Here is a 71730-nt window from a genome sequence, read left to right on the forward strand (position 1 = left end):
ACTGTCATTCTCAACTGTCACTGAGGAAGAGTCAGACAGTGTGTGCCTCAGAGTGGGTTGTTACTGGTGTGGATGGTGGAGGGTGTCGATGTATATAGTGTTGCACACAGTGGAACTTCTTATAGGAATAAAAGCCTCATCTGAGAGAAGATTACAGTGTCTCTTTGCTCACTGAGAAAGCGACAGGTGTTTCTTCAGCTCACAAGTTACTGACTACAGTGAAGGTAAAGAATCTTGCGCCATACGTTAATGTGTTGCCTCACGTGCTGTGCAACATAGCAACGCCAAAAGCATTTTAACATGGAGTATCTGTTGTGTAGGGGAGCTGCAGTGAATCCATGCTAGGTACAGGGGGTGTTGTTTGGTGCAGAGGGAGGAAGGGGATACCCACCTCTGCATTGGCCCAAAGGAGGCATATGTCACCTGCATATCTCACCAGCACCATGCTGTTCTCTGTGTCTTTGAGTGATGCAGGGTTTCTTGACAAACCAAGCCTAACCCTAGTCTCTTTTTTCAGGAACTTCATCTCAGTCTCCTTGTACACAGCTTTGTGGCATATTTTGCTGAAAGAGACCCAAGTGCAGGGCCACCAGGAAACCCCCCCCCTTCCTACCTAATGGCCAACACAGAAGCCAAGCAGAGAGAGTTGGACTCCAAGAGAAAGAGGCTGTCGAAGTACTACAACTCTGTGGTGAGTTTCATTTGTGTCATTGCTGGACCAGCTCATGAAAGCAAATGGAGAACATATTGTCCCAGTTTGGCAGAGAGAGTCCTGGTTAATCCTCTGTCACCCCACTTTTTCAGGGGCTTTCAAAAATGTCCCGGTTTCTCTCCTCCTCCCACTTTCCCCCTTCTCCTCAGCTCTCTTGGCTTGCTGCAAAGTGACTTCCAAGGAGTTTGCACCGCATCAAATAAAAAATGGGGACAGGAGAGAAGTTGCCAGGGTCTTCCCTTGCCAGGAGGCTGAGGCAAAAGCAAACTGTTGTGTCCTTCCTAGCTTTTGTGATCTTCCTCATAAACAACCTTGGCCATCCTTACCACCTTCTGGTGTTGCTTGTCCACATATGCCTTGCTTTTCCATCTGTGAAATGTTGAGGATATGGGAGACCATCTCTGGATCTAAATTGGGGGTGGGCCCAGTGGCCCTCAAGTCCAGAATGCTCCCTCAGAACTGTATCCCAGCCATGGCCTAAATTATATTTTTTATTAAATTGTATATTATATTGAAAAGATTCAAGACAATCTGATCTCAAAGGGCAGTAGCTTTTTGCTTGCTAACAGATTTAAAAGTTTATTTCCTGGACTGAATTCTGAAGTGTTGAAATAATATTTGGATGCACCATGTGCTTTCCTCCCCTTTTGCTTAGTCACTCTCTGGATGAGGGCTATTTTCTATTTCAGGTGACCTTTGCAGATGTGGCAGTATATTTCTCAGAGGATGAATGGAATCTGTTGACGAAGAAACAGAAACTTTTGTACAATTATGTAATGATGGACAATTATGAAAATGTGGCTTCTGTAGGTAAGGAACCTGAATTCATTGCTCTTTCTATAAAGACTAAGGGCCCTTTCATACTATATTATCATGTCACTATGGTTCCACTAGAATTATAGAAACATAGAGTTGGAATAGAGCACAAGGGCCATCCAGTTCAACCCCCTTCTGCCATACAGGAATACACATTCAAAGCACCCCCAAGAGATGGCCATCCAGCCTCTGTTTAAAGACCTCCAAAGAAGAGGACTCCACCAAACTCTAAGGGAGTATATTCCACTGTCAAACAGCTCTTACTGTCACAAAGTTCCTTTTAATGTTTAGGTGGAACCTCTTTCCCTTGTGGTGTCTCATTTTCTCTGTAGCAGAAAAAGCAAGCCTTCTCCTTGCGCAAAATGACACCCTTTCAAATATTTAATCACGGATATCATAGCCACTCTTTATCTTCTTTTCTCCAGGCTAAACATAACCATTTGAATCTCTAGTTCAGTAAGGCATTATTACTCTCCAGTTTCTAAGGATTCTAAATACTCCATCCCAAACTGCCTATTCTAGGATTTTGTGGAATGAAGCCATGGAGATTAATGCTTTTCTCACTCAAATGGTAATCAATACATCCCTGAGCAAGTTTCCTACCTTTTTTGGTGCATCTTCCATCCTTTTAAGGCTCTGGAGAATCTTCTTGGGGGAAAGACCTCCCTTGGGCCTGCAATGGCTCAGAGAGGGACCAACAGTGGCAAAATGGCCTCCACTTTCCAAAAGTGAAGCTGTGGGATGCTGAAGGGCAAAATATTATTTCATTCCGCCCCCCCCCCCGCCCCCCTCCCAGGCAATACAATGTTGGGTTGCCCCTGAGAACTCCTCCAAACCCCATCAGTAGTCCATGCCTGTCTTATAGATGTTTTAAGGCTGCTCCCTGGCACTTGACCCTCACCAAAATTGGAGTCCAGGTCCCAGCTCCTTTGCTCTGCCTTTGCCAATGAATTATTTGTATATTGATTATCCCGCCTTTCTCAACAAATGGGCCTCAAAGTGTCCCTTTTATGCATCACACTCTGTGGGTATATGTTTGTGATAAAGAGACAGACGGAAAGTGAAAAAGTGAAAGGCAGGGAAGAGATGCTGAAAATGAAATGCTGATGGGCAAGAAGGAAGGTTAGAGAGCAGAGGGAGAAAGTGAAGGGGATCAGGCCTCTGGGAGCCAGGAGTGGAAGGCAGGAACAAAGCCAGGATCGCCTAGCTCTGTGCGGAGAGGAAGGGACCCCTGGGAAGGGCCAGGAGAGGGGCTTTGGGGATTGGGAAGCAGTTCTGACAGATTTTAAGAACTGGTTTCAGTGAACTAATGAGAACCGGCTCAGGTCCTTGTTTTCAGACACATTAAGTGGTTTTATTTAGCAATTATGAGTAATATTTAGGAAGGACGGAAAGGAGGACACAGTTAGAGAAAAAGCACTTTTATTTTCCAACCTGAGGTTGCTTAGCTGCCTTTTTGGTTCCAGAGGCCCTTTGTTACCCAAAATGCTGGAGTCTGGGGAGGACACTTGCAAGTGCTATGCTGGGGGGGGGGGGGGGGGTTGGTACTTAGCTCAAAGAAGAGACATAATTTTGTTCAGGCAACAGTGACCTCGGAGGTCAGCCCAACTATACCAGGCACGCAATCTCACATAACTCCAGAGGCATTTCAATTGGGGTTTTATGTTTTATTTAGGGAAAAAGCAAAATACATGCACGCATGCACGCGCGCACATACACACACAAGCATTCGTACATACACACAAGAGGTAAGTAACAAAGGTGGGATTGGTGAATAATGTAAAGCTATACTAATGGTAATACATTACCTAGAATGTTCTTGATTCCAATTGCTGAGGGTCCTGCAAGGGAACGGAAAGTGGTTTTGTTGAGTATATTGAGGCGCTTAGCCATGTAAACCAACAGAGTTTCTCTCTGCAACGGGACTGACGCCAAAGAACAGTAAATATCGGGGCAGACATTTACACTGAAATTGTTGGTTACAGACAGAGACTGAGGGTTCAAAATGGTTTAAATCGCTTTAGTATGTTTCCTGGGTGGGGAAAGAATTGTCTGAATCCAAACTGAATGCAACGGATGCTTGATGCAAATACCTCAGACAAAAGGGATTAGCACACCGGCTCTCAGGTCCTTCTTAGCTCTGAATTCCAGTCCTGTTCATAAGCCAATGTACAGCGCAATCTGAAAGCAACACTTCCAGATGCAGCTCAACAATAACATAGCAGAGTATGGAAACAAATATCCAGATATAGGTTTTGGCAATGCACTGACTACTGTCCACACTTAAAAGTAATTCACAGACACAGTTGATTTCACCCAAGTCCTTGGAGGTTCTCTATCCTGAGTTGCAAAATAATACAAATCTTTGCAAGCTCTCTGACTTCCATCAGCTTCACCATCTCTTGTACACACAACTCCATTCCAGTCTACACCAATCTGCAGATGAGCTGTATAGTGTATTGGTTGTGAGTCATCTGGTGCAAAAGAGCATGAAGTGACCTCTGCAGTTAGATTGCACCATGCTTTGGGCTCTGACTCAGTACTCTATGGCAGCCTCATAGGAAATGATGCCACTTGTCAATCAAAATATTTTAAATCATGTTTAATGGAATATTTTTTCAACAGCCCTTTGACTATCTGCTTCGACCAATTCCCTTAAGGCAGTTCTACTACAATCTCTTCTTTGCTCCTGTCAGTAGGGATACAATTGTTTCATGGATTTCGGGACATCTCCAATAGTGTCATGCTCGGGTCACTCTCACCAACTTTATTAATTTAATATCAAATAGGGAGGGTTCAGCAAGGGCTAAAAATTGGGGTAACACCCTCCTCTCTTAATTCTGATATTCATTCTTGACTGTGATTGCCCTTCTTTACAGAAGAACTTGTGAGTCATGAGAGAGTCCACACAAGAAAGAAGTCACATAAATGCCAGCACTGTGGGAAAAGAATTGCTTACAAGTCAATCCTAGTGGCACATGAGAGAGTCCACACAGGAGAGAAGCCATACAAATGCCAGCATTGTAAGAATGGTTTTTCTTCAAAGTCACACCTAGTGATACATCAGAGAGTCCACACAGGAGAGAAGCCATACAAATGCCAGCATTGTGGGAAATGTTTTTCTCAGAAGTCAGACCTAGTGAAACATCAGAGAGTCCACACAGGAGAGAAGCCATACAAATGCCAGCGTTGTGGGAAATGTTTTTCTTCAAAGTCCCACCTAGTGATACATCAGAGAGTCCACACAGGAGAGAAGCCATACAAATGTCAGCATTGTGGGAAAAGGTATGCCTACAAATCAGTCCTTGTCATGCATCAGAGAATCCACATAGGAGAGAAGCCATACAAATGCCAGCATTGTGGGAAATGTTTCTCTCAGAACTCAAGCCTAGTGACACATCAGAGAGTCCACACAGGAGAGAAGCCATACAAATGCCAGTGTTGTGAGAAATGTTTTTCTTCAAAGTCAAACCTAGTGACACATCAGAGAGTCCACACAGGAGAGAAGCCATACAAATGCCAGCATTGTGGGAAATGTTTTTCTTTCAAGTCATACCTAGTGACACATCAGAGAGTCCACACAGGAGAGAAGCCATACAAATGCCAGCATTGTGGGAAATGTTTCTCTCAGAACTCAAGCCTAGTGACACATCAGAGAGTCCACACAGGAGAGAAGCCGCTCCAATCTCAGCAGTAAACTAACATTGTTTTTGTCAATAAGAAATACAAAAAGGATATTTTCAATCCAATAATGCAAAGAAATGCCCTTGTGATTTTGTGTGTTACGTTTGTCTGTCTATATGTCTGTTTCTATTTTAAAGTTATAGTTTGTTAAGTTTAATTGCTATTAGTGTAGATAATTGCTTCAGGTTATAAACTTGGCTGGGGATTATGGGTCATGGCATAGGTCAGCTAGATGGGGGGTGCTGGGATTATTTTACAACTGGCTAGAATAGTTATGGGAATGATAGCTTTTGGAAAGTGTGGGATGTTGTCTGAAGAAAGGTGGGGGCAGGTATTAACAGAAAGGGGTCTAATTTCTGGGAATGGCAAAGGGGGCCTTGTTCCCTTTGGGGCATAGACTGTGCGACTGTGGAGGTGGAGGCTAGGATTGGAAGATGGTGGGATTTTAGGTGTTGGGGTTTCAATGTATTCTTTGTCTTGGGGAGGGCAGTTCTGGTTTAAACACTGAATTTCTGATGTTTTCTCAATAAAGTTATTTGTTGTTTCAATGTGTTGGACTCTTTGTTGTGCAGAAGTTCTGAATTTACACAAAATACACTTTTTTCTCTCATCAGTCCTCAGCTCCATTCCCAGCCATAAGCAGAAAAGAGGCAAACACACACAAACACATACCAAAGAGACAGATAGAGCTCTATGTACAAAGCAGAGCCTTCCTTCCTTCCCTTTCCCTCCTGAGTCCAGCTCCTCCTTGGGCTCCATTCTGGCATCCTCCAAGTCTCCTCAAAGGAAGGAAGGAAGGAAAGAAGGGTGCACTCCTTCCCTTTCCGCAAAGGCTGTCAACAGAATAAGCCTCAGCAGCAGCAGCAGCAGCAAGGCCCTGGTGATCCCTGCGCATGCTCAGGAGGGGCCTTTGGGGCATGTGCACATGCTCAGTCTCAGGCCCTGAAGCCATTGCTGCCCTCACAGTCTGTTCAGAAGGAGGAAGAGATGGAAGTGGAGGAGAGAAATGTATGAGAAAAAGGGGGCAGGGGGCACTTGAGGAGAGACATGGCCATGGGGGGAGGGGGCAGGGTCCTTTAGATGTAAAAAGGGCTTTGAGGAGCCCCTCCCTCCTGGAAAGTGGGGCAGAGGAGAGACCCTCCCTCCCTTCCTCCTCATTTGGGGGGAGATAAGGGCTCGCAAGCCCCCCTCTTTGGTCTTCCAATGGGGGCACCCTCTTTATCTCTGGGAAGAGGGGAGGCTCCCAGTCAAAAGACTTTTGTGACAAATAAAAAGCATCAGATAGCATAGGCTTCAATAGCATTGGAAACAACAGCTTTCTGGTGGGAAGGGGTTTTCCCTGGGGGAAGGGGGCTCTGTCTGTGGGGGAGAGAAGAGCCAAGAGCAGTTAGATAGAGGGAGCTCAAAGCCCCTTCTGGGGAGAGGGACACCCCCCTGGCAACTAGGCTTAGAGGCCCACAGGATCTGGATTAGCCCCCCCACACACACACACACATCCTTTCCTTTCACAACAACCCTGCAAAAATCAGTCATCCTCCTCTGGGAACATGCAGAAAGGACATGGAAGCCATTGTTAGTTCTTTGCCTGAAAGCTCCCTTCCTTGAAGGGATGGAGGTTAAAGGAAGGAAAGAAGGAAAGTGCCAAGGGAAGAGATGGCATAAAGGGGGCTGCTGAAAGACAGGGGGCATTTGGATAGGATTCCCTCAGCAGCCATTTTGGGAAAGAGGGCTCTTCCTCTGGACAGAGAGACAGAGAATGTGCTCATTTGAGGAAATGTTAGGGTCCCTCTATTGGGCCAGATTCTCCTCTGCCCTGGAGCCTTCTTTTGAAGCCCCATAGATAGGGAAGATCTAGACCATGGCCTCCCCAGGAAAGGAAGCCCCCTCCCTTTGCAGGCCCCATAGACGGAGGGAAGATAAGAAGATGATAAAGAGGGGAAATCCCCTGGAGTGGACGGATTTACAGCTAGATATTATACAATATTTCAAGGGGAACCAGTGGATCCACGATATAAATGGTTTAATCCTATTAATGCAGAGGGGATTCCAGACTCATGGGAGCTAGCGAGTATCACTTTAATTCCCGAAGAAGGAAAGGACAGCTTGTTAATGACTAATTATAGACCAATAAGTTTGCTGAACACTGATTATCAGATATTCACAGAAATACTTGCCAGCAGACTGAAGGGAATTTTGAATTCGACAATTGGGATGGAGCAAAACGGGTTTTTACCGGGCAGACAGATTAGGAACAATATCAGAACGATTATAAATTGTCTTGAATTTTACCAGGTCAATAATGAGAAAAACTGTGCCATCATTGCTATTGACACGGAGAAAGCCTTCGACAGCGTGAGATGGGATTTTTTGATAGAAGTGGTAAAAAGTATGGAAATGGGAGACAATAAGGCAAATATATAATCGGCAAAGAGCTTACTTAATTATCAACGGAGAAAGATCCTAATGATGTGTGATCAATAAGGGCACAAGGCAAGGATGCCCGATATCACCGCTCTTATTCTTAGAAGTGATGGAAATTTTGATTTCCTCTGTTAAAGGTAATCCAAATATAAAAGGGATTAACAGGAAAGGAAACCAAGATAAGAGCGTTTGCGGATGATGTGGTAACAGTTTTGGAGGACCCAAATCGAGGCAGAGAACCGCTGCTACAGGAGCTAAACATTCGGCAGATTCACAGGACTGAAAATCAATACAAATCAAAAAGATCAATTTGATAACTAAAAATATGACTGGAGAAGAGGTAGAGGAATGAAAGAGGAAACCGGGCTTCCAAGTAGGAAAGAAACTGAGGCACTTAAGAATTTGGATTTCTAAAGACAATAATTATTTAGGGGTATGGAAAGACATAAGAGAAAATTTAAGGAGATGGAGCTGGTTAAATCTTTCACTACTAGACAGAATTGCCGTAATCAAAATGACAGTTCTACAGAAGATTATGTTTCTGCTACAAAATTTGCCAATAGAGATTAAGGATAAGATATTTAAAGGTTGGGAAGCCGAGCTAAAAAAATCCATATGGAAAGGACACAAACCTCGGATTAAATGGGAGGAGCTCGAAGATGCTACAGAGAGAGTGCTATTCACTCCCAGACTTCAGATTATATTACTGGGCATGTAATGTAATTTGGATCCAAAAATGGATTAAATTAGAGGACAAAGAAATGCTTGATCTAGAGGATGTGCAGTTAAGATTTGGTTGGCACGCCTTCTTATGTTATGAGAAGTTGGGGATGAATAAAGATGTCAATAATCATCCAATGAGGAAATCTTTACTACTCACTTGGAGCAAGATTAAAAAGACATTTTATTGTAAGTTACCCCTTCGGACATCGGCCCAGGAGCCACTCTTCGGTAGATGGATAAGCATCAGTACTTGGCTCACTTACAAACATTGGCTTAAGAAGGATCAATCAGGGAATTGGTCGATAAGATCTAGGGAAGATATTAACAAGGATGGACATAATATACAGTGGTTTAATTCCTACCAGCTAAAACAAAGATTTCTGGTAGACAACAAAACAATAGGGATCGAAGCTAGACTAAACGGATTGGATGATTTGTTCTGGCAACCTGATAAGAAAAAGATATCCAAATTACACAAACTACTGTTGAGCAGGAATATGGAACAGGAGACTGTAAAAGAGTATATGGTGAAACGGTCGCAGGATATGGGATGCAAAATAGAAATGGAAGAATGGCAAAACGCCAGGAATAGAACAAGTAAATTTACAGTAGAGCAGGATCTAAAAGAGAATCACATGAAAATAATGAACAGGTGATATTACACCCCTTGGAAGCACAAAAAAAAAAAAAAAACCCTATAAATTAGCACAGGGGAATTAATTGTTGGGGGTGTGATTGTAAAAAGGGAAACATCTATCATATATGGTGGCGTTGCAGGGAAATTCAGAAATTTTGGAAGAAAGTACATGACTCAATACAGCAGATATTGGGAATAAAATTCCCAATGAGCACTAAATTGTACTTACTCAATATAACTTGGATTTTAAGCCCTCAGGACGAAAGACAATATTGGAGGATTATATCTTGTAACAGCAGCTAGAATTGAAATAGCAAAGTTATGGAAGTCAGATGAGACCCCAAGACGGGAAAATTGGATGCAGAGAGTTAATGATTACAGGGAACGGGACAAACTCTCTTGTAGGGCTCAGAATTACGATATGGAAAAAGAGAAGAGGAATGGGAAAAGAATGGAACTGAAATCTGAAGCTCATTGAGGTCTGAATTAACTGGAATTGAATCTACAAAGTCTGTTCTTCAAACATTTCTTTAAATGTGTATCTTTATTTCCTGATTAATTATAGGTCAGTAGAAGAAAGTTTGAGTCTCCTGCTTAAAGTAAAGCATGATAAAGAAGGAATCGAATACTGCGAAGTTATGCATACGTTATTTTGACAATAGATAAGAACATAAATGAAAACTGATATTATCAATAAGCAATTGGGATATATTGTGTTCATACATTTTAGATTTGTGCATAAAATGTGTGTTTAAAAGCAGGGTTCGGTTATAATATTATGAAAGTGAGCTCTTTGAAAGGCCAAGAAGACAGAAAGCAGAAAGTGGGTCCAAGGAAACGGAAAGATTTGTGACAGTGATGTTATGGATACTGGATTTGTATCGTTTTTTTCTATTTTTATGACTCAGAAAATAATAAAGATTATATAAAAGTCAAATTTGTAATGAAGATTACTGTGTATTGTGGGAAGAAATGGTAATATCTGGGGGAATATGTACAAAGGTTTACATTGAAAAGGGGAGGGAATAATTCCAGTTCAAAATAAAATTGGTATAGGTCAAGTATGAAGACAAATAGAGAATTATGGACTCTCATCCATAGGGTCGCCATGAGTCTAAATCGACTTGAGAACAAGAAAAGATGTAAAGACTAATTAGCCAGAGATAAAAGAGGATTATTTAAAGAAAGGAGCTAGCTGTCGCTTTAGGTTTGGAAGTTTATTCTGATGTATTTTGCATTTAGAATTATATGTATATATGGCATTCTTAGGTATGTATGGTAATGTAAATGTTGTTCATTTGTTTGTTATAAGTTATATGTATTTTAAAACAATAAAGATTTAAAAAAGAAACCTTCTGGGTGACCTTGGGGAAGTCGCACTCTCTCAGCCTCAAGGGAAGGCAAAGGCAAAGCTCCTCTGAACAAATCTTGCGAAGAACAACCCAGGATAGCGTCGCCATAAGTCAGAAACCACTTCAAGACACACAACAAAAACAACGGTTGTTTTAATGGTCAGAACCTGCCTTGTGTCCCAAATTCAGGGGGAGCAGAATATTAATGAAAACGGCAAGACTAAGAAGGAGTCCCAAATCCTGAGAGCAGCCCCCAAGCAGCCCTCTCCTGCCTTCCCCCCAAATGCACCTGAGAGGTCCGTGGGACAGCAACCAGGGCCTCCCCAGAAGATCCCAAAACCAGGACAGGTTTCATGCAGGAAAGTAGAGGAAGATCGGTTGCAAAAGACGTATCTGGCACATTTTTTGAAGGAGGAAGAATGAGAGTATTTCAGATGACAGCCTGCTCCATTGTGGCTGAGGAAGACCTCTAGCCTTGAAACATCTTCCATCAGTTCCCAAAGACAGGGATAACAGAACTTCATTTAGTTTCATATCATCTATTTTAGCATGTCACCTAGAGCAGGTATATTGGAGGGAGTTTGTGTCTTGTAATTGTTCCTTTTGTTGTTTTGTTGTAGCCCATTCTTAATTATATGTATTGTCATTGTACTGAAGCCTTTGTGTACCTGTACTCACAATTGCCCTTGTTTATATTATTTTTTGTAGAAGTCATTCTGTATTACCTACATTAGTAGGTTATTCATAGTAATAAACTGAAATTAGTTTTTACATTATCATTGTTTAGATGTTATTCTGCATTATATCAGTATGTTATTCAGAGTAGATAAATTGAAGCTGATTTGTGTATTGTAATTGTTCTTTGTATACATACCTTTTCTTCTCATTACATAGCATTACTTTCTTATTACATGTTTCATGCTCACTTAGAATCATAGAGTTGGAAGCGAGTACAAGGGCCATCCAGTCCAACCCCATTCTGCCATGCAGGAACTCTCAATCAAAGCATCTCTGACAGACAGCCATCCAGCCTCTGCTTAAAGACCTCCAAGGAAGTGGACTCCACCAAAATCTCCGAGGGAGTTTGTTCCATTGTTGAACAGCACTTTCTGTCAGGAGGTTCCTCCTAATATTTAGGTAGAATCTCTTTTCCTGCATTTTTCATCCATAGTCCCTGGAGCAGCAGAAAACAATCTTGCTCCATCCTCACTATGACATCAAATATTTAAACAGGGCTATCATACCACCTCTTAACCTTCTCTTGTTCGGGCTAAACATCCCTAGTTCCCTAAGTCCTTCCTCATAGTGCTTCATGGTTTCCAAATCCTGTATAAAGATTTCTGCTTCAGACTCAAGCATGGCCTTTCCTCCTCTTCTGTAAAGAACACTGTGACATCTCCAAAGGTGATCTGCAATAGAAAATAGCCCTCATCCAGAGAGTGATTAAGGAGGGAAGCACAGGGTGAATCCCAAATATGATTTGATCACTTCAGGATATCAATAAAGTGGGACATATTGGAATATCCTCCCTTCTCTTTTCCTTAGCTATCTGGATCTTCAAGAATGGGGTGAGAATAGGGTTGCCATAACCCGGCGGCCCCCGTGCCATTCACGGTTTCGGGGGGCCCCTCCCGGTCCCGGTCTGGTTTGGGCCCCCACCCGTGCCTTGTTCCCGGTTTGGGGGCCCGCTCCAGCCATTGCCGCTGCTGCTAATGCGGCTGCTGCGGCGCCAACCCACCTCCTCCTCCGGCTCCGCCTTCCTCCTCCTCCTCGGCGGGCCGGCGGCAGAAGCGCCGCCGCCACCGCGCCCCCACTGGGAGGGCTTGTGCGCCTTGGCACGCGCCGCCCAGGCCTCAGCAGGGGCCAGTGGCAGCGCGCGCTGCCCAGGCCTCAGCAGGGGTCAGTGGCAGCGCGCGCGCCTGCCCATTCCCTCTGCACACGCCTGCCTGCCCCACTTCCCTCCGCACGCGCGCACCTGCCTGCCGCACTTCCCTCCGCGTGCGTGCGCGCGCCTTCCCCACTTCTAGGAGGAGGAGGGGGGAGAGGAGGAGGAGGAGGAAGGAGCCGGGGGAAGGGTGCCTGAAGGCCAGGACACAATTGGGCCAGAGGAGAAGGAGGAGGAGGAGGAGGAGGAATGCTGAGTTAGTGGCCATTAGGGCTGCCTGGTATTTTGGTTTTTTTTAATTATTTTTAAAAATATAAAATACTTATTTTATTTAATTTTTTTAATTTTTATTATTGCTTTTTTAATTTATTTTTATTATTGCTTGTTTTTGTTTTATTTTATTAATTTTTATTATTGCTTGTTTTTGTTTTATTTTATTAATTTTATTATTGCTTGTTTTTATTTTATTTTATTAATTTTTATTATTGCTTGTTTTTTATTTTATTACATTAATTTTTATTATCAAATATATACACCCCTGCCTTGTTTTTTATTTATTTTTTCATTATTTTTTATTATTAAATATATGCAAGTGCATTTTTTGTGTATTTATGGTGCTTTGAATGCTAACAAATGCCTTTCCTGGACAATTATAGTGGTGGTGGTGGTGATGATGATGATGATGATGATGATGGTGATATTGATATCAACAAGCCTCTGAGGCACGGCCAATGTAACTTGCTGTGATTTTTACAAACTCATGCGCAGTGAAGAAAAACCACAGTCCCTTGACCAAGTACACACTTCTGAGAAGTACAGTTGAACCCGAGGGCAAGTACATTTCTGCCATCTGTCTAGGAATAATACCAAAATGTCCTCCATTTTGATCATGCCTAAAAACATGCATTTATATTAACATTTTTAAAAAAAAACTCAATTTTTTGTGCGTCCTCCATTTTTATAAAAATGTGTCCTACATTTGAAAATGTTGCCCTACATTTGTCCTACATTTGTCCCGGTTTGGAGGTCCTCACTTATGGCAACCCTAGGTGAGAAGGAAAAGACAAGGCTGCAATCTTTGTTCCTGGTCTTCTAGATTTCTTGTGTGATGGGAGACATTTTTAGCACATGAAATGTTTTCCATGTAGGTCCTGACAATCTGCTTCACTAAACTGATATAAGTCTATGGCAGCCTCTCCCAATCATCCAAGTTTTATTATTTATGTATTTGATTTCAAGTCTGTTTGGTCAAGTTCTTTTACCACAAAAGGCAGAGAACACTCCAGGGCCCTCTTCCCTTCCCTGGCAATGAAAATAGGAAGACCACATATTGAATTATTAGGAATGACTTCTTTCATGATGGCTCCAAAACCAGGAGCCTCACTGCATCAAAATGGGGGACCAACTCTATCTCAAAGCCATGGGTTCAATGCTCTTTTAGCAACAGAAGAAGTCCTCCTGAGGACACTCTGAGGGCTGCCATTGGCTGGAGTCTCAGTCCCTCCCACCATCCCTGGCCCTGATTGGCTGGAAGCCCAGTCCCTCCCAACATCCCTCACAGAATGACATCACTGCTACAGAAGGCTCTCTTGACCAATCAGAGAACAAGATGAAGGTTCTTCTGGAAGCTTCCGTGAGAAGGAGATATAAGGCCTGAGAGACCAAGAGACAGTTGGGGGAATTGTGTCGGTTGGAGATCGAGAGAGAGAGAGTTAAAGAGCGGATCTTGGAAGTTAGTCTCAGAATTGGACACTTGGGTCTCTTTATTCTTTTAATAGCTTGTATGAATTGAATATTATATACTTACAAATATTGTACCTGCAAGATTCTTAATATCTTGTATGACTTATATTTCAGTTATATTTTGTTATTTACAGTAAATATCTCCTTGGAGTATCTACTACTCAACGCTGCTTTTACACATCTCTTGGCTCAGTTGATGCTTGGGAAGATCAGTAAAGAAGTAGGAATAAGGTTCCTTAACTGGTCCCAGTGTAGGTAAAGGAAACCCTTTTATAATTCACTGGATGATGGTAGCGAGATTTAAGGAAGTTAAGGGTTTGCTGGGCTAAGAGCCATAATGTCTAAATGTCTAATTAACTATTTGTAAGCCACTCTGATAGCCTTTTGTTTGAAGAGAGGGGTATGAAACTATAATTATTGTTATTGTTATTATTATTATTCCAGGGCCGCAGTTTGGCTGCTTGGACCACCGGAGATCATCACAGTGAGTCAGTTGGAAAAGCCCATCTCACTCCAGAAAATAAAGGTACTTGAGGAGTTTGCACTCTATGTCTTTCTGTAATAATAGCTACAAAACTGATAATAGCACTTGGGACATTTAGTCTTTTAAAAACAAATATGGCAGATTTAAATGCTGCTTTAAAACCTCTTTCCATCTGCCAGCTTTGTGCTGGTTTTGGGGAAAATGAGAAAGTCTTGGGAGGGAGGGACTGCCAACAGAATTAGGAGATGCATTGCAGGCTATGGACAGTTTGCGGCCAAGAAAGGTCCAAAGCACACAGCAGCAATAGTCCAGTTTGAGAGAGCTTTAACTGCCCTTTCCCAGTGCTAGGGAATGCTGGGAACTGGAGTTTATTGTGGCACCAGAGCTCTCTGACAGAGAAGGCTCAATGTCTCAGAAAACTACATTTCCCAGAATTCCCTAGCACTGATCTAGAGCAGTTAAAGCAGTATCAGATTGGATTATTGCTGCAGTGTGTTTTGGACTTAGGTGAACCTTGGCAAGTCACACTCTCTCAGCCTCAGGGAAAGCAATGGCAAACCTCCTCTGAACAACTCTTGCCAAGGAAACCCCAGGAGAGGCTCCCCAGAAGTCGACAATGACTTGGAGCCACACCACAAAAAACAACAAAGCCTCAAGAAAGAGACAGCGTGGTTTAGTGGCTGGAGCATTGGACTATGACCCTGGAGACCAGGGTTCGAATGCCTTGTTGGCCACGGAAACCCACTGAGTGGCCTTAGGCAAGAAGTCACACTTTCTCAGCCTCAGAGGGAGGCACTTGCAAAACCATGTCTGGACAAATCTTGGCAAGAAAAGCCTGCGAAGGGCTTCCCTTAAGGTTGCCATAATGTGTAAATGTCTAATTAATAATTTGTAAGACACTTTGAAAGCCTTTTAGCTGAATAGAGGGCTATAAAAACATTACTATTATTACTAAAAGCATGCAAAAGACTTCTCTTAGGGTTGCCATAAATCAGAAACAACTCGGAGGCACACAATGACAACAAGAGGAGTAACACCACTTACAGGGCTTATCACCCTCACAAGACAGATAGGGAGAAAGAAAGAAAGAAAGAAAGAAAGAAAGAAAGAAATATATTGCCAATGTTTCTGGTCAAGAAGACGTGGGAGTTGTAGTTCTCAATTCAGAGATATTGGAGGGACCTTACTGCAGGGCATATAGATTGTAGGAGATCCAGTCCAGGAAATGCATTTTAAATCCCATTGGCAAGAGAAAACGCTACTACTGCCTTTCAGATCCAGTTTGCCCCAAATCCTTTATAAGGCCAGAAACCCCTTTGTTAGAAAGCGAACCCTGAATATCTCAGGAAGGCTCTCTATCTCCCAAGGCCCCCTCCCTCCAGGACTTCCTTCCTCTCTTCCCCTCAGTCTCTCTCTCTCCCCTGAAGGCCACAAACTGACAAATGGCAAGTGCTAAGGCAGAGGCAGCCATTTTGTGTTCTGGAAGCCATTTTGTGCTGCTTGTGACTGTGGGGGAATAATGTTCTAGTTCCAGAACCTTCTCTGAGGCCTCAGTTGAACAGAGTCCTCTCTTTCTCTCCTGAGGCTCCAGGGTGAGAAGGAGGCCATGCTCCTTGGGCCAAAAGGAAGGCAGTGTGTCCCTTTGTGCCTCTGGCCCTCCATTTTAGGGGGAAGGGAGGAAGGAAGGAAGGAAGGAAGGAAGGAAGGGGTCTGAGGGGGCCCTTTCATCCTCCATTTTGGGTTCCCTGAAGGCGTCAAACTGCCAACTGCAAAGCACTGAGGCAGAGGCGGCCATTTTATGTTCCAGTGGCCATTTTGTGCTTCTTGTGACTGTGGGGAACAATGTTCTGGAACCTTCTCTGAAGCCTCAGTTGAACAGAGGTCTCTCCTGAGGCTCCAGAGTGAGAAGGAAGCCAGGCTCCTTGGGCCAAAAGGAAGGAAGTGTGTCAATTTGTGCCTCTTGCCCTCCATTTTGGGAGGAAGGAAGGAAGGAAGGAAGGAAGGAAGGAAGGAAGGAAGGAAGGAAGGGGCCTGTGGGGGTCTGAGGAAGGGGAGGCAGGGACCCAGGGCCAATGGGGAGGCTGGGCTTTGGGGGCTGGGAGAGAGAGGTGGGGAAAGAGACCCTCCCTTTGGGCCCTAGCTGGGGAGGGTCCACTGGTCCTTGCCTCCTTCTTTGGGAAAGGAGACCCCCTCAGCCCCCTGGACTCACTCCTGCCACTCATTCCTAGGGCTGGGACTCAGATGAGTTTCCTAGGCATTGTCACCTTCTGCCCTCCATGGCCATTGGCACTGACCTATCCCCATTGCCTTCCCTCCCTCAGCCCTTGGACCTCCTCCTCCTTCGCACTCAGAGCAACCCTTCTCTACGGCTGAGGAGACGGCCTCTGACCCAGGGAAGCTCCAGCCATAAAGGACTGCAGAAGAGCCCTTTCTGGGGCTGTCTTTGTACTGAAGGTAGGTCTTTATTCCTGGAGCTGAAAGAGGACCTTTCAGTCCAGGATTGTGTGGAAAGGTTGCGGCTGAGTGAGCCCATGCTTTGCAGGCATAAAGCCTCAAATTCATCTCTGGCAGCATTGTCTTCCCAAAAGGTGGAAGTGAGATTTCCAGATCCCAGACACACAGTGCGCCAGTGAGTCCTTTGTGTGGGGACTGTGTGTATGTGTTGTTTGCTAGAGCTTTGTGAGGTATTTTTTTCTCTGGGTTTATAAAATGCATTTACATAGGTCTTCACTTCCCAAAAATGAGCATAATCCAGGCTGCAATCTTCACTCATAAACCTATACATTTATAGATTTTTGTTGTGTAAGTGCAACATATTCAGCAGTGTGCATCTTTTTTAAAAATATACAAGGAAAAGTGAAGATCCCTTCAGAAACAATGCACAGAAATGTACATGCCTCAGTTTCTGTGTGGCTTTAGCAAGCAGAGGGAGAGGTGCGTACTTCATGCAACTGCTATGACTGACACACACACAAACACACAAATTTGTAATTGTCAATTTTTAAATCGCTTTGATCTTTTTGGAAATGTGGTATATACATAAATTTATTATTATTATTATTATTATTATTATTATTAACACAGCAGTTAAGCTCAGAGATTTATCTCATTTGGGAAAATGAAATGATTATTTTCACCAGTGTCTAAATGGGGAAGTGGGCGTAATGAGGGGAGATCGTAGATCAGATCCATAAAGTAATACAATTCTTATTCATCCCAGGGGCCGGTATTTCTCCACCTGGGATATAAATCATAGAATCATAGAGGGCGACTAAAATGGTGAAGGGTCTGGAAACCATGCCTTATGAGGAATGACTTAGGGAGGTGGGAATGTTTAGCCTGGAGAAGAGAAGGTTTAGAGGTGATATGATAGATCTGTTTAAATTTTTAAAGGGATGTCATATAGAGGAGGGAGCAAGCTTGTTTTCTGCTGCTGCAGACACTAGAACCTGGAACTATGGATGCAAGCTCCAGGAAAAGAGATTCCACCTCAACATTAGGAGAAACTTCCTGACAGTAAGGGCTGTTCGACAGTGGAACAGACTTCTTCCTCGGAGTGCAGTCGAGTCTCCTTCCTAGGTCTTCAAGCAGAGGCTGGATGGCCATCTGTCAGGGATGCTTTGACTGAGAGTTCCTGCATGGCAGAATGGGGTTAGACTGGATGGCCCTTGGGGTTTCTTCCAACTCTACGATTCTATGTTTCTATGATTCTATGTGGCTAGAACAGGACATTTCCAAGCCAACATGGCCAGGCAATAGTGTGGAAAATAGGCAATCTCTACGTGGGCAAAGACACTCTCTGAATTGTGACTTCTCTGCATGCAGAAGGCTGCCATGGCAATTGGGGAGGAGGGCTGGATCCCATGGAAGGGGGGCAACCAGAGAAGAGAGAGCTCCTTTCCTGCCCTTCCTGACTGGGGGCCTCCCTGGGGGATGGACAGCAACTGGTTTGGCCACTGGGAGAATGAGGGGCCACCAGGCCAGACAGCCTGACCCAGCAGAACCCTCTATGATCCAGTGTTGCTCCAGGTGGAATCAGGCTACAACTGGCCATTCACTCAGCCAGGTATTACCATAGATTTGTGGAAGCCATCCCATTCCATGCCCGGTGAGAGTGTTTGGTGCGAGGTATTGGAGATGCATCCAGCTGTGTTTCTGTAGCCAGAAGCAAAATGAAGACATTTTCCTCTGAGGGCCACTGGGGACTTTTGCAGGTTTCAGCAGATGATGGACTCATTTCACATCTAGCTATGGGGACATAACCAGGGCCTTTCCCAATTTCCCATCCCCTGATCCCCAGCTAATCTAACAAGGTATGGAGTAACTGTTGTGTAGGGGAGCTGCTGTGAGTCTATGCTAGGTCCAAGGGGCTTTGTTTGATGCAGAGGGAGGAAGGGATGCCCACCTCTCAATTGGCCCAAAGGAGGCATATGTCATGTGCGTATGTCACCAGCAGGATGCTGATCTTTGTGACTTTGAGTGCTGCAGGGTTTCTTTCCAAACCAAGCCTAACCCTGATCTCTTTTCTCAGGAACTTCATCTTGGCCCCCTTGTACACTGCTTTGCGGTATCTTTTGCTGGAAGTGACCAAAGTGCAGGCCCACCAGGAACCCCCTGCCTACCTGATGGCGGACACAGAGGCCAAGCGGAGGGAGTTGAGCTCCAAGAAGAAGAGGCTGCCGAGGTGCAACAACTCTTTGGTAAATTGCCATCCTGACTATTAGTTTCATCTGGGTCACTGCTGGGCCAGCTCATGAAAGCAAGCGGAGAACAACTGTCCCAGTTTGGCAGAGGGAGTCCTGCTTAATCCTCTGTCACCTCATTTTTTCAGGGGCTTTGAAAATGACCCATTTCTCTCTCCTGCTCCCACTTTCCCTCTTCTCCTCAGTTCACTTCAGTTACTGCAAAATGTGTTCCAAGTTCAAAAGACGTGTGCAGCCCATCAACTCAAAAGAGGGAGAGGGGAGGAGACAAAGGGGCAGGGTCTTGCCCTTGCCAGGAGTCGGAAGCAAAAGCAAACTGCTGTGTCCTTCTACACTTGTGCGATATTCATCATTAACAACTTTGGCCATCTTGAACCCCTTCTGGTGTTACTTGTCCATATGTGTCTTGCTTTCCCCATCTGTGAAATGCTGAGGGATATGGAAGCATTTCTCTGAACCTAAATTGGGGATGGGCCCAGTGGCCCTCAAGCCCAGAGTACTCTCCAGAACTGTTTTTGAAATTAGGAGAGATATGGCTAAACTCACTATAAGTCCTTGGTGACTAAATGTACTTTACATGTTGGGCTAATCAGTATCCCAATCAATCAATAATATCTCAGAAATGGTCTAAATTATATTGTTTATTATATTGTTTATTATATTGTATATTATATTGAAAGGATTCGAGACAAACTGGATCTCAAAGGCTGTAGCCTTTTGCTTTCTTGCAGAATTTAAAGTTTATTTCCTGGACTGAATTCTGAAGTGTTGAAATAATATTTGCGATGCACCATGTGCTTTCCTCCCCTTTTGCTTAGTTACTCTCTGGATAAGGCTATTTTCTATTGCAGGTGACCTTTGCGGATGTAGCAGTATATTTCACCGAGGAGGAATGGAAACTGTTGACAAAGAAGCAAAAACTTACATACAGTTCTGTGATGATGGAGAATTATGAGAATGTGGCCTTTGTGGGTAAGGAACCTGAATCCATTGATCTTCCTGTGAAGACTGAGGGCCCTTTCATCATTCACTGTCAGAGTGCTTGGTTTCCACTTATAATTATAGAATCAAAGCCAACTTCCTGACAGTAAGGGCTGTTTGATAGTGGAACACAATCCTTCCTCGGAGTGTAGTGGAGTCTCCCTCCTTGGAGGTCTTTAAATAGAGACTGGATCGCCATCTTTTGGGGATGCTTTGATTGAGAGTTCCTTCATGGCAGGGGGTTGGACTCAATGGCCCTTGTGGTCTCTTCCAACTCTGCGATTCTATGATTCTATGATCAGTTATGAGTAATATCTATGAAGGGAAGACAGGGGGGACACAAAACCTGCTTTTTCTCTAATGTTTCTTTTCCATCCTGAGCTTGCTTAGCTTCATGGCTGATTCCAGAGGCCCTTTGTTACCCAAAATGCTGGAGTTTTGGAAGGACACCCACAGATGCGATGCTTTTAGGGGAGTTTGGTACTTAGCTGAAAAGAGAGCTATAGAATGGAAAGAGCGACCTCAGGATTCAGCCCAACTGTGCCAGGCCCAGAAGCACACAGAATTCCAAAGGCATTTAAAATAGGTTTTCTGGTTTATTTACAGGAAAAGCAAAATACACACACACATACACACACACACACCTAAGCTTTCACATACGTGCACAAGAACTAGATAACAATTGGGAGTGGTCAAGAGATGTAAGACTTTGATAATGGTAATACTTTACCTAGGCGGATCTTGATTCCAATTGCTGAGGGTTTGAAATTGGAAAAGAAGTCAGGAGCTCCTGTGACAAATGGGGTTGGCGAGTGCATTGAGGTGCTTAGCCATGTAAACCCACAGACTGTCTGTCTGTAATTGGACTGACGTCAAAGAACAGCCAGTCAGGGCAGATATTTATACTGTAATTGTTACTTGGGGGCAGAAACTGAGTGTTCAAAACGGTTTAAATCACTTTAGAATGTTTCCTGGGGGGAAGAATTGTCTGAAACCAAATTGAATGCAACGGGTGCTTGGTGCTAATATCTCAGACAAAAAGGATTAGCACACTGGCTCTCAGGTCTTTCTTGGCTCTGAATTCCAATCGCGTTGAAAAGCCAATATATAGCACAATCTGAGGGTGACGCTCCCAGATGCAGCTCAACAATAACATAGCAGAGTATGGAAGCAAATATCCAGATATAGATATTGGCAATGCACTGACCACTTTCCACACTTAAAAATAAGTCACAGACACAGTTGATTTCATCGAAATCATTGGAGGTTCTCTATCATGAGTTGCAAAATAATACAAATATTTGCAAGATCTCCTCTCTGACTTCCATAAACTTCACCATCTCTTGTACACACAACTCCAATCCAATCTACACCAATCCACATATGAGCTATATAGTGTATTGGTTGTGAGTCATCTCCTGGTGCCAAACAGCATGAAGGGACCTCTGCAGTTACCTTGCATCATGCCTTGGGCTCTGACTCAGGACTCTATGGCCATCTCACAGCATATGATGCCACCTGTTTCCACTGGTTCCCTCAAGGCAGTCCCCATTCTTTGCTAGCTCCTATAAGTAAAGATACGATCGTTCTATAGATTTAGGGGCATCATCAGCAGGGTCATGCTTGGGTTACTCAAAGAAACTTTCTTAATTTAATCTCTAATAAGGAGGGCTAAATCATGTGGTAACATCCCTCCTCTCTTAAGTCTGATTTTCAGTCTCATCTGTCATTGTCCTTCTTTACAGAAAAACATTTGAGTCATGAGAGAGTCCACACAGGAAAGAAATCACATAAATGCCAGCATTGTAGGAAACATTTTGCTTACAAGTCAATCCTTTTAATGCATCAGAGAGTCCACACAGGAGAGAAGCCACAAAAATGCCTGCATTGTGGGAAATGTTTTTCGTTGAAATCAAATCTAGTGATACATCAGAGAGTCCACACAGGAGAGAAGCCATACAAATGCCAGCATTGTGGGAAATGTTTTTCTCAGCAGCCACACCTAGTGAGACATCAGAGAGTCCACACAGGAGAGAAGCGATACAAATGCCAGCATTGTGGGAAATGTTTCTCTCAGAAGTCAGACCTAGTGAAACATCAGAGAGTCCACACAGGAGAGAAGCCATACAAATGCCAGCGTTGTGGGAAAAGTTTTTCTTGGAAGTCAGACCTAGTGACACATCAGAGAGTCCACACAGGAGAGAAGCCATACAAATGCCAGCATTGTGGGAAAGGTTTTTCTTCGAAGTCAGACCTAGTAAAACACCACAGAATCCACACAGGAGAGAAGCCATACAAATGCCAGCATTGTGGGAAAGGTTTTTCGTTGAAATTCAACCTAGTGATACATCAGAGAGTCCACACAGGAGAGAAGCCATACAAATGCCAGCATTCTGGGAAATGTTTTTCTCAGAAGTCAGACCTAGTGACACATCAGAGAGTCCACACAGGAGAGAAGCCATACAAATGCCAGCATTGTGGGAAATGTTTTTCTCAGAAGTCAGACCTAGTGACACATCAAAGAGTCCACACAGGAGAGAAGCCATACAAATGTCAGCATTGTGGGAAATGTTTTTCTCAGACGTCAAGCCTAGTGAAACATCAGAGAGTCCACACAGGAGAGAAGCCACACAAGTCCCAGTAATGAACCAATATTATTTTTGTCAATAAGGAATACAAAAAATATATTTGCAATCCAGTGATGCTAAGAACAGGCCCTTGTGATTTTCCCACTGATGTTTGTCTCTCCATATGTCTGTTTATGTTTTAAGGTTGTATTCTGTGAAGTTTAGGTTTTCATTACTAATAGAATAGATAATTTCTTTGGGTTGTAAATTTGGCTGGGGATTGTGGGTCGTGGTATTGGTTAGGTAGCTGGGGGGCTGGGATTTTTTGCTGCTGGCTTTTGTTAGTTTTGGGAATGATAGCTTATGCAGTGTGTGGGATGTTGGCTGAAAAAAGTTGGAGGCCGGTATTAACAGAAAGGGGACTAGATTCTGGGAATGGCAAAGGGGGCCTTGTTACCTGTGGGGCATAGACTGTGGGAATTGGAGGTGGGGGCTAGGATTGGGTGGAGTTTTATGTTTTGGGGTTTTAATGTATTGTTTGGGTTGGAGTGGGCAGTTCTGGCTTAAAAACTGAATTTCTATGTGTTCTCAATAAAGTTCTTTGCTATTTCAACACAATGGACTTTTTGATGCACAGAAGTTCTGAATTTGCCCAAAACTAACCCTTTCTTCTCTCCTCAGTCTTCAGCTGTATTCCCAGCCATAACAACAGCAGAGACAAACACACACACACACACACACACCAATAGGGACAGCTATATTTCCAAATTAGATCCTTCCTTTCCTACCTTTCCCTCCTGAGTCCAGGAGACTCCTTTGAGGAGATCGCAATGAAACCCAAGGTTTCATTGCGATCTCCTCAAAGGAAGAAAGGAGGGAAGGAAGGGGAGACCGCTTAACCCCCGGCACATACCTTCCTTTTCTGCAAAGTCTGCCAGCGGAATCAGCAGCAGCATCTAGGCCCTGGCAATCCCTGCACATGCTGAGGAGGGGCCTTTGGGGGCATCTGTCTATGCACAGCCTCAGCCCCTGAAGCCATGGCTGCCCTCACAGTCTTTGCTGAGGGAGGAAGGGAAGTGGGGAGAGCCCTTATTCATTCAGAGGAATGGCTGGAAGGTCTTCTGGGGGGCCCTTGGGAGGTTATAAGAAGGAAAGAAGCCCCTCATCTTAGCCAAAAGAAAGGCAGGGGTACTGCCAGGCCTCCTCCTCGGGGGATACCTTGGGGCCCAGGTACTTGGGGGGTTATTATGAGAAAAGAGGGCAGGGGGGACCCTTGGAGAGAGGCATGGCCATGGAGGGGAGGGGGATACAAAGGTAAAAAGGACTTTGAGGAGCCCCCTCCCTCCTGGAAAGTGGGCCAAATGAGAGACCCTCCCTTCTGATGCCTCATTTGGGGAAGAGTTTTGTGCCAAATAGAAAGCATCACACAGAATAGGGTTCAATAGCATTGGAAACAACACTTTTGGGGGGAGGGGTCTCTGGGGGGGAGAGAAGAGCCAAAATCTAGGCCAAAGCCAAGAGGAGGGAGACAGAGGGGCCTCAAAGCTCTGGCAATCCCCTGGCAACCTGGGAACTAGGCTTAGAGGCCCACAGGATCCGATTGGGCAGCCTCCCTCACATACTTACCTTTTCCTTCACAACAACCCTGCACAGGAGGACCAAGAGAGAGACCCACAGCCCCAGAAACATCCCCCTCACGTTTTGGGAGCATAGTGAAAGGCATTAGAGCCCCTTGAAGGGATGTTATTATTATTATTATTATTTTGTTATATTCCACCTTTTCTCAAAGGAATCAAAGTGGATTACAGTAATAAAATAACATACAATTTCAGAACTACAATTAAAATTCAAAAAACCCCAACCCTTCTCCCAATTATAAGAACATTAATCAACCCTTAAAAAGCTAATAAACAGTAAGAAAATGTAAAACATCCAAAACACAATACAGTAAAAAAGTTTTTTCGAGCAAGAAATGGGTCATTTTCTGAAGGTGAGAGGGGAGGGCAGGAACGATACATCAATAACAATTTCCATAACAGTAACAATGGCAAGGATAAGTGTCATGGGGAGTCAGAAACAACTCAATAGATCTAATCCAGTCTGGAGAGGCCTGCCTGAAGAGATCTTTCCTAAAGGCTTCCAAGGTGGAACTATGAGGGACCTCATCCGGAGGTCATTCCAGAGCCTGGGAGCGGCTGATGAGAAGGACCTCTGGGTCACTGCTGAAAGTCTGGTCTTCTTGAGTTGCAGCAGGTTCTTCCCAGAGGACCTGAGTCTGCGGTGGATTGTATGGGAGGAGGCTCTCCCTCAAGTAGTCAGGATCCAAGCCAAGTAGGGCTTTAAAGGTTAAAACCAACACCTTGTATCTTGCCCGCAAACTAATGGGCAGCCAGTGGAGGGATTTAAGAACCAGTGTAATGTGGGCAGTTCTAGAAGTGCCCGTAACCAACCTGGCTGCCATATTCTGTTCCAACTGAAGTCTCTGAACTTGGCACAAGGGTAGCCCCATGTAGAGTGCGTTACAGAAGTCAAGCTGAGGTGACCAGCGCATGTACTACTGTTTCAAGGTCTCCCTGCTCCAGGAAGCAGCGCAATTGGCCTATCAGCCAAAGCTGATAACAAGTGCTCCTGACCTTTGCATCCATCTGAGCCGTCAGATGAAGTGATGAATCCAGGAGACTCCCAAACTGCGGACAGAGTCTTTCAGGGGAAGTGTGACCCATCCAGAACTGGTTGACATAACTCCATTCCCAGATTAGGGGTCCTTCTTACAGTTATAGTTGTAGTTATAGTAGTAACTGGTTATAGAAAGCACATAATGGAAAATTATAGAAGGACAGTTGGAGTGGCTTTTAGATGAAGGAGGGTGTTTGGAGAGGGGATGAGGTTGCAGCTGGACTGTTTATCAAGGAGGAGTGAAGCTGGCTTGGGAACACCGTTCTTCAAGGTGAAGCTGTCTGGGAGAAGGAAAGGGAAGTATAGGCAACCTTGGTATCTATGCAACCTCCGCTTGTGTTGCTTTAGCTTGGGAATTGGGGGCTGGCTTAGGGAGGGGTTGAGCAAGTTCCTTTGGACTTCAGACTTTGCAAAAAGGTGTTAATGGATGTTTCTGCCTGGATTCATCAATAAAGCTTCTTTTGTTTCAAATGAGTTTGATTTTTTTGAGCACAGGATTGACTCTAGATCTCACAGTTTGCAACTTCAGGCTGATGCCGCTTGCCTGAGAGATTGAGACTGTCCCATTGTGACCTCAGTCTGCTGCTCCTTACCTGAAGGATTGATACTAGCCCATTGTAACTTCAGTTTGATGCTGCTTGCCTGATAGATTGAGATGGGACTATTGTGACTTAAGGCTGGTGCTCCTTTCCTGCAGGAATGAGATGGGACTATTGTCACTCCAGACCTGGAGGATTGATGCTGGTCCTTTACGACCTCAGGCTGACGCTCATTGCCTGAGAGATTGAGCCTGGCACAGTGTGACTTCAGGACTATCTCCTTTCCTGATGGATGGAGATAGGACTATTGTGACTTCAGGCTGATGCTTCTTTCCTGAAAGGCTGGGAATGGCTCATTGTGACCTCAGGCTGATTCTTGTTGCCTTAGAGATTAAGACGGGCCCATTGTGACTTCAGGCTGGTCCTCCTTACCTGAACGAATGAGACTGGCCCATTGCGATTGTAGTGATCCCTGGGAGCAATGCCCTGTGCGTGGCTCTTACTCCCAGGGAGTCCCTTTGAACACTTCCCTTCTAGGATCTGCTAGGTCTCCCTTCACACTCCCTGCTGGGTTGAATGGGACCTCTTGAGATCCTGTAGTCTGTGCTGCCACCACCCAGTGAATCTCAATGAACTACGTTTTCCCTAAGCATACACTGGGACTTGCTAGGGAGAGAGATCTAGTTTAAGCAATCAGTAATCAGCAACCGAGCTAAAAGGCATGTGTCCGGGAGCAGAGATTGACAACAGGTACTTTTAAAGAAAGATATTTATTTTAAAGAAATAGAATAGGATATGAAGATATCATTCATGCAAAGCCTCCTTGCCTTGCAGGTACAGAAAGCATATTTACAAAGTATTCATTTCAGGCAAGCTATTTGGATAAAACATAATAAAAGCCTAGACGCGCTATCTAACACATTTTCCTAACTACTCACGCAGTGATGGGATTTGTAGTCTGTGTTGAGTTTTCAGATACAAGGAGCTGGCCCTCATGGCCTAGCTCCACTGGCATCGCTCTTGCCTGCTTCCGTGCAAGCACACCGCTGGTTTCCCCAAACAAACACAAAGATGGAGAACAAAGGAAAGCATGGTTTCCCCCCAAGAGGAGAGAGGGAGAGACAAAGAACCGCATGGCTGCAAAGGGCCTTTTAAAGATTTCCCCTAGAAAGTTCTTGAATCTCGCGGTCCTACTCTCTGATTGGTCAGTTAGACCTTGCATCAGCTATGATGTCACAGCTCATTAGCATGTGATGTCAGCTCTCATTAGCATGTACCTCCCCCTAGAATAGATTAACCCTTGTGGTTCAGGAGAAGTCCCCCAAATGACTGGAGAGCCCAGTCATTACACACCTATAAAACATCTTTACATAATTCTCCTTGTAGTTTTGACAAGCAGTAAATTTTTAGTTACTCTCCAGGAGTTTTCCCAATCCTCCAATAGTATGGGACTCCCTATATCTTGTGCCCATCTTATCATTGTATGCTTGATAGTCTCATTCTCCAGATGTAGGGAAAGGGGGAAATTTTGAGGGGGATCTCTTCTCCTGGAGTTAGCACCCATTGCTCCGTCTCCCGGTCTCCTCTGCTGGGAGGAAGGGAGAGTGTGGAATTCTGGGAGAGGCTGGCAGTTGGCTTGGAGCCTGAATAGGGTTCTAGAAGGCTGGTGGGTTTGACCTTTGGCTGGTTAGGAAAAAGGGCTCCTTCTGGATTTCCTTGGCAGGAAGGTAAGGTAGGGGCCTCAATGGGGGACCCCCAAATTTGGTTCCTATGTGAGAATGATGACTGAGGGCAAACAGCTGCCATTTTGGAGTCAATGATGGGGGCAGGAGGGTCTTCTTTAGGGAGCTAGCCTTGGGGGCTGGAAGCAAAGAAGGCCTCCTTCTCCTCCTCTTTACTCCCCAAAAAGGTAGTAAGGCTCCTAGGGCTACCAGGCCTCCTTTCCCCCCTTGGGAGTCTCCATGGGACCATGAGATTTCAGAGGGGGGATTAAAGGGAGGGTGTGTGCGTGTGTGTATGTGCGTACGTGTGAATATAAATTTGCTTCTTTTCAGGAAAAAGAAGACTAGCTCTGGTGTTGAATCTCTTTGCACAGTGAAGGCTGGAACCTGAAGGAAGAGGGCTCTGACTCTGTTTCTTTCATTGCATACAGTTGGTTCTCTTTCAACTGGACATTCTGTAGCCCACCAGATATTGAGAGACTGCAGCTCTCATCAGCCCCTTGGACAGCATAACAAATAAAAGAAGCATGCTGGGAATTGTAGAACCCTGACACCTGAATTCCCACACCTACTTTTGGAATAAGCCTTGTGCGTAATCCCAGCTAGAGGGCTTTCGTTTTTCTGTTCAAGAAAGAAGGACCACAAGAGAAGAGCCTTTTCCTGTTCCTCTCTTCTGTTCAGTTGGTTTCAGTCTAGAGCAGGCCTGCTGTAAGGGTCAAAATTTTAAAGGTTTATTTGGGCTGCAGATAGGTTTTTAATGGCTCACTTTCCAACTTTTCACTTGAGGGGCGAATGTTGACCCTTCCTCTGCCACCACCTTCCAGCTCCTTTCCAAGGTCAATTGGTTTATAAAAAATATTTATACAGGTTCAGATTGGAGATTCTCCAGAAAATCCTGGAGGCCCTTCACCTCCATGCTTTCATGTGTCCCTGCTCTTAGTTGTAGTTTGCTTCTGCATCCCAATTATCTACACATTGCTTACCAGGATAAGTTTTTTCCATACAAGGCTCTACCATTCAGTCTGTTGTTGTTTTCTTCAGTGACACTCACTACACTGATAGGGACACACTGAAAATAGTGGGACCTTCATTTATACCCATAACTTCACAATGTCCTGATCAGATCTGATTCTCTTTCACAGGATATAATAGATGTCGAGTTGTGCTTTTCTTCCTATCCAGACATGGTTTTCCGGTAACTCAGGAAAAGAACAACCTAGTTCCATTTCAGAAGCTACAACACTTTGGTTGTCGACACGTTGCTGACCAGAGTCTACCTGACCAAAGAAAGGGTAAGATCCATGAAGAACACCCTCAAACAGGTCGGTTGTCCTCAGTTTTCAGGCCTAGTGTTGCTGGCGCACCTACAGTGCCTGATCTGCTTCAGTTAACAGTTTGGCATGAACACGATTTCATGCCAGGAGCCTAGAGTGGTTCCTCTAGCTCTATCAAAAACAGATGACACAAATAAATCACCTGTTCTGACATTTGCAAAATAGGTTCAAACCCCTTTGAATAGTGGTTGTTGTCACCAGTCGACAGGGATTGTCTGATTTGGACCCTGCTGTAGTTCCAAATAATGGTGGATGCCAGCTTAGGGTGACAGAAATCATTTTGTTACTCCCAATAAGCAAAATAAATAAATAAATAATAGGATCAACAATCTCCTCCACAATATAAACTGGCTTGAGCTATAATCAATAGTGCTTGTTTTCAACCACAACTACTAACAGCTCAATTCTGATTCAGATTCACAAGTTAACATTAAAGATTCATGTGAACCAAAGGACTGACCCAATCCAAGTCACTGATGACAAAACCAACATTTCTAATAACTTGGTTCAAGAAATGATTCAACTTCTTTTTCTCACAATCAAAACAAGGCTTTGATAAAATTGTGGCTTGTCTTGGATGCATTTTAACATGCTATAAGAAGATTAGAGTATCTCTGTTGGGATCAGTTGTTGATCACTCCATTTACAGTGCAGCTACTTCCTCTGCACTAGCAACCATCACATCCATCTAAGATAAATGTAGGACATGACATGACCTTCATCTTCCACATTTACATGCCACCACTGTTGGGTGGCCTTGAATCAAAGAGGCTTCCTCTGGAAGACACATCTTGTGGCTCTCACATAAGTGACATGCCTCCGTTCACCCATCCGTTGGTCGGGGAGCTTTGGTAAGTCCCATGTTATAGGATGCTTCCACCTCCATCGCTGGAAAAAGGACACTGGGTCTTACCTGTGAGATGTTCATTTTCAGCGATGGAGGTGGGAATATCCTCCCCACCCAGAAATGAGGAGGCTGTTTCCCTTGGCTCTGCTGCAAGGCTGGTTGATAGCTTCTATTGATTATGCTTATATTTGCATTGAATGCTCTCTGAGTTTGTTTTCTATCCTATAATATTGACTGAGGGATGGAGAGGGTTGCTCCTTCTGGTGGCATCGGCTCCTTCAAGTCTGCTTTTCCTACCTATTTCGAAGCAAGAGAGGGAATCAACCCATATTATAGGATATTCCCACCTACATCGCTAAAAATGAACATCTCACATATAAGACCCAATGTTCCTATTTTAGGTTCACTTGCAACATTCTAGATATTATACAATGTGCTTTATGCCAATATTCTTTCACATTTACACAGAACCACCAGAGATGGGAAAATGCATCCTTTCCATTTCTGCAGATCCAGCATCTATCTGAACTATTCTAAGATATTTTATGTATTTTTTTCAGGTTTCAAATACCATCGGAAAAAGTACTTTGCAATTGTTTTCCCTTAGGGCTTGGGAAGCTGTGTATGTTATCTTCCTTTCCCAAGTTAACTCCCATTCATGCATCTCAATATTATGTCCTGGATTTCTTGGCCATTGAACCATGTTTTCTTTAACCACCTCAGATTCCATATCATGTTTTAACCAGATTGTATACAATCTCCCCACAAGAGAACCTTTCCCTATAGCAAGCAGAAGAGAAGGTACTCTGGGTAACTGAAGAGAACCTCGTTTTTGCTGGCTGCAGTATGTTTTTACCAGAGGTCCTTAATGTTGGGGTGGATTGTATGGGAGGTGATCCTGTAAGTAAGCTGGGCCCAAGCCATGAAGGGCTTTAAAGGTTATAAGCAAGACCTTGTACTGCCCCCGGAAATTAATGGGCAGCCAATGAAAAGACTTTAGTATAGGTTTAATATGGTCACTTCTAGATCTTCCAGTGACCACTCTGGCTGCCATATTTTGGATTAGTTGAAGTTTCCAGACTTGGTACAAGGGAAGCCCTTTGTAGATCGCATTGCAGAAGTCAAGACGTGAGCTTACCAGCAAGTGCACCAGAGTTTTTAGATCTTCAGGTTCCAGGAAAAGGCACAGCTGGCATATCATAGTAAAAGAAAGGAATAGAGGTGACGTGTAATGGAAGGTTGGAAGAAACCACGACTTTGAAAAACCGAAGCTGATAACAGGCACAACTTGCCGTCGCATGTATCTGAGCTGACATCTGGAGCAAAGGATCCAGGAGCACCTCCAAATTGCAAACATAGTCCTTTAAGGGAAGTGTGACCCCATCCAGGACTGGTTTACAAATCTCCATACCTGGGTCAGGGGCTCCAACAACAAGTACTTCTGTCTTATCTGGATAAACTTTCAATTTATTTTTCCTCATCTTTCCGATTACTGCCTCACGACATTCATTCAGAGGGAAGATGCCTTCCTTACTTGACACTCAGGTCTGGGGCATGGAGAGATATCACTGGGCTTCATCAGCGTACTTATAGCACCCCACTCCATGCATCCGGATGATCTCTCCAGGCAGTTTCATGTAGATGTTGAATAGCATTGGTGACAGGATGGTGCCCTGAGGAATGCCAGATTTAAACTCCCTTTTAGAGGAACAACTGTCCCCAAACATCTCCATCTGTAATCTCCGTGAGAGAGAGGACCAGAATCACCACAACGCATTGCCTCCGATCCTCAGTTCCCTCAGGCTTTCCATAAGGATACCATGTTCGAAGGTAGTGAAAGCCACCGAGAGATCCAAAAGCATCAACAGAGTCACATTTCACCTGTCCATACTCAAGCAAAGATCATTTACTAAAGCAACCATAACAGTTTCTACTCTGTATCCCATCCTGAAGCCAGTTTGAAATGGGTCCAGATAATCTGTTTCATCCAAGACCGCTTGGAGATGAAGAGGAACTGTCCTCTCAATCATGTTGCTTAGAAATGGAAGATGGGAGACCGGACTGTAATTGTTCATGTCCAAGGGATCTAGGGAGGGCTTTTCCATAAACAGCTGTAACAGCGCTACTTTTAAGCAAGATGGATGAGATGCATTTATGATACATCTCAAGTGAGTCCTAAGTGCATCTCCTCCTTGAATGACCAGCCATGAAGAGCAAGGGTGGAGAGGGAAGTTGTCGTCTTCACACGTCCAAGGAGCTTGTCCATGTCCTCAGTATTCAGATTCAAATTGATCCAGTATGATCTTACTCATGGACACCTCACTTATAGCCTCTGCAATAATGCTGGCATCCAATTTGGCTCTTTTCAGAGATATATTATCTGTGAAATAGTCATTGAAAGCATCATAGTGAGCTGTGGAAGGCTCTAATAATGGGCTCCGGGAGAAAGTTGCCTGAATCAGGTCCCAGATCCCCCCCACCCCACCTCAGCAGTCCCTTTATGCTTCTCTTCCCTTGGTACTTTCACTCCTTTATTCCTTCCTTCTCCTCTTTTAATGTATATCCCTTCAAGGGCGCACAAGGCCCTTTCAGTATGATCCCAGAATTGGGAGGGAGGGATTCTTTCTGGAGCTGTGGGTCTATCTGCTGGTCCTCCTCTGTAAGGTTGTTGTGAAGGGAAAGATATGTATATGGGGTGTGCCTAATCCAGATCCTGTGGGCCTTTAAGCCTAGTTCCCAGATTGCCAGGGCGGTGTCAGTCTCCCCAGAAGGGGCTTTGGGGTCCCTCCATATCCCTCCTCTTGGCTTTGGCCTAAATTTTGGCTCTTCTCTGCCTCCCCCCAGACAGAGCCCCCTCCCCCCAGGATCCCAGAGAAAACTTCCTCCCCCGAATAATGTTGTTTCCAATGCTATTGCAGCCTATGCTGTGTGATGCTCTTTATTTGGCACAAAAATCCTCTCCTCTGCCCCACTTTCCAGGAGGAAGAGGATTTCTCAAAGACCGTTTTACTTTTTGATCCCCCTCCCCTCCATAGCCATGCCTCTCTCCAAGGGTCCCCCCTGCCCTCTTTTCTCATAAAAACCCTCAAGTACCTGCGCCCAAGGAATCCCCCAAGGAGGGGGCAGGGAAGGAAAAAGGGAGAGGAGGCCTGGCAGGCCCCTTGCCTTTCTTTGGGGGGGTGGGGAAGAGATCTGGGTTTCCTTCCTTCTTACAACAATCCAACCCCTCCAGAAGACCCCCCCCCCAAGCCATTCCCCCATATGAACGAGGGCTTTCCTCACTTCCCTCTCTCAGAGCAGGCTGCGAGCTTCAGGGCTGAGAGTGTGCATGCACAAATGCCCCAAAGGACTCTCCTGAGCATGTGCAGGGATCGTAAGGCCCTTGTTGCTGCTGCAGGTTATTCCACTGTTGGCCTTTGGAAGAAGGGAGGGACTACGGCCTTTTTTCCTTCCTTCCGGAATGGAGCCCAAGCTGCGGAGCTGAACTCAGGAGGGAAAGGCTGGGAAGGCTCTGCTTTGTACATATACCTCTGTCTCTCTGAGTGTGTGTGTGTGTGTGTGTGTTTGCCTCTATTTTTATGATTGGGAATGGAGCTGAGGGCTGAGGAGAGAAGAAAGGGTCAACTTTGTTCAAATGCAGAACTTCTGTACATCAATGAGTCCAGTGTGTTGAAACAACAAGGAACTTTATTAAGAAAACAATCAGAAATTCAGTGTTGTTCAGAACTTCCCACCCCAAGCCAAAGAATACATTAAAGCCCCAAAACCTAAAACTCCACCCTCTTCCAAACCATGTCCCCACCTCCAATTCCCACAGTCAATGGCCCACAGGTAACAAGGCCCTCTTTGCCATTCCCAGAAACTAACTCTTTCTGTTAATATCTGCCCCCAATTGTCTTCAGCCAACATCCCACACAGTAAAAAAGCTATCATTCCTATAACTATTCTAACTACCTGCAATAAATCACACCCCTCTCTCTAGCTAACCTATTCCACAACCCATAATCCCCAGTCAAATTTATAAACTAAAGTAATGGTCTATATAAATAGCAATTAAAACCTAAACGTAACAAAATATAACTTTAAAACATAAACAGACATATGGACAGACAAACCAAACACACAACATCACAAGGGCCTGTTCTTATCACCACAGGATTAAAACTATATTCTTTGTATTGCTACTTGACAAAAATAATGTTAGTTTATTTCTGGCATTTGTATGGCATCTCTCCTGTGTGGACTCTCTGATGTGCCACTAGGTTTGACTTCCAGGGAAAACATTTCCCACAATGCTGGCATTTGTATGGCTTCTCTCCTGTGTGGACTCTCTGATGTCTCACTAGGTGTGACTTCCAAGAAAAACATTTCCCACAATGCTGGCATTTGTATGGCTTCTCTCCTGTGTGGACTCTCTGATGTGCCACTAGGTTTGACTTCCGGGGAAAACATTTCCCACAATGCTGGCATTTGTATGGCTTCTCTCCTGTGTGGACTCTCTGATGCGTCACTAGGTTTGACTTCCGGGGAAAACATTTCCCACAATGCTTGCATTTGTATGGCTTCTCTCCTGTGTGGACTCTCTGATGCATCACCAGGACTGACTTCCGAGAAAAACATTTCCCACAATGATGGCATTTGTATGGCTTCTCTACTGTGTGGACTCTCTGATGTGTCACTAGGCTTGACTTCCAAGAAAAACATTTCCCACAATGCTGGCATTTCTGTGGCTTCTCTCCTGTGTGGACTCTCTGATGTCTCACTAGGACTGGCTTCCAAGAAAAACATTTCCCACAATGCTGGCATTTGTATGGCTTCTCTCCTGTGTGGATTCTGTGATGTTTCACTAGGTCTGACTTCCAAGAAAAACATTTCCCACAATGCTGGCATTTGTATGGCTTCTCTCCTGTGTGGATTCTGTGATGTTCCACAATGTGTGACTTCAAAGAAAAACATTTTCCACAATGCTGGCATTTGTATGGCTTCTCTCCTGTGTGGACTCTCTGATGGATCACTAGGTTTGATTTCGAAGAAAAACATTTCCCACAATGCTGGCATTTGTATGGCTTCTCTCCTGTGTGGACTCTCTGATGTGTCACTAGGCTTGACTTCCAAGAAAAACATTTCCCACAATGCTGGCATTTCTGTGGCTTCTCTCCTGTGTGGACTCTCTGATGTCTCACTAGGACTGGCTTCCAAGAAAAACATTTCCCACAATGCTGGCATTTGTGTGGCTTCTCTCCTATGTGGATTCTCTCATGACTCAAATGTTCTTCTGTAAAGAAGGATAATGACAGATAAGACTGAAAATCAGAGTTAAGAGAGGAAGGTGTTACCCCATGATTTATCCCTCATTAACCCCTCCTTATTTGATTTTAAATTAATAAAGTTGCTGTGAATAACCCAAGCATTACCCTGCTGCTTATGCCCCTTAAATCCATGGAACAAGTATATCCTTATTCATAGGAGCTAGCAAAGAAGAGACTGGATGGGGACTGCCTTGAGGGAATCCGTGGAAGCAGATAGTCAAAGGACTGTTGAAAAAATATTCCATTAAACATGTGCAAAAATACTTTGATTGACAGGTGGCATCATATCCTGTGGACTGCCATATTGCCGAGTCACATTTTCACATTCCCTCCATCTCTCTATCACAGACAGAAACACACCCAAAGAGTGATGCATAAAAGGAACACTTTGAGGCCCATTTGTTGAGAAAGGCAGGATAATCAATATACAAATAATAGCAAATAAGTCATTGGGAAAGACGGAGCAAGTGGTCTGGGACCTGGACTCCAATTTTGGGGAGGGTCAAGTGCCAGAGCCTTAACACATCTGGACTACTGTTGGGGATTGGGGGGGTTACATTGCCACCAGGGGATCTCAACGGCACCCCCCCACACACATTGTATTCTCTTCGGAGGTGTGTGAATAATATTTTGCCCCTCAACATTAGGAGGAACTTCCTGACAGCAAAGGCTGTTTGACAGTGGAACACAATCTTTCTTTGGAGTGCAGTGGAGTCTCCCTCCTTGGAGCTCTTTAAGTAGAGGCTGGATCGCTATCTGTCAGAGATGCTTTGACTGAGAGTTCCTGCATGGCAGGAGGTTGGACCGGATGACCCTTGTGGTCTCTTCCAACTCTACGATTCTATGATTCTATCCAACAGCATCCCTTTGGAGAAGTGGTGGCCATTTTGCCACTAGTCTCCAAGCCATTGCAGGGCCAAGGGAGGCATTTTACCCAAGAAGTCTCTCCAGAGTCTCAAAAGGCTGGAAGAGGGGCCAAAAAAGCCAGTAAACCTGGTCAGGGATGGGCTGAGGAGTATTTGGAGCCAAAAAGCATTTATCTCCATGATTCCTTCCCACAAAATCCTAGAATTGACAGTTTAAATTAGGATATTTAGAATCCTTAGAAAGTGGAGAGCAATAGTGCCTCGCTAAACTACAAATTCCAAGATTTCTCAGTAAGTTGCTATGACACTTAAACTACGTGTTAAAGGTATCTAGGAGTCCTGGTAGACCACAACTTTAACCTGGGTCAACAGTGTGATGGAGCAGCTAAAAAGGCCAGCGTGATCCTAGGACAAATCAATACTAGTATAGTGTTATGGCAGGGGGCTGGACTGGATGGCCCTTCTAGTTTCTTTCAACTCTATGATTCTATGTTATAGATGAAGGGAAGTAATAGTGCAACTCTATTCTGCTTTGGTCAGGCCCTCACATGGAATGCTGTGTCCACTTCTGGTCACTACAATTCAAAAAGGATGTTGAGAAGATGGAGTGAAGCCAAAGGAGAGCAATGAAAATGGTGAAGGGTTTGGAAACCATCAAGCTGTATGAGAAGTGGTTTAGAGAGCTGAGAATGTTTAGCCTGGAGAAGAGAAGGTTAAGAGTGGATATGATAGCCCTGTTGAAATATTTGAAGAGATACTGAGGATGGAGCAAGCCTGCTTTCTGCTGCTCTAGAACAAAGGACACGGAACAATGGACGCAAACCACAGGAAAAGAGGTTCCACCTAAAGATTAGGAGGAACTTCCTGACATTAAGAATTATTCAACAGTGGAATATACTCCTTCAGAGAATGGTGGCGTCTTATTATTATTATTATTATTAATTTCTAAAGCACTCCTTCTTTGAAGGTCTTTAAAGGTCTTTGAAGATCATTAAACAAAGGCTGGGTGGCCATCTGTCGGGGATGCTTTCAATGTGTTTCCTGCATGGCAAGGGGTTGAACCAGATGATCCTTATGGTCTATTCCAGCTCTATGATTCTATAATTCTAAAGTGGAATCATAGTGCCATGATAATGTAGAATGAAAGGGCCCTCAGTCTTCATAGTAAGGGCAATGAATTCAGCTTCCTTACCCACAGAGGCCACATTCTCGTAATTCTCCATCATCACATCCTTGTACATAAGTCTCTGCTTCTTCGTCAGCAGTTTCCATTCATCCTCAGTGAAATATACTGCCACATCCGCAAAGGTCACCTGCAATAGAAAATAGCCCTCATCCAGAGAATGACTAATAAAAGGGGAGGGAGAAGCACATGATGCTTCCCAAAAATTATTGGATCACCTTAGAATTTAGTCCAGGAAATAAACTTTAATTGCTGTTAGCAAGAAAAACCTACTACCTTTGAGATCCAGTTTGTCTCAAATTCTTCCAATACAATATACAATATAATAAACAATATAATTTAGGCCATGGCTGGGATATTGATGATGGATTAGGATACTGACTATACCAAAACGTATTATATATTTAGCCTCCAAAGATTATAGTGCATTTAGCCATGTGTTGCCAAATTTCAGAGGTGAATGTCATTTTAAAAAAGCAGTTCTGGGGAGCACTGTGGGCTTGAGGGCCATGGGGCCACCCCCAATTTAGATCCAGAGACATTCTCCCATATTCCCAACATTTTACAGATGGAAAAACAAGACACATGTGGACAAGCAATGCCAGAAAGTGGTGAAGATGGTCAAAGTTGTTTATTAGGAAGATGAGACAAGCGAGGAAGGGCACCGCAGTTTGTTTTTGCCTCAGACTCCTATCAAGGGCAAGTCCCTGCCCCCTTCTTTCTTCTCCCCTCCCCACTTTTGAGTTGATGGAGTGCAAACTCCTTGGCACTCATTAAGCAGAAAATGAAGTGAGCTGAAGAAGGGGGAAATTGGGAGGAGCAGAGAGAAACCAGGACATTTGAAAAGCCCCCGAAATAATGGGTGACAGAGGATTAACCAGGACTGTCTCTGCCAAACTCGGACAGTATTTTATATGCTTCCTTTCATAAATTGGCCCAGCAGTGACCCAGATAATAATAATAATAATAAAAATAAAACTTTTATTTGTATACCGCCCTTCCATCGATCAGGGCGGTGAACAACATAATAAAACAATACATACATTGTACAAATTAAAACAACTTAAAAAACCCCGGTCAGCCATCCATCTTGCCGTTAACATAGAGAGGGAGGCCTTTTAGGACTTCAGATGAAGCTCATAGGATAGTGACTCACCAAAGAGTAGTTGTACCTCGTCAGCCTCTTTCTCTTGGGACCCAACTCCATCTGCTTGGCTTCTGTGTTGGCCATCAGGTGGACAGGGGGATCCTGGTGGCCCTGCACTTGGGTCACTTCCAGCAAGAGAGGCCCCTAAAGCCGTGTCCAAGGAGGCCGAAATGAGGTTCCTGAGAAAAATGACCAAGGTTAGGAATGGCTTGGCAAGAAATCCTACAGTACTCAAAGACACAGAGAACAGCATCCTGCTGGTGAGATACGCAGGTGACATATGCCTCCTTTGGGCCGATGCAGAGGTGGGTATCCCCTTCCTCCCTCTGCACCAAACAAACCCCCTGGACCTAGCATAGATTCACTGCAGATCCCCTACACAACAGATACTCCATGCCTTATTAGAGTGGTGAAGGACGAGGGGATGGGGAATTGGAGAGGGCCCTGGTTATGCCCCCGTAGCTAGAAGTATCATAAATAAATAAATAAATGTGCATCATAAATAAATAAGTAAATAAATCAATCATCTGCTGAAGCCTCCAGAGGTCCCCAATACTTTCTCCCAGCATAATCCCCTTTCTCAAGAAGGCTGCATCCGCACTGCAGAAATAAGGCACTTTGACACCGCTTTAACCACTCATGTGCTATGGAATCCTGGGATTTTACGTTTGGTACATTTAGCCTTATCTGCCAGAGAGCTCTGGTGCCCCAACGAACTACAAATCCCAGGATTCCACAGGATGGAGCCAGGAGAGTTAAAGTGGTTTCAAACCGGATTCTTTCTGTAATGCAGATACAGCCTAAGTCAGTTGTAAAAGGATAGAAGCACCCAAGTCGAATTTTTATCCTGTTATAAATGGTTTTGCTTTTTTAAAATGTTAGCGGTTTGTTTTTCTGTCTAATCCTTATTTTTGTTGTTCTTGTTTGTTTCTATGTCTATTTGGTAATAATATGAGATGGTCTGGTCTGCCTCCTTCCTTCTTCCCTGAAAATCTCTCAATAAGAAAACTGGGGAGACTTTTAAAACCTCCCAAAGGAGCTACTTTTGGGCTAGTTTTGGGGGCAAGCCTCCTCTTAGAAGCCAAAAGCCCAATGTTTGCAGATAGTAACAAGGCTTCTATTAAAATTATCCATCCCATTTCTAATCTCTTTTAAAACCCATGCTCCCCAGTAGAAGCAGAGCTGTGTAAGAAAACCCTCTCAGAAAAGACACACAAAGGGACACACTTCCTTTTGGCCCAAGGAGCCTGGTGTCCTTCTCCTCAGGGAGAGAAAGAGGAGCCTCTCGGTTCAACTGAAGAGGCCTCAGAGAAGGTTCCGGAACATTATTCCCCACAGTCACAAGCAGCACTAAATGGCCACCGGAACACAAAATGGCTGCAAGAACACAAAATGGCCACTAGAACACAAAATGGCTGCCTCTCCCTCAGTGCTTGTCAGTTGGCAGTTGGAGGCCTTCAGGGACCCCAAAATGGAGGATGAAAGGTCTCCAAAGTCGGAAGGGACCCCAAACATGATTTCCAAACCTTAACAACACCTAAAAATTATTCTGATCCTTCTATTGAAAGTAGAAACCTGATCCCTCTACCTCAATACAATCAATAGTGGAAGATATTAATATTTTCTCCCCATCTAGGCAGCACAGAATCAATACAAAATGAGCAGATCAATATCTATGGGACTGACAGGAGTAGATTGGATCCCCTACTACAGCCCTACTACAGAGTCCTGACCATTGAGAAACAGCCTTGAGCAACTGGGGAACTGAGAAAAGCGGTTCCAGCTGCAGGACTGTTGGAGACTGCAATTCCCAGGATGAGCTGCATCCCTTTTGGTGCATTTTATGTACAGGGGCTGACTAAAGAGGAATACATTAAAGGCTCTATTGTTGACTGTTAAAATACACACTAAATGAAGTCATGGGAATATCAATAACGTACACGAAAATTTCCAGTCAAGTTTATAAATGTTGGGATACTATGGATAAAGTTGCTCTTTCTTTGCTCCCAGGGAGGCTGCCTTGTCCTGAGTCCTGGGGGATGCCAAGGCTCCCCTAGAGCAGGAGAGTGGGGCTCCATAGGGGTTTGAGGGATGCTCTGGTGGGGGATGCTGGGAACTGCAGTCCAACAATCTCTGGGGGGCCTTGCTTTGCCTTCTCCTCCTGAGCCAAAGCAAAAGAGGAAATCTTGCTGGAGGACTTTGTGGAGAAGGAAAGGTGTTTTCAGGGGGAAGCAGAAAAGTCAGTTTACATGCAGGCTGACCAGTTGTCCTCCTTTCCCAGGACATGTCCTACATTTCAGCCTTCTGTCCAGGAGGAGGCCCAAAAGGTCATCCGTTTTTAGCCTAAGAAGCATGAATGTACATTTCTCTGAAGGTTTTTAGCTTTTATTTGGTCATGCACTCCATTTTCCTTGAAGTCTTCCACTTTGCAGTGCCTTGTCCTCCTTTGTGGGGAGGACATCTGGTCACCCGGCTTGAGGGTCTCTCCTCCAATAGAGCCATGGGGTCCAGAGGGAGGGCCAGTCGTGGGTCTCCAGGGCTGGTGTTAGGGTCTGGAGAAGGGAGGGAGAGGCTGGGAAGCCAGAACCTCAGAGTTCCTCCATGCAAAGCAGCTGCTCCAACCACTGGGCTATATTCCCTTCCCAATGGGTTCAGGGTTACAAAGCGGCTGCTGGCCTTTTGTCTTCTGAATCCTGCCTGCATTGGTCACCTCTCCTGTGGCACAGTCCCACTTCTGCCCCACCACAGTCTTACGGAGAGGGCCCAGTTCGAGGGGGAGCTGAGGATTTCTGTTCAGACATTTAGTGAGAGATAATAGCCCTTATCAGATGAGTCTGGAACTGGGGGTCTTCAGCACTGGGCGGTTCGAATTCACGTTATTTCGCACAATACCATCATACCTGGGAGCCCCTCCGAATTGGCATGATTCAAATTGGCCAATACGCATTCGCGCGAAGTGCATTCAGTGCAGAATGTTTTGTCACACCGGTGCTCAACATGAGGATTGGCCGATTCGTATCAGCCCCCTCGCACATGCTCAGTGGTGCCCTGCATGGGTTGCGACCTTAAACGCTTCCGGGGTGAAAGGGGAGGTCACGTCATGACAGCCCGGTAAACAGCTGGAGAGCCAGCTCATGCACATTAACAATCGCGATACAACGTGCCCTCTCTACATTCCTCTCTGTTTCCTCTCTACATTCCTGCTTGGTTTTAACGTTACCATGACCTTCCCTTGCAACAAATTAGCAATGCCCGGTTGTACGTGTGTGTGTGTGAGTGTGTGAATATGTATTCTGGGGGGGGGGGGGGGGGGGAGGACCAGTTCCAGCGGCTGTCAAAGAGGCTGGATGGCCATCTAAGTAAATGGGGATGCTTTTTTCCTCCTCCTCCTCCCGGCTTGGGAGCCAGCATAAGCTGCATCCCAAGAAGGGAACAGGCGCGGGGCCGCTAGAATCGCGGCGATCGCCGCCGTTCCAGCGGCCCCCGCGCCTCTTCCCTTCTTGGGATGCAGCCTATGCTGGCTCCCAAGCCGGGAGGAGGAGGAGGAGGCTGCCGGAACCACGATTCCAGCGGCCCCCCGCGCCTCTTCCCTTCTTGGGATGCAGCTTATGCTGGCTCCCAAGCCGGGAGGAGGAGGAGGAGGCCGCTGGAACCGCCCCCCCCCCCCCCCCGCTTCCCTGGAACCGGCAAGAGGAAAGACCCACCGGAAGTTAAAATTGGAATCTGGGGGTCTTGCGATGGAATTCAGGATTGGGTAGTCACACCAGAGCCATTCGCACTGAGATCGAACAGAGCCCCAATCCAGGATATTGCCAATCCCCTTATCAGCGCACTGGCCAACACGCTCCAAAAAGAGGAGCCAGTACGCATTCAGTTCGGCATCTCGCGCATTCACGTGAGTTCGGATTGGGCCATTCGAATGCTGGTATGATGGTATTGTGCGAAATAACGTGAATTCGAACCGCCCAGTGCTGAAGACCCCCAGTTCCAGACTCATCTGATAAGGGCTAATGTTTTAAGGAAAGCTTTTCCTCTGCTTCGGTTTTGTGGGAAAATACCTAATGTATAGCATTTCCCACCTTGGCAGGAGATGGGGCCAGATCTGTGGGGTCCCTAGGGATGGTGTCACCCGGTTTGACCGCCTCCTCCTCCCATTTCACTCCATACAGACTTCTTAGTAGTGCTTTTTTCCCACTAATGTTACTTGAAAATCATAATTCCCATATTCCACTGAATGTAATGCTAATAGTTGTGAAATAAACAACTAGCAAAATTAAAATGATACCTTCAAATAACAATATCATAGGCACAACCTAAATGTATTTACAGATACATAGTGAAGATTTAGTGAAAATGTGATGTTTTTAAAGAAAAATTAAAAAGGATTTTTTCAAAAAGTTCAATTTAAAACAAATCAAGATTAAAATGTTGAAGTTTTGTTCTTCCAGGCAGCAGAGCCCAGCTCCTCCATGACCTCCTTCTTGATCAGAGGAGAGGGATGAAGGGAAGACCGTGGCCACAATTACTTGGGGGGGGGGTCCCTTAATGCCACGGACCAAGACCCCTCCTGGGAAGAAAGCATCCTTTGAGGACATTTGTCCTTCCTCCCATGGCCCCCTTTTCCTCCTCCTCTCTCTCCTTCCTGACCCCCCACTAGGCCTGCCCCCCACAACTGCCATTCCTCTCCTTGAAATGGGAACTGGGGGCTCTTCTTCTCTCCCTCCAAACTCCCAGCCTTTCCCTGCCCCCTCTTGCCCTTTGGAGGACAGAGTGGAGGACTGGAGTCCTTTTAGGGGGGACCTTAATCATGCAGACCCCCTGCTCCTCCCCTCAGGCCCTTTCACTAAGAGCATCCATTAAAGAGCATTAAAGAACCATAGAGTCACAGGAGAGTTGGAATAGACCACATGGCAAATGGCCATGGAGGGCAGAAGGTGACAATGCCAAGGAAACTCCTCTGAGTCCCAGCCATAGTAACTCCTGGTAGTAAATAGTCCAGGGGGCTGAGGGGGTCTCCTCTCCCAAAGTGGGGTAGTAAAGACTAGTTCCCATGGGACTGTGGGCCCCATGACCTCTTAGCAAATCTATGGAATACGCTGCCTCCAAGAGCATTGGAGGAGTCTCTGGCTGGATGGCCATCTCTTTGGAGGACTTGGAGGGCAGATTGGGGCTGAATGTTTGGCCCTTGGGGCTCCCTTCCAGCCCTAGGAGCCTATGAAGCCTACCTTACAAAATGGCCGTTGGAGCAGAAAAAGGTTGCCAAAACACAAAATGGCCACTGGAACACAAAATAGCTGCCACAACACAAAATGGCCACTGGAACACAAAAAGTTGCCAAAACACAAAATGTCTACTGGAACACAAAATGGCTACCAAAACACAAAATGGCTACTGGAACACAAAATGGCTGCCTATTCCTCAGTGCTTGGCAGTTGTCAGTTTGAGGCCTTCAGGGAGAGAGAGAGAGAGAGAGAGAGACTGAGGGGAAGAGAGGAAGGAAGTCCTGGAGGAAGGGGGTCTTGGGAGATAGAGAGCCTTCCTGAGATATTCGGGATTCGCTTCCGAACAAAGGGGTTTCTGGCTTCATAAAGGATTTGGGGAAAACTGGATCTGAAAGACAGTAGTCTTTTATCTTGCCAATGGGATTTAAAGTGTATTTCCTGGACTTGATCTCCCAGCATCCACATGGCCAGAAAGAGGAGGGATCCTTCCCTGCAGTTAAGGACACTCCAATCTCTCTGAACTTAGGACTACAACTCCCATGTCTTCTTGACCAGAAACATTGGCAATATCTTTCTTTCTTTCTTTCTTTCTTTCTTTCTTTCTTGCTTGCTTTCTCCCTATCTGTCTTGTGAGGTGTGATTAAGCCCTGTTAGTGGTGTTACTCCTCTTGTTGTCGTTGTGTGCCTCCAAGTTGTTTCTGATTTATGGCAACCCTAAGAGAAGTCTTTTGCATGCTTTTAATGACAATAACAATAATAATAATAATGTTTTTATACTCCTCTATTCAGCTAAAAGGTTTTCAAAGTGTCTTACAAATTGTTAATTAGACATTTAGACATTATAGCAACCTTAAGGGAAGCCCTTTGCAGGATTTTCTTGGCAAGATTTGTCCAGAAGTGGTTTTGCAAGTGCCTCCTTCTGAGGCTGAGAGAGTGTGACTTCTTGCCTAAGGTCACTTAGTGGGTTTCTGTGGCCAAGAGGGCATTCAAACCCTGGGCTCCAGTGTCATAGTCCAGTGCTCCAGCCACTAAACCATGCTGGCTCTTTCTTGAGGCTTTGTAGCTTTTTGTGGTGTGGCTCCAAGTCATTGCTGACTTCTGGGGAGCCTCTCCTGGGGTTTTCTTGGCAAGAGTTGTTCAGAGGAGGTTTGCCATTGCCTTCCCTGAGGCTGAGAGAGTGTGACTTCTTGCCCAAGGGCACCCAGCTGGTTTCATGGAGGAGTCGGGCACTAGACCCTGGCCTCCAGAGTTGTAACCGAACACTCAAACCACTGCACCACACTGCCTCCCATTCCCATGTACAACCTGTGAAATAACTGCAGACTTTTTTCTGTTCTTCATGGGTGTCTTCAAGTCTTTTCCAACTTATGGCGACCCTGAGGCAACCTTATCATGGGGTTTCCTTGGTATGTTTCTTCAGAGAGGGGTTGCCATTGCCATCCTCTGAGGCTGAGAGAGTGTGACTTGACAAGGTTCACCTAACTCCAAAACACACTGCAGCAATAATCCAATCTGATACCGCTTTAACTGCCCTGGCTCAGTGTTCGGGAATTCTGGGAAATGTAGTTTTGTGAGACATTGAGCTTTCTCTGTCAGAGGGCTATGGTGCCTCAATAAACTCCAATTCCCAGGATTCCCTAGCACTGGGCCAGGGCAGTTAAAGCGCTCTCAAAATGGACTATTGCTGCCATGTGTTTTGGACCTTTCTTGGCCGCAAACTGTCCATAGCCTGCAATGCATCTCCTAATTCTGTTGGCAGTCCCTCCCTCCCAACACTTTCTCATTTCCCCCCAAAACCAGCACAAAGCTGGCAGATGGAAAGAGGTTTTAAAGCAGCATTTAAATCTGCCATATTTGTTTTTAAAAGACTAAATGTCCCAAAAGCTATTATCAGTTTTGTAGCTATTATTACAGAAAGACGTAGAGTGCAAACTCCTCAAGTACCTTTATTTTCTGGAGTGAGATGGGCTTTTCCAACTGACTCACTGTGATGATCTCCGGTGGTCCAAGCAGCCAAACTGCGGCCCTGTAATAATAATAGTAATAATAATAATAATAATAATAATAATAATATATTTTTACCCCTCTCTTCAGCTAAAAGGCGATTAGTGTGGCTTACAAATTGTTAGACATTTAGACATTATGGCTCTTAGCCTATCAGACCCTTAAATTCCTGAAATCACGCTGCCTCCATCCAGTGAATTATAAAAGGGTTTCCCTTAACCTCCACTGGGACCGGTTAAGGAACCTTATTTCTACTTCTTTACTGATCTTCCCAAGCATCAACCGAGCCAAAACACGTGTAAAAGGAGCGTCGAGTAGTAGATACTCCAAGGAGGTATTCATTATAAATAACAAAATATAACTGAAATATAAGTCATACAAGATATTAAGAATCTTGCAGGTACAATATTTCTAAGTATATAATATTCAGTTCACACAAGCTATTAAAATAATAAATAGACCTAAACATCCAATTCTGAGACTAACTTCCAAGATCCGCTCTTTAACTCTCTCTCTGGATCTCCAACCGACACAATTCCCCCAACTGTCTCTTGGTCTCTCAGGCCTTATATCTCCTTCTCACGGAAGCTTCCAGAAGGACCTTTATCTTGCTCTCTGATTGGTCAAGAGAGCCTTCCGTAGCAGTGATGTCATTCTGCATTTGCATAAACCTCCCTTTTCTGCCTGAAGAAGACCTCCATTGACTGGAGCCCAGTCATTACACTTTCCCAAGGCAAGGCTTGCACCTATTTCCCAATGTTGTTCTTGGGGTCTGCCTTCCAGTTGTTTCCAGGTCTTATGGTGACCTTATGGGAGTCTCTGAAGGGGTTTTCTTGGCAGGTTCCTTCAGAGTGGGTTTCCCATGGCCATCCTCTGAGGCTGAGAGAGTGTGACTTGCCCAAGGCTTCAGTTCTTTTGAAAGCCTTTTTGCTTTATCTTCTAGAAGGCAGCTGAAGTGTTGCTTCTTGCACTGAAGAATAAGAGGAACCTTGTGACATCCAAAAGGCTAACATTCTCTGGAGTTATGTCTGATAATAGGTATATATAGGATTGAAATACTTGTTCATTTATTAAAAGGTTTATAGTGCACCCCATATCATAGAATCTCATAGCTATGTCCCTTAATAGCAGTTAACCAAATTAAACAGTATATAAAACAAAAACATGAAACAAGCTAGACAAGGAAACTGTTACATGGATTTGTAATTGGTTGACTGGCGAAACCCAAAGAGTGCTCAACAATGGCTTCTTTTCATCCCAGAGAGAAGTGACCAGTGGGGTGTCCAGTGGGGCTCTGTCCTGGGCCCAGGGCTATTCAACATCTTTATCAATGACTTGGTTGACAGAAATAGGGGCATACTTATAAAATTTGCTGATGGCACCAAATTGGAACGGGTAGCTAAAACCCCAGAGGACAGGATCAAAATTCAAAATGACCTGAACAGACTAGAAAACTGGGCCAAAGCTAACAAAATGAAATGTGACACAGAGAAATGTAAGGTACTACATTAAGGGTGGAAAAATGAAATGCACAGATACAGGATGGGGAACACCTGGCTGAATGAAACTATGTGTGAAAGGGATCTAGGAGTCTCAGTAGATCACAAGTTGAACATGAGTCAACAGTGTGATGCAGCAGCTACCAAGGCAAATGCAATTTTAGCCTGCATCAATAGAAGTATAGTGTCTAGATGAAGGGAAGTCATAGTCCCACTCTATTCTACTCTGGTCAGGTCCCACCTGGAATACTGTGTCCAGTTCTGGGCCCCACGATTCAAAAAGGATGTTGAGAAACTGGAGTGTGTCCAAAGGAGGGCAACTAAAATAGTGAAGGGTCTGGAAACCATATCCTATGAGGAACAACTTAGGGAACTGTGGATGTTTAGCCTGGAGAAGTAAAGGTTAAGAGGCGATATGACAGCCCTGTTTAAATATTTGAAGGGATGCCATATTGTGCAGGGAGCAAGCTTGTTTTCTGCTGCTCCAGAGAACAAGAACCGGAGAAATGGATGCAAGCTGCAGGAAAAGAGATTCCAGCTCAACATTAGGAGGGACATTGGAACACACTCCTTCCTCAGAGTGTATTGGAGTCTCCTTCCTTGGAGGTTTTTAAATAGGGGCTGGATGGCCATCTCTCACTATGCTTTGATTGAGAGTTCCTCCATGGCAGGGGGGACTGGGTGGCCCCAGTGGTCTCTTCCAACTCTATGAGTCTCTAATTCTCTGATTCTGAGATTACAATGGGACAGTCTCAATGCTTAAGGTAAGGAGCAGCAACCTGAAGTCACAATAGCGCCATCTGAGTACTTCAGGCTAGGTGCATCAGCCTGAAATCAAAATGGGCAGACTCAATGCATGAGGGTAGGAGCATCAGCCTTAGGTCACAACGGGCCATTCTCAATCCTTCAGAGAAGGTGCTTCAGGCTGAAGTCACAATGGGCCAGTCTCAATCCTTCAGGTAAAGAGCACCAGCCTCAACTCATAATAGACCTATCTAAATCTTTAAGGCAAGGAGCTTGAGTCTGAGATCACAATGGGCCAATCGCAATCTCTCAGGCAACGAGCATCAGCTTGAGGTAATGGGCCGGTCTCATTCCTTCAGGTATGGAGCACCAGTCTGAAGTGACCATAGTCCCATCTCAATCCTTCAGGAAAGGAGATAAGCCTGAGATCACAATGGGACACTATCAATGCTTCAGGTAAGGAGCATCAGACTGAGGTCACAAGGAGCCAATCTCAATCTCTCAGGCAACGAGCATCAGCCTGAGGTAATGGGCCGGTCTCATTCCTTCAGGTATGGAGCACCAGTCTGAAGTGACAATAGTCCCATGTAAATCCTTCAGGAAAGGAGGATAAGCCTGAGATCACAATAGGCCAGTCTCAGTTATTCAGGTAAGATGCATGAGCCTGAAGTCACAATGGGCCAGTCTCAGTCGTTCAGGCAAGGAGCATCAGCCTGAGATCACAGTGGGACACTATCAATGCTTCAGGTAAGGAGCATCAGACTGAGGTCACAATGAGCCAATCTCAATCTCTCAGGCAACGAGCATCAGTCTGATGTAATGGCCGGTCTCATTCCTTCAGGTATGGAGCACCATTCTGAAGTGACAATAGTCCCATGTAAATCCTTCAGGAAAGGAGGATAAGCCTGAGATCACAATAGGCCAGTCTCAGTTATTCAGGTAAGATGCATGAGCCTGAAGTCACAATGGGCCAGTCTCAGTCCTTCAGGCAAGGAGCATCAGCCTGAGATCACAGTGGGACACTATCAATGCTTCAGATAAGGAGCATCAGACTGAGGTCACAATTCCAGCTATTCAACTATTCCAGCTCTATGATTCTATAATTCTAAGTGCAATCATAGTGCCATGATAATGTAGTATGAAATGCCTTCAGTCTTCATAGTAAGGGCAATGAATTCAGCTTCCTTACCCACAGAGGCCACATTCTCTTAATTCTCCATCATCACATCCTTGTACATCAGTCTCTGCTTCTTTGTCAACAGTTTCCATTCATCCTCAGTGAAATATACCGCCACATCTGCAAAGGTCACCTGCAACAGAAAATAGCCCTCATTCAGAGAATGACTAATAAAAAGGGGGGAGCACATGATGCATCCGAAAAATTATTTGATAACCTCAGAATTTAGTCCACAAAATAAACTTTAAATTCTGTTAGCAAGAAAAAAGCTACTGCCTTTGAGGTCCAGTTTGTCTCAAATTCTTTCAATATAACATTCAATATAATAAACAATATAATTTAGGCCATGGCTGGGATATTGATAATGGTTTAGGATACTGACTATCCTGACACGTATAGCCCATTTAGCCATTTGTTGCCAAATTTCAGAGGCAAATGTCATTTTAAAAAAGCAGTTCTGGGGAGCACTGTGGGCTTGAGGGCCACGGGGCCACCCCCACTTTAGATCCAGAGACATTCTCCCATATCTCCCAACATTTCACAGATGGGAAAAACTAGACACATGTGGGCAAGCAACACCAGAAAGTGGTGAAGATGGTCAAAGTTGTTTATGAGGAAGATCACGCAAGCGGGAAAGGGCACAGCAGTTTGCTTTTGCCTCAGACTCCTAGCAAAGGAAAGTCCCTGCCCCCTTCTTTCTTCTCCTCTCCCCACCTTTGAGTTGATGGGGTGCAAAATCCTTGGCACTTCTTATGCAGAAATTGAAATGAGCTGGTGAAAGGGGAAAGTAGAAGGAGGAGGGAGAAACCAGGACATTTTAAAAGCCCCTGAAATAATGGGGTGACAGAGGATTAACCAGGACTGTCTCTGCCAAACCTGGACAGTATTTTCTTTGCTTCCTTTCATAAATTGGCTCAGCAGTGACACAGATGAAGCTATTAGGATAGTGACTTACCAAAGAGCTGTTGTACCTCGGCAGCCTCCTTCTGTTGGAGCCCAACTCCCTCTGCTTGGCCTCTGTGCTGGCCATCAAGTGGGCAGGGGGTCCTGGTGGTCCTGCACTTGAGTCCCTTCCAGCACAGAGACCCCAAAGCCGTGTACAAGGAGGCCGAGATGAGGTTCCTGAAAAAAGGGACCACAGTTAGCATTGGCTTGGCAAGGACCCCTGCAACACTCAAAGACGCAGAGAACAGCATCCTGCTGGTGACATACGCAGGTGACATATGCCTCCTTTGGGCCGATGCAGAGGTGGGCATCCCCTTCCTCCCTCTGCAACAAACAAAGCTCCCTACACCTAGCATAGATTCACTGCAGCTCCCCTACACAACAAATACTCCATGCCTTCTTAGAGTGGTGGGGGATTAGGGGATGGGGAATTGGAGAGGGCCCTGGTTATGTCTGTGTAGCTAGATGTGAAATGAGTGCATCATTTGTGGAAACCTCCTCACTTCTCTTGTGACCCTCAGAGGAAGTTGTCTTCATTTTGCTTCTGGCTAAATAAAAACAGCTGGATGCTTCTCCAATACCTCACACCCAATACTCTCACCAGGCATGAAATGGCCATGCGGGATAGCTTCCACAACTCTATGGTAGGACCTGGGTCAATGAATAGCCAGTTGTAGCCTCATTACACTGGGAGCAACACTGGAGAATAGAGGGTTCTGCTGGGTCAGGCTGTCTGGCCTAGTGGCTTCTCATTTTCCCAGTGGCCAAATCAGTTGCCCTCCATCCCACAGGGAGGCCCCCAGTCAGGCAGGGCAGGAAAGGAGCTCTCTCTTCTCTGGTTGCCCTTCTTCCATGGTATCCAGCCCTCCCCGCAGGGTTGGGGGGCACCAGAGGATTGATTTGATGGGAAGGGAACAACCAATTCCCATGGCAGCCTTCTGCATGCAGAGAAGCCACAGTTCTTAGATTGTCTCTGCCCATGTGGAGAGTGCCTATTTTCTACACTGTTGCCTGGCCATCTTGGCTTGGGAATGTCCAGTTCTAGCCACATGCAGGATTAAATCTTACCCTGTATCCTATCCTATACTTAGTGCTGATCAGAGTAGACTCACTCAATCTCTTATGAATTGACTCACCAGTCAATGATGGGTTCAGTGGGTCTACGCTAAGGTTAACCAACAGGATTCAGGTCTCCTCAGACTTTAAATTCAGATAAGTTGCAACAGAATGTAGAAAATATATATACCGAATTATGCATTGTACAAAATTCAATAAAAATTATATTTAAAAAGAATTTAAATGCAGGAATGCTAATTTTTCCATGCTGTGTCATAATCACTGATGAGAATTTGATTTCTCTTCCATGCAGAGGAGGGGAGGCAAGGACCGGTGGGACCCTCCCCAGCTAAGGCCCAAAGGGAGGGTCTCTTTCCCCAGCCTCCCCATTGGCCCTGCGTCTCTGCCTCCCCTTCCTCAGACCCCCCCACAGGCCCCTTCCTTCCTTCCTTCGCCCCAAAATGGAGGGCCAGAGGCACAAAGGGACACACTTCCTTCCTTTTGGCCCAAGGAGCCTGGCCTCCTTCTCTCTCTGGAGCCTCAGGAGAGAAAGAGAGGCCTGTGTTCAACTGAGGCCTCAGAGAATGTTGCGGAACATTATTCCCCATAGTCACAAGCAGCACAAAATGGCTCCTAGAACACAAAATGGCTGCCTCTGCCTCAGTGTTTGGCAGTTGGAAATTTGAAGCCTTCAGGGTACAGAAAATGGAGGATGAAAGGGCCCCAAAGTCAGAAAGGGCCCCAAACAGCATTTCCAAACCTTAAAAACACCTAAAAGTTTTCCTGATGTGATGATATAGGGACTCCCTGAGATTATCTTTATAAATAAGTCTTTATAAGTCTAAATGAATAAATAAATAAATAAAATTTAATAATAATAATAATAATAATAAGCAACAACCAAAAAGTATTCTGTCCAGGAGTTGCTTCTTTTTCTCGTTGTTCTCCTTCCTCAATGCCCAGCTCCTCCTCCTCCTCCTCCTCCCCAGACCCTTCACTCCTCCTGTGCAACAGGCTGCAACCCACAGCCTCAGAGCCTGCCTGCCTGCCGTCCTCCCACCCCTGGCTGTGCTGCTGCTGCTTTTTCTGAGGGCGGAGGTGGCAACTACTCTCCAGTCCTCTCTCGGAGTGTGTGACTCCAAAGGATTGGTTGCTGTGTAGCCAGCCTCCCTCTCAGAGTCAGGGCTGGAGCTGAAATGTGCCAAAGTCTCTGAATCTCCACAGAAATCAAACGGAAAGCTCTTTAAAATCCCAATTTCCTTGTGAAAGTGACGAAATTGGCAACAGTGCAAACAGCCATGAGACGAAGAGGGATTCCTACTCTAGGGATCCTATCCAGAGGTTGCCATGCTGGCCGGACCATACAGCAAACCACAATCACACCCACAATCCACAAAACAGGGATACCTTTAGTGGCCAACCAAAATGCACAAAATAGATGAAACAAGCTTTTGAAGCTCAACTGGCTTCTTCATTGGGAAAAAGGGTTAAAAATGAAATAGCAGAAAGGTATCACTGTTTTCTGGATTTTGGACGCTCTTCCTTGCAATGTGACTGAAGCACCTTCTCCTGGATATGGTTTTTAGGTTTCAGGATACTGTATTTTTTTTTTAACTTTATTGCTGAAATAAAAAAAACATATAGGAGCAACAACAATAACACAAATACAGTTAAAAGATTTGGCAAATACAAATATTCACAAGCAAAAAAAACCTGTAAAACATACTAAATTACATCCAAACTCACAATACATCCAACCTTAGATTCCTCAACAAACAAACAAAAAGTCTTACCAAGTTTGTGCTCTTTTGCTGTGTCTCTGTTTTCTTTTCCACCTTTCGGTCTTCTCTTGATCACTTCTTTAGTTAAACATTTTCAATTAGCTTTTTGCATTCTTTAATCCATGTTTCTAACAATATACAAGAAAAAGAAAAGCAAAACAGGAGCGAAACCAGGAACAGATAATTTAATCCCATCCGTTGTCAGAGAATTATTATTTTTTCTTTCTCCCTCTTTAACTGATCCACTTTTTTGTTTTTTGATAAAAAGAGGTGCTTTTACTAGTTTAAAATTAATATCACTTATTTAAATAACATTGATGTAACTTCCTTTAATGTTGGGATATTTCATCCACTGTATTCCCTTCAATCTTCCATTCTTTTCCAATATAGTCCATCACTTGATCCCAGTCTTCTCTCAGTCTATCCATTTTTGGTTTTTGTAAGATCCTTGTGAGTTTATCTGCTTCCAATGCATCAAATAGTCTTAACAGACATTTTTCGGCTTCATGAACTTTAGTTTGTCTCCTTTCTTTTGCTAGTGTCATTCTTGCTGTTGATAAAAGATAAAACAATACTCTACCATACGATTTTTCCACTCCATTTTCTATAATATTTAGCAAATATACTTCAGGACAGATTTTAGGTTCACTTGCAACATTTCAGATATTATGCAATGTACTTTATGCTAAATTTCTTTCACTTTTACACAGGGCCAGCAGAGATGGGAAAATGTGCCCTTTTCATTTCCGCACATCCAGTACCTATCCAAACTATTCTTAGATATTTTATGTATTTTTTCATTTTTTGAAATACCATCGGGGAAAAAATACTTTGTAGTAGTTTTCCCTTAGGGCTTGGGAAGCTGTGTATTTTATCCTCCTTTTCCAAGTGAACTCCCATTCTTCCATCTCAATATTTTGTCCTAGATTTCTTGGCCATTGAACCATGTTTTCTTTAACCACTTCAGATTCCATATCATGTTTTAACAGGATTTTATACAATCTCCCCACAAGTGAACCTTTCCCGATAGAAAGCACATTTCCTAGTATTTCTGTACTAATTATTTCTATGCCATTTGTTTTCATAACCAACAGAAAATCTCTCTCTTATTTGCCTGAAAACAAGCCAGTTACCTCATTTACCTTCTTCTTTTATTTTTCTCATATTTTTATTTTAATCATATTGCCTTGTTTATTTGACAAATCATTGTAATAATAATAATAATAATAATAATAATAATAATTTTTATTTATATCCCGCTTCTCCAAACAGATCAAAGCGGCAAAGAGTAAAAACATTAGTAATATACAATAACAGTTTACCATTGTTGCGTTCAAAAGCCTCCCAATTCCTCCCATCCACAATAAAATACAATTAAATTCTGAAAAAATTATTAAAACAATTATTAAAATTAGGGCAGAGGCAGTTAGAGCAGTTGTTGAACAATTAATAGGAGATTGTAGGAATGTTAATCTGGAAAGTTATGTGTCTTGATGGCCTTTTAAAAGCAATTAAGACTGGTGATATATTGGATCTCTTCCGGAGGCTATTCCATAATTTGGAGCGGCAGAAGAGAAGGTCCTCTGGCTAAATCAAGAGAGCCTAATTTTTGCTGGCTGCAGTAAGTTTTTACTAGAGGACCTCAATGTGTGGGGCAGATTATATGGGAGAAGGAGATCCTGTAAGTAAGCCAGACCCAAGGCAGAAGGGCTTTAAAGGTTATAACCAAGACCTTGTACTGTCACCGGAAATTAATGGGCAGCCAATGAAGAGATTTGAATATAGGTGTGATACAGTCACTTCTAGATCTTCCAGTGACCACTCTGGCTGCCATATTTTGGATTAGTTGAAGTTTCCAGACCTTGTGCAAGAGTAGCCCTTTGTAGATCGCATTGCAGAAATCAAGACGTGAGCTTACCAGCAAGTACACCATAGTTTTTAGGTCTTCAGGTTCCAGGAAAGGGTGCAGCTGGCGATCAACCAAAGCTGATAAAAGGCACTCTTGGCTGTCACATCTGTCTGAGCTGACATCTGGAGCAAAGAAGCAGGAGCACCCCAAGACTGCGAACATAGTCCTTTAGGGGAAGTGTGACCCCATCCAGGACCGGTTGACAAACTTCCATACCTGGGTCAGGGGCTCCAACAACAAATACTTCTGTCTTACCCGGATTCACTTTCAATTTGTTTTTCATCTTGCCCATTACTACCTCAAGACATTCATTCAGAGGGGAAATGTCTTCCTTAGTTGACACTCAGGTCTGGGGCATGGAGAGATATCATTGGGCATCAACAGCGTACTGATAACACCCCACTCCATGCCTCCAGATGATCTCTCCAGGCAGTTTAATGTAAATGTTGAATAGCATTTTGGTCAGGTTTGCGCCCTGAGAAACGCCAGATTTAACTTCCCTTTTAGAGGAGGGAGGTCTGTGTGTGTGTGTGTGGGGGGGGGGGAATGCCTAATCCAGATCCTGTGGCCCTTTAAGCCTAGTTGCCAGGTTGTTAGGAGGGGTGTTGTTCAACTCTGAAGGGGCCTTCAGTTCCCTCCCTCTCCAGCCTCATGGCTTTGGCCTAGATTTCGGCTCTTCTCTCTCCCCCCAGATAGAACCCCTCCCCCCAGAGAAATGCCTCACTGAATAATGTTGTTTCAAATGCAATTGAAGCCTATGCTGTGTGATGCTCTTTATTTGGCAGAGAACTCTTCCCCAAATGAGGCATCAGAAGGGAGGGTCTCTTCTCTGCCCCAATTTCCAAGAGGGATGTTTGCTCCTTAAAGCCCTTTTTGGCTTTGGATCCCCCTCCCCTCCATGGCCATGCATCTCTCCAAGTGTCGGCCTGCCCCCTTTTCTCATTATAACCCCCCCCCCCAAGTACCCGGGGGTCAAGGAATCCGTAGAGGAGTGTGCAGGGAAGGCAAGAGGGAGAGGAGGCCTGGCAGGCCCCTTGCCTTTCTTTGGAGGAAGGAGATCAGGGTTTCTTTCCTTCTTACAACACCCCAACCCACCCCCCAGAAGACCCTCCAGCCATTCCTCTGAATGAATGAGGGCTCTCACCACTTCCCTCCCTCAGAGAAGGTTGTGAGGGCAGCAGCTTCACGGACTGAGAGTGTGCATGTGCAGCTGCCCCAAAGTACCCTCCTGACCATGCGCAGGGATCAAACAAAAACAAACAGCTTCATTAATATACTGCTTCATACTGAACTAACAGTGTCTAAGCGTAAGGCCCTTGGTGCTGCTGCTGCTTATTCCACTGTTCAGCCTTTGGAAGAAGGGAAGGACTACACCCTTCCTTCCTTCCTTCCTTCCTTCCAGAATGGAGCCAAAGATGCAGAGCTGGACTCAGGAGGGAAAGGCTGGGAAGGTTCTGCTTTGTACATATAGCTCTGTCTCTCTCTGTGTGTGTGTGTGTGTGTGTGTGTGTGTGTTTGCGTGTTTGCCTCTGTTTTTATGGCTGGGAATGGAGTTGAGGGCTGAGGAGAGAAGAAAGGGTCAATTTTGTGCAAATGCAGACCTTCTGAAAACCAATGAGTCGTCTGTTGAAATAACAAAGAACTTTATTGACAACACATAGAAATTCAGCGTTTAAGACAGAACTGCCCTCCCCAAGCCAAACAATACATCAAAAGCCCAAAACCTAAAACAAAACCCTTGTTCAAACCTAGCCCCCACCTCCAATTCCCACAGTCTATGCCCCACAGGTAAAAAGGCCCCCTTTGCCATTCCCAGAAACTAGCCCTTTCTGTTAATACCTGACCCCAACGGTGTTCAGCCATCGTCCCACACATTGCAAAAGCTATCATTCCTATAACTATTGTAACCAGCTGCAACAAATCCCACCCCTCTATCTAGGCAACCTATTTCACAACCCATAATCCCCAGTTAAATTTAGAAACTAAAGCAATGATCTATACTAATAGCAATTAAAACCTAAGTTTAACAAAATATAACTTTAAAACATAAACAGAAATATGGACAGACAAACCTAACACACATAATCACAAGGGGCTTTTCTTATCACCACAGGATTAAAAATATATTCTTTGTATTCCTTATTGACAAAAATAATGTTAGTTCATTTCTGGGATTTGTGTGGCTTCCCTCCTGTGTGGACACTCTGATGTTTCTCTAGGTTTGACCTCTGAGGAAAACATCTCCCACAGTGCTGGCATTTGTATGGCTTCTCTCTAGTGTGGACTCTCTGATGTATCACTAGGTGTGCCTTCTGAGAAAAACATTTCCCACAATGCTGGCATTTGTATGGCTTCTCTCCTGTGTGGACTCTCAGATGTTTCACTAGGTCTGACTTCTGAGAAAAACATTTCCCACAACGCTGGCATTTGTATGGCTTCTCTCCTGTGTGGACTCTCTGATGTGTCACTAGGTTTGACTTCAAAGAAAAACATTTCCCACAATGCTGGCATTTGTATGGCTTCTCTCCGGTGTGGACTCTCTGATGTTTCACTAGGACTGATTTTGAAGAAAAACATCTCCCACAATGCTGGCAATTGTATGGCTTCTCTCCTGTGTGGATTCTCAGATGTGACACTAGGTTTGATTTCAATGAAAAACATTTCCCACAATGCTGGCATTTGTATGGCTTCTCTCCGGTGTGGACTCTCTGATGTTTCACTAGGACTGATTTTGAAGAAAAACATCTCACACAATGCTGGCAATTGTATGGCTTCTCTCCTGTGTGGACTCTCTGATGTCTCACTAGGACTGATTTTGAAGAAAAACATCTCACACAATGCTGGCAATTGTATGGCTTCTCTCCTGTGTGGACTCTCTGATGTCTCACTAGGTTTGACTTCAAAGAAAAACATTTCCCACAATGCTGGCATTTGTATGGCTTCTCTCCTGTGTGGATCCTGTGATGTTCCAAAAGGTGTGACTTCCGAGAAAAACCATTCCCACAATGCTGGCATTTGTACGGCTTCTCTCCTGTGTGGACTCTCTGATGTAACACTAGGCATGACTTTGAAAAAAAGCATTTCCCACAATGCTGGCATTTGTATGGCTTCTCTCCTGTGTGGACTCTCTGATGTAACACTAGGCATGACTTGGAAGAAAAACCTTTCCCACAATGCTGGCATTTGTACGGCTTCTCTCCTGTGTGGATCCTGTGATGTTCCAAAAGGTGTGACTTCCGAGAAAAACCATTCCCACAATGCTGGCATTTGTACGGCTTCTCTCCTGTGTGGACTCTCTGATGTAACACTAGGCATGACTTTGAAAAAAAGCATTTCCCACAATGCTGGCATTTGTATGGCTTCTCTCCTGTGTGGACTCTCTGATGTAACACTAGGCATGACTTTGAAAAAAAGCATTTCCCACAATGCTGGCATTTGTATGGCTTCTCTCCTGTGTGGACTCTCTGATGTAACACTAGGCATGACTTGGAAGAAAAACCTTTCCCACAATGCTGGCATTTGTACGGCTTCTCTCCTGTGTAGATCCTGTGATGTTCCAAAAGGTGTGACATCTGAGAAAAACCTTTCCCACAATGCTGGCATTTGTATGGCTTCTCTCCTGTGTGGACTCTCTGATGTCTCACTAAGTGTGATTTCGTAGAAAAGCATTTTCCACAATGCTGGCATTTATGTGACTTCTCTCCTCTTTGGACTCTCTCTTGACTCACAAGTTCTTCTGTAAAGAAGGACAATGACAGATAAGTGAAAATCAGAGTTAAGAGAGGAGGGTGTTACCCCCAGATTTAGCCCCCATTTACCCTTCCCTATTTGACAGTAAATTAATAAAGTTGGTGTGAGTGACCCGAGCATGATCCTGTTCCAGATACCCTAAATCCATGGAACGATTGTATCCTTACTCATAGCAGCTAGCAAAGAAGAGACTGGATGGGGACTGCCTTGAGGGAATCTGTGGAAGGAAATAGTCAAAGGACTGTTGAAAAAATATTCCATTAAAAATGTGCAAAATACTTTGATTGACAGTTGGCATCATTTCCTGTGAGACTGCCATAGAGTCAGAGCCCAAGGCATGATGCAAACCAACTGCAGAGGTCACTTCATGCTGTTTGGCTCCAGATGACTCACAGCCAATACAGTATACAGCTTACATGCGAATCGGTGTGGATTGGATTGGTGTGTGAACAAGAGATGGTGAAGTTGATGGAAGTTGGAGAGGAGAGCTTGCAAATATTTGCATTATTAGGAGCAGGTAACTGTTGAAGTTGCCAGATATTGTGTAACTGTGATTATTTGTCGCAGAAATTTTTTGAAACTGATGCAGAAACAACCATGAAATATCATCCAGTTAGTCTGACATCAATACTAGGAAAGATTCTAGAGCAGATCATTAAACAGAGAGTCTGAACATCTAGAAAGCAATGCCATAACCACAAAAAGTCAACATGGGTTTCAGAGAAACAAGTCATGCCAGACAAACCTGATCTCTTTTTTTTATAAAATTAACAGCTTGTTAGATGAAGGGAATGCTGTGGATATAGTATATCTTGATTTCAGTAAGGCCTTTGACAAATTTCCCCATGACGTTCTTGCAAACAAGCTTGTGAAATGTGGGCTAGACAAGGCAACTGTCACATGGATTTGTAATTGGTTGACCGGCCGAACCCAAAGGGTGCTCAAAAATGGCTCCTTTTCATCCTGGAGAGAAGTGACCAGTGGGGTCCTACAGGGCTCTGTCCTGGGCCCAGTGCTATTCAACATCTTTATCAATGACTTGGATGACAGAATGGGAGCATACTTATCAAATTTGCAGATGGCATCAAATTAGGAGGAGTAGCTAATACTCCAGAGGGCAGGATCAAAATTAAAGATGACCTGAATGGACTAGAAAGCTGGGCCAAAGCTAATAAAATGAAATTCAACACGGAGAAATGTAAGATACTGCACTTAGGGCGGAAAAATGAAATGCACAGATATAGGATGGGCGACACCTGGCTGAATGAAACTATGAGTTAAAGAGATCTAGGAGTCCAAGTAGATCACAACTTGAAAATGAGTCAACAGTGCGACGCAGCAGCTGAAAAGGCCAATGCAATTTTAGGCCGCATCAAGAAAAGTATAATGTCTAGATCAAGGGAAGTAACAGTGCCACTCTATTCTGCTTTGGTCAGGACCCACTTGGAATATTGTGTCCAGTTCTGGGCACCACAGTTTAAAAAGGATGTGGAGAAACTGGAGCATGTCCAAAGGAGAGCAACTAAAATGGTGAAGGAAGCCATGCCCTACGAGGAATGACTTAGGAAGCTGGGGATGTTTAGCCTAGAGAAGAGGAGGTTGTGATATGATGGCCCTGTTTAAATATTTGAAGGGGTGTCATGTTGAGGAGGGAGCAAGCTTGTTTTCTGCTGCTCCAGAGCTTAGGACCCGGAACGATGGATGCAAGCTACAGCAAAAGAGATTCCACATCACCATTAGGAAGAACTTCCTGACAGTAAGGGCTGTCCGACAGTGGAATACACTCTTTCCTCAGAGTGTAGTGGAATCTCCCTCCTTGGAGGTCTTTAAGCAGAGGTTGGATGGCCATCTGTCGGGGATACTTTGATTTGGATTTCCTGCATGGCAGGGGATTGGACTGGATGGCTCTTGCGGTCTCTTGAAATAATTATGACATAGAATCAGTCTACTGTTTTAAGTCTATATTTCTCAAAGTTATTTGGGACAATTTTTACCTGCAAGGTTTAGGATTTCATTTTATGAACTGATGTTTATCCTTATTGCTAGGATGCAGTTTACTTATTGTGATGCTTTGTGATACTTGTTTTTACTTTGTTTGTTTTTTTAAGCTGGCCATGTGCCATAATAAATTATTCATTTATTCATTTGGATTATTTTGCAACTCAAGATAAAGAACCTCCAAGGACCTGAATGAAATCTACTGTGTCTGTGACTTATTTTTAAGTGTGGAAAATGGTCTGTGTATTGCCAATACCTATATCTAGATATTTGCTTCCATACTCTGCCATGTTATTGTTGAGCTGCATCTGGGAGCGTCACCCTCAGATTGTAGTGTACCTTGGATTGTGAACGCGATCGAAATTCAGAGCCAACAAGGACCTGAGAGGCGGTGTGCTAATCCCTTTTGTCTGAGGTATGTGCATCAAACACCCACTGCATTCAATTCGTGTTCACGCCATTCTTTCCCCACCCAGGAAATATTCTAAAGAGATATAAACCTTCCTGAACCCTCAGTTTCTGCCCAAGCACCAATTTCAGTAGAAATATCAGGCACAACTTGCTGTGCTTCAGTGTCACTCCAGTTACAGACAGACACTCTGTTTGTTTTCTTGGCTAAGCACCTCAATGCACTCACTAACCCCAATTGTCGCAGGAACTACTGACCTCTCCCCATTCCAAATCCTCAACAATTGGGATAAAGCTCTGGATAGGTAATAGATACCTTTAACATCTATTCACCACTCCCACCTTTGTTACCTAGATCTTGAACACTTATATATATAGTATGTGTGTCTGTGTATTTTCCTTTCCCCCTAAATGAAACACAAAAACCTATTTCAAATGCCTCTGACATACTGTTTGATTCAGGACCTGCTATAGCTGGGCTGGATCCAGAGGTCACTGTTGCCCCAGTAAAACTATCTCGTTCTATTGAGCTAAGTACCAAATTCCCCTAAAAGCATAGCACTTGCGGGTGTCCTCCCCAGACTCCAGCATTTTCGGTAACAAAGGGCCTCTTGAATCAATCATGGAGCTAAGCAAGCTCAGGATGGAAAAGAAACATTAGAGAAAAAGCAGATTTTTTGTTCCCCTTTCTTCCCTTCATAGACATTACTCATAACTGATCATAGAATCATAAAATCGTAGAGTTGGAAGAGACCACAAGGGTCATCCAGTCCAACTGACTGCCCTGCAGGAACTCTCAATCAAAGCATCGCCGAAAGATGGCGATTCAATCTCTGTTTAAAGACCTCCAAGGAGGGAGACTCCACTACACTTCGAGGAAAGAATGTGTTCCACTATCGAATAGTCTTTACTGTCAGGAAGTTGCTTTAATTCTATAATTCTAAAGTGGAACCAAAGCACTCTGACAGTGAATGATGAAAGGGCCCTCAGTCTTCACTGGAAGGGCAATGGATTCAGGTTCCTTACCCACAAAGGCCACATTCTCATAATTCTCCATCATCACAGAACTGTATGTAAGTTTCTGCTTCTTTGTCAACAGTTTCCATTCCTCCTCGGTGAAATATACTGCTACATCCGCAAAGGTCACCTGCAATAGAAAATAGCCTTATCCAGAGAGTAACTAAGCAAAAGGGGAGGAAAGTACATGGTGCATCGCAAATATTATTTCAACACTTCAGAATTCAGTCCAGGAAATAAACTTTAAATTCTGCAAGAAAGCAAAAAGCTACAGCCTTTGAGATCCAGTTTGTCTCGAATCCTTTCAATATAATATACAATATAATCAACAATAAATTTAGACCATTTCTGAAATATTATTGATTGACTGGGATACTGCTTACCCCAACATGTAAAGTATATTTAGTCACCAAGGAATTATAGTGAATTTAGCCATCTCTCTCCTAATTTCAAAAACAGTTCTGGGGAGTACTCTGGGCTTGAGGGCCACTGGGCCCATCCCCAATTTAGGTTCAGAGAAATTCTTCCACATCCCTCAGCATTTCACAGATGGGCAAAGCAAGACACATGTGGACAAGCAACAGCAGAAGGAGTTCAAGATGGCCAGAGTTGTTAATGATGAAGATCGCACAAGTGAGGAAGGGCACAGCAGTTTGCTTTTGCTTCTGACTCCTGGCAAGGGCAAGGCCCTGCTCCTTTCTCTCCTCCCCTCTCTCTCTTTTGAGTTGATGCGCTGGACACGTCTTTTGAACTTGGAACACATTTTGCAGCAACTGAAGTGAACTGAGAAGAAGAGGGAAAGTGGGAGCAGGAGAGAGAAATGGGTCATTTTCAAAGCCCTTGAAAAAATGAGGTGACATTAAGCAGGACTCCCTCTGGCAAACTTGGACAGTTGTTCTCCGCTTGCTTTCATGAGCCAGCCCAGCAATGACCCAGATGAAACTAATAGTCAAGATGGCAATTTACCAAAGAGTTGTTGCACCTCGGCAGCCTCTTCTTCTTGGAGCTCAACTCCCTCTGCTTGGCCTCTATGTCAGCCATCAGGTAGGCAGGGGGTTCCTGGTGGGCCTGCACTTTGGTCACTTCCAGCAAAAGATACTGCAAAGCAGTGTACAAGGGCCAAGATGAAGTTCCTGAGAAAAGAGACCAGGGTTAGGCTTCGTTTGGAAAGAAACCTTGTAGCATTCAAAGCCACAAAGATGGAGTTCAAGCATCGTGCTGGTGACATACGCAGGTGACATATGCCTCCTTTGGGCCAATTGAGAGGTGGGCATCCCTTCCTCCCTCTGCACCAAACAAAGCCCCTTGGACCTAGCATAGACTCACAGCAGCTCCCCTACACAAGTTACTCCATACCTTGTTAGATTAGCTGGGGATCAGGGGATGGGAAATTGGAAAAGGCCCTGGTTATGTCCCCATAGCTAGATGTGCAATGAGTTTATCATCTGCTGAAACCTGCAGAGTTCCCCAGTGGCCCTCAGAGGAAAATGTCTTCGTTTTGCTTCTGGCTACAGAAACACAGCTGGATTCATCTCCAATACCTCGCACCAAACACTCTCACCAGGCAAGAAATGGTCATGCGGGATGGCTTCCACAACTCCATGGTAATACCTGGGTCAGTGAATGGCCAGTTGTAGCCTGATTCCACCTGGAGCAACACTGGAGCATAGAGGGTTCTGCTGGGTCAGGCTGTCTGGCCTGGTGGCCCCTCATTCTCCCAGTGGCCAAACCAGTTGCCGTCCATCCCCCAGGGAGGCCCCCGGTCAGACAGGGCAGGAAAGGAGCTCTCTCTTCTCTAGTTGTCCCATGGGATCCAGCCCTCCTCCCCAATTGCCATGGCAGCCTTCTGCATGCAGAGAAGTCACAATCCTGAGAGTGCCTTTGCCCACATAGAGATTGCCCATTTTCCACACTATTGCCTGGCCATGTTGGCTTGGGAATGTCCTGTTCTTGCCACATAGAATCATAGAATCATAGAGTTGGAAGAGACCCCAAGGGCCATCCAGTCCAACCCCATTCTGCCATGCAGGAACTCTCAATCAAAGCATCCCCGACAGATGGCCAGCCAGCCTCTGCTTGAAGACCAAGGAAGGAGACTCGACTGCACTCCGAGGAAGGAGTCTGTTTCAATGTTGAACAGCCCTTACTGTCTGGAAGTTTCCCCTAATGTTGAGGTGGAATCTCTTTTCCTGGAGCTTGCATCCATTGTTCCGGTTTCTAGTCTCTGGAGCAGCAGAAAACAAGCTTGCTCCCTCCTCTATATGACATCCCTTCAAAAATTTAAACAGATCTATCATATCACCTCTTAACTTTCTCTTCTCCAAGCTAAACATCCCCACCTCCCTAAGTCATTCCTCATAAGGCATGGTTTCCAGACCCTTCACCATTTTAGTCGCCCTCTATGATTCTATGATTTATATCCCAGGTGGAGAAATTCTGGCCCCTGGGCTGAATAAGACCTATATTACTTTATGAATCTGATCCAAGACCTCCCCTCATTTCACCCCCTTTTTCATTTAGACACTGGTGAAAATAATCATTTCATTTTTCCAAAAGAGACAAATCTCTGAGCTTAACTGCTGTGTTAATAATAATAATAATAATAATAAACTTATGTATATACCACCTTTCCAAAAAGATCTGAGCGGTTTAAAAATTGACAATTACAAAATGTGTGTGTTTGTGTGTGTCAGTCGTAGCAGTTGCATGAAGTATGCACCTCCTCCCTCTGCTTGCTAAAGCCACACAGAAATTGAGGCATGTACATTTGTGTGCATTGTTTCTGAACGGATCTATTGTCAAAATCACAATTTCTTCACTTCTCCTTGTATATTTTTTTAAAAGATGCACAATGCTGAATATGTTGCACTTATACAACAAAAATCTATAAATGTATAGGTTTATGAGTGAAGATTGCAGCCTGGATTATGCTCATTTTTGGGAAGTGAAGACATAAGTAAATTTATTATATAAACCCAGTGAAACAAATACCTCACAAAACTCTAGCAAACACCACATACACACACAGTCCCCATAAAACAGACTCGCTGGCACACTGTGTGTCTGGGGTCTGGAAATCTCACTTCCACCTTCTGGGAAGACAATGCTGCCAGAGATTGAATTTGGGGCTTTATGCCTGCAAAGCATGGGCTCAGTCTCTCAGCTGCAACCCTTCCACACAATCCTGGACTGAAACATTTAAACAAAGGTCCTCTTTCAGCTCCAGGAATAAAGGCCCACCTTCAGTACAAAGACCCTGATTCCTGCAGCCCCAGAAAGGCCTCTTCTGCAGTCCTTTATGGCCGGAGCTTCCCTGGGTCAGAGGCCGTCTCCTCAGCCGTAGAGAAGGGTTGCTCTGAGTGCGAAGGAGGAGCAGGTCCAAAGGCTGAGGGAGGGAAGGCAATGGGGAAAGGTCAGTGCCAATGGCCATGGAGGGCAGAAGGTGACAATGCCTAGGAAACTCCTCTGAGTCCCAGCCATTCTAGGAATGAGTGGCAGGAGTGAGTCCAGGGGGCTGAGGGGGTCTCCTTTCCCAAAGGGGGAGGCAAGGACCAGTGGGACCCTCCCCAGCTAGGGCCCAAAGGGAGGGTCTTTTTCCCACCTCTCTCCCAGCCCCCAAAGCCCAGGCTCCCCACTGGCCCTGAGTCCCCTGCCTCCTCTTCCTCAGACCCCCACAGACCCCTTCCTTCCTTCCTTCCTTCCTTCCTTCCTTCCTTCCTTCCTTCCTTCCTCCCGAAATGGAGGGCCAGAGGCACAAAGGGACACACTTCCTTCCTTTTGGCCCAAGGAGCCTGGCCTCCTTCTCTCTCTGGAGCCTCAGGAGAGAAAGAGGAGCCTCTGTTCAACTGAGGCCTCAGAGAAGGTTCCGGAACAATATTCCCCACAGTCACAAGCAGCACAAAATGGCTGCCAGAACACAAAATGGCTGCCTCTGCCTGAGTAGTAGATACTCTAAGGAGATGATTATAATAAATAACAAAATATAACTAAAATATAAGTCATGCAAGATATTAAGAATCTTGCAGGTACAATATTTGTAAGTATATAATATTCAATTCATACAAGCTATTAAAATAATAAATAGACCTAAGCCTCCAATTCTGAGACTAACTTCCAAGATCCGCTCTTTAACTCTCTCTCTCTCGATCTCCAACCGACACAATTCCCCCAACTGTCTCTTGGTCTCTCAGGCCTTATATCTCCTTCTCACGGAAGCTTCCAGAAGAACCTTCATCTTGCTCTCTGATTGGTCAAGTGAGCCTTCCGTAGCAGTGATGTCATTCTGCATTTGCATAAACCTCCCTTTTCTGCCTGAAGAAGACCTCCATTGACTGGAGCCCAGTCATTACACTTTCCCAAGGCAAGGCTTGCCCCTATTTCCCAATGTTGTTCTTGGTGTCTGCCTTCCAGTTGTTTCCAGGTCTTATGGTGACCTTATGGGAGTCTCTGAAGGGGTTTTCTTGGCAGGTTCCTTCAGAGTGGGTTTCCCATGGCCATCCACTGAGGCTGAGAGAGTGTGACTTATTATTACTATTACTATTATTATTATTATCATCGTTTATTTCTATAGCGCTGTAAATGTACACAGTGCTGTACATAGAAATGATCAAGTCAATAAAAATAAAACCTGCCAATCTACAAAATATGTATAAAACAATAGGCAATAATATAAAATAGAATTGGTTAAAATAAGCAAGCAACAATTAGAAACATCAACATCAACATGAGGGATGTTTTCGCCATGCTTCTGGGAAGCGAGCGGAGGACACCTCATCTTATGGCATTATATTGACCCAGGGGTCCCACAAAACATAGCGGAAATGCCCCTCACATCCCAAGATCACGAAAAGACCCCAGACATTTTTGACCGCTGTGGGTTACAGAGAAGTCCCTGATGCATGGAGCCGTGGGTCATGCTTTGCCCACCACATTTTAACCTGAAAGGGAAGCCCAGGTGGGATGGGGAGAATCTGGTGTCACTTTTAAGGCATGTATTATTTAAGCATGAGCTGTTGTACATTATTTCAAATGTGTATTTTTATTTCTTGCAACGTAGTAGGGCCCAGGGCAGTTCACCAATGCTCCCAGAAAGGGATTTCGGAGAGGACTACTTTGGGTTCTTGGTGGGAAGAAGCAGTTGTATTCCATGGGCACAAAAGGAAGGTCCCAGAAGGTCCAATGCTTCAGACAGCGACTCCTTCCCAACCGTAGAGGCCCTGCTCCTAGGTCTCTGGCCTCTCAGCCTGGAGAGACACAGCCTCTTTCCCAGGGAGCTCTCCATTCGGCCTCCCTCTCTCCTCTCCCAAAATGGAGGACAAAATAAGGGTCTGGCTACTAGGGTTGTCATGACTCTCTTCCACAAAACTCCAGACGCAAGTCTACAAAAGCATATGCTACAACTTTTTTCACTCTGTTAGTCTCAAAGGTGCTACAAGATCCCTTAGGATACTGATATTCCTGAATAACATGGCTTCTGGTTGAATCTGCACTGCAGAATTCATGCAGTTTGACATCGCTTTAACTGCCATTTCTCAATGCTATGGGATTCTGGGATTTGTAGTCTCTTTTCACAATAGAGTTCCCTGAGAGAGGCTACATAGCTCACAAAACTACAGATCCCAGATCTCCATAGAATTGACCCATGGCAGTTAAAGCAGTGTTGAAATGCATGATTTCTGTAATGCAAATTAAACCTCTGTCTCTGAATCCTAGCCCCTTGGAAGAGACCTTAGCAAAGGTGAGTCCCCCTTGACTTCTATGGGGCAGAGAGGAGGGAGGGAGAAAAGCCCCAAACAGCCATGAGACTAAGAAGGATTCCTACTCTAGGGATCATATCCAGAGGTTGCCATGCTGGCTGGACCATACAGCAAACCACAATAACACCCACAATCCACAAAACAGGGATACCTTTAGTGGCCAACCAAAATGCACAAAATAGATAAAACAAGCTTTTGAAGCTCAACTGGGTTCTTCATTGGGAAAAAGTGTTAAACATCAAACAGGAGAAAGGTATCACTGTTTTGTGGATTTTGGATGTTATTGTTTGCAGTGTGGCCAAAAAACCTTCTCCTGGATATGCTTTCTAGATTTCAGGATTCTGTACTTTTTAAAACTTTATTGGTAAAAGGGAAAAAAAACCTATGGGACCAACAACAATAACACAGATACAATTAAAAGACTTGACAAATACAAATATTCACAAGCGACAAAACTTGTAAAACATACTAAATTACATCCAAACTCACCATACATCCAACCTCAGATTCCACAACAAACAAACTAAAAGACTTCCAAAGTGTATGTTCTTTGCTGTGTCTTTGTTTTCTCTTTATCCATTGTTTGCCCTTCAGTCTTCCTTTCTTTTTTGATATAGTCCAGCACTTTATCCCAGTCTTCTATCAGTCTATACATTTTAGTTTTGTTTTGTTTCTGTAAGATCCTTGTGAGTTTATCTGCTTCCAATGCATCAAATAGTCCTAACAGCCTTCCTCTACTTCAAGAACTTTCCTTTGCCTCCATTCTTTTGCTAGGGTCATCCTTGCTGTTTTTGATAGGGTCATCCTTGCTGTTGTGTCACACCTTCCCCCGTCAATCACTGGGCAGTGAATCCTATCTTTCCCATGGCTCCCCACATTTCTCCTAACCTGATCCCCATTCGGCCTCTCCCTGTCTCCCTGCTTCCCTTCCTCTGTTCCCTCTGGAACTGCCGCTCTGCTGCCCCTAAAGCAACAGCAATTCATGACCTTTTTCTCTCTAAATCCTTTAACCTCCCTGTTCTCACAGAAACCTGGCTCCCAGCCCATGATACTACAACCTCCGCTGCCCTTTCTTTTGGTGGTCTCTCCTTCACCCACTCCAGCCACCCTGAGGGTCGAGGAGGAAGGGTTGGTATCTTGCTATCTAACTCCTGCCAGTTCCAAGTTCTATCTTCCCCACCAGCTATCATTCCTCTTCTTTGGAGTTTCATCCTTAGACTCTTTTCTCCTCTACAGCTCCGTGTTGCAGTTATCTATCGCCCTCCTGGTTCTGCCACCCAGTTCCTCTCAGACTTCGAATCATGGCTGACATTCTTTCTTTCAGATTCAGTCCCCACTTTGATCCTAGGTGACTTTAATATCCACGTTGATGATTCCAATAACCCGACAACATCTCGCTTTAACTCTCTCCTGGCTTCTTTTGGCCTCCAACCACACTCCAACTCTTCAACTCATTCTCTTGGTCACTGTCTTGACCTGGTTCTTGCTGCAAACTCCGCCATTTCTGACTACCTGGCACCTGACTTTCCACTTTCTGACCATCATTTAATCTCCTTTCCTCTAGATGGATTAGGGGGGAAAATAGACAACTTAGCTAAAGAGATATCAGGAGTGAAAGTGGAGGTGGAGGAAGTATTAGAAAGAACGGAAAGTCTGGAAAAAAACAGAAGAATTGGAAAAGGCTCAAGAGAACAACAGAGTAATCTTCTGCAGCAGGTCAGATATAGGGAAAGGGCAATTAAAATTAGGGAAATTAAAGAAGAACAAGACAAACAAATATATGACAAAATTATACCTATGCTGGCAAAATATGTGGATATTGAGGAGGATTTGATGGAGGCACAGATTGATAAGATGTTTATACTTAGCTTAAAGACAGCAAAGGAAAGGAAATTGGACAGAGACATTACGGTATGTTTTACAAGCTCAAGGATGAGAGAGCAAATATTGCAAAGAAATTATGAGAAAAAATTGATTGTGGAAGATAAAATAGTGGAAATTTATAAGGATTTACCATTGCAAATAATTAGAAAGAGACAGGAATATAAATTCCTAACAATATTCTTTTGCAGTAAGAATGAGATACTGTACAGATGGGATATGATAGAAAGAGTGATCTTTCATTACCATCAGAGGAGATATAGGATAAGTACAACAGAACAAGGAAAAGCCTTTTATGAGAGATTAAGCAGAGATAACAGAGAGCAAGAAGAAAGAAATAAAGAAAGGGACAAGAAGGAAGGAGAAAGTGTAAATAGACAAAGAGAAGAAAAGACCCAGAGAAAAGGGCAAGGAAGGAGAGATAATCTAGGGATTAAGGAGGTAAATACTGACAATTTGGGAAACAAAAGCTCAGAAGAGGGTTACTCAGGAGAGATAGGAAAGTCTACATAAAAGACATAAGAACCTCTCTAAAAGGAAAATGGGGCTTAAAATAGTTTCGTGGAATGTAAAAGGAATAAGCCAAGAGAGAAGGAGAAAGCATGTAATGCAGTATCTAGGGAAGAATTATTTTGATTTATTGTGTTTACAGGAAACAAAAATAAAAGATGGAGATATAAAATATTTGAGAAATAGTAAATTGGGGACATTATTTTGTGCCACAGTAAATAAAAGGAAGAGGGGAGTTGCAATCTTTGTGAATAAAAGGTATGCAGCAAAGCTACTGAAGAAAGATAAAGACGGTAGATTCTTGTGTGTGGAGATTTTAATAGATAATGTTAAATATGTACTGATTAATGTTTATGGGCCATTAGAGAAGAAGGAAACCTTTTATAGAAATTTGGCGGAGGTTATGAGAGAAGTTGATAATGACAAATTAATCTCGACAGGAGATTTCAATGGAGTTCTAAATCCAATTTGGGACAGGAAATCCAGAAAAAAGTAATTAAGAAAAGACAAGGAAAATTACCAAGAGGTTTTTTGTTTTAAAAGAGGAATTTAATTTGTTAGATGTTTGTTCACATTGTAATGGGAACAAAGGAGGGTATACCTTCTATTCAGATGCACATAAATCCTTCTCAAGGTTGGATATGTTTTTCGTGACGAAGCAACTGGTTACTAAAGAGAAAAAAATAATGGAAATTTGGCCAAGGACGATGTCGGATCATAATATGATAGAGCTGGAATTAAATATAAATTGGGACAAAAATATAGGATGGAGAATGAAAGAGGATGACGAAGAATTTGTAAATAAGGTAAAGAGAGAGTTAAAGATGTTTTTTAATGAAAACAGTGGAAAGGAGGTAAAAATGAAGGTTGTATGGGATACTAGTAAGGCATTTGTAAGGGGACTATTTATACAAAGAACAATGGAAATTAAAAAACGAGAAAAGCAGAAGGAGGAAAAAATTAGGAATGAATTTAAAATTAGAGAACAAAAACTACAACAAACAAAAGGGGATAAAAAATAATGAATGAAATAAAACTATTGAAAGAACAATTAGAGAAAAAAATGACAGAGGAAATAGCTATAAATTTAAGAAGATCAAAGCAAAATCAATTTGAGAATGCTAATAAAATAAGCCGACGGATGGCTAATAGATTAAAGAATGAGAGAGAAAAGAAAATGATAACTAAAATTAAACAAAATAACACAATCATAACGGAACAAGGGAAAATTAAAAATACTTTCACTACATATTTTGAAAAATTATTTGAGGAAAAAGGTGAGCAGATATATATTCAGAAAATCAGTTAATAGAAATAATTGATAAATATAATGAAATAAAATTAAGATCAGAACTATAGTGTTTAGGTCTTCAGCTTCCAGAACTGGGTGCAGTTAGTATATCAACTGAAGGAGATAATAGGCACTCCTCGCCGTCACATGTATCTGAGCTGACATCTGGAGTGATGGATCCAGGAGCATCCCCCAAACTACTAACATAGTCCTTTAGGGAAAGTGTGACCCCTTATACAGGTGGATCACACGTCTCAAACCTCCATACCTGGATTAGGATCTCCAACATTACGCAGCTCTGTCTTATCTGGATTCAGCTTCATTCTGTTTTTTTCTCACCCAGCCCATTAATTCTTCAAGACATTCATTCAGAGGGGAGATGCCTTTCTTAGTTGACGCTGAAGTCCGGGACATGGAGAGATATATCTGGGATTCCTCAGCGTACTGATAAC

At 44.2% G+C, this 71730-nt stretch overlaps 2 protein-coding genes across 2 annotated transcripts; one reads left to right on the forward strand and one right to left on the reverse strand.

Moving 5' to 3' along the window:
- The first annotated feature begins 2560 nt into the window (after positions 1–2560).
- On the forward strand, positions 2561–23282 carry LOC149282460 (uncharacterized). The gene is made up of 3 exons (XM_089498167.1): positions 2561–2588; positions 4408–5171; positions 21970–23282. Exons 1-3 carry the CDS (start codon positions 2561–2563, stop codon positions 22783–22785), a joined length of 1608 nt encoding a protein of 535 aa, XP_089354293.1. The 3' UTR covers positions 22786–23282.
- A 4964-nt stretch (positions 23283–28246) lies between these two features.
- Positions 28247–46071, reverse strand: LOC149282461 (uncharacterized). The gene is made up of 6 exons (XM_089498168.1): positions 46043–46071; positions 45497–45578; positions 38340–38509; positions 37193–37313; positions 34431–35100; positions 28247–28265 (listed from the first exon to the last, which is right to left on the reverse strand). Exons 3-6 carry the CDS (start codon positions 38412–38414, stop codon positions 28247–28249), a joined length of 885 nt encoding a protein of 294 aa, XP_089354294.1. The 5' UTR covers positions 38415–38509; positions 45497–45578; positions 46043–46071.
- Between the last annotated feature and the right edge of the window lie 25659 nt (positions 46072–71730).

This window comes from Sceloporus occidentalis, unplaced genomic scaffold (assembly GCF_023333645.1).
Source record: "Sceloporus occidentalis isolate IW3139 unplaced genomic scaffold, rSceOcc1.0.p SCAF_114, whole genome shotgun sequence".
NCBI lineage: Eukaryota > Metazoa > Chordata > Lepidosauria > Squamata > Phrynosomatidae > Sceloporus > Sceloporus occidentalis.

Coding starts and splice junctions, on each gene's coding strand:
- LOC149282460 (XM_089498167.1), top strand. CDS start 2,561: ATGTTTGTGATAAAGAGACAGACGGAAA. Junction 2,589..4,407: donor GATAAAGAGACAGACGGAAA/GTGAAAAAGTGA, acceptor CCTTCTTTACAG/AAGAACTTGTGAGTCATGAG. Junction 5,172..21,969: donor TCTCTCAGAACTCAAGCCTA/GTGACACATCAG, acceptor TTTGCTTACAAG/TCAATCCTTTTAATGCATCA.
- LOC149282461 (XM_089498168.1), bottom strand. CDS start 38,414: ATGGCCAACACAGAAGCCAAGCAGATGGAGTTGGGTCCCAAGAGAAAG. Junction 37,314..38,339: donor CGAGGTACAACTACTCTTTG/GTGAGTCACTAT, acceptor TTTCTATTGCAG/GTGACCTTTGCGGATGTGGC. Junction 35,101..37,192: donor CGAGAATGTGGCCTCTGTGG/GTAAGGAAGCTG, acceptor CCTTCTTTACAG/AAGAACATTTGAGTCATGAG.